The sequence below is a fragment of the Setaria viridis genome, chromosome 1 (assembly GCF_005286985.2).
Source record: "Setaria viridis chromosome 1, Setaria_viridis_v4.0, whole genome shotgun sequence".
NCBI lineage: Eukaryota > Viridiplantae > Streptophyta > Magnoliopsida > Poales > Poaceae > Setaria > Setaria viridis.
Window position 1 is genome coordinate 32,345,337 of NC_048263.2, and position 51,011 is coordinate 32,396,347.

A 51,011-nucleotide genomic window follows, 5' to 3' on the forward strand; every position below is an offset into this window, starting at 1 on the left:
AGACTTTTCATCTTAACCATGATGTTTAGCCTAACTTGTTTTCATGATAAACACTCGAGTAGATCCTGCTTTGTGCTTACTTTGTAAATTTTGACGCATGCTAGGACTCGCGTGACCATAGGATTTTAGTTTGCTTAAACTTGAAAAACTCATCGCACTGAACGAGCATCGAACCAGACGAAGATGAAGGTCAAAGGGCCCAGGAAGGGGCTAGATTTATCGGCCTAGAGGAGCCAAGGTCGATCGGCCTGGCACCCTCTGGCGCCCCCTATAGCCTATCTTTGGCAAGCAATCCTCCGAAGTTACTTAGGGGCTAAGTTTATGAAGAAATGGCAAGGACCAGCTTGAGATCAAAGAGGAATCGGAGAAGATCAAGCGGAGATTTGAAAAGTCATCGAAGATCAATCTCATCCCAAAGCTACCGACGTGCCAGGCCCACATGCAAGTGAAAAGAAGATTCATGAGCACCTGAGAAGACTTGGAGACGAAGCAGGACGCGAGAGGGCAAAAGGAAGGCCTAGGATGATCGGCCTTGGGGTTTCCTTCGCCCCCTCGCCTTCTAATTTTTGCCACACACCCTCTGGACTATAAATACCACCGAAAACCACCAAGCCCACATATTGGAGATGACGTACTTGACATGAAGTAGCAGAGAAGTAGAAGAGCTTGAGGGATACCACTTCGGAGAGCCGAGGGCTGTGCAGTTGTCAGGGGTTAGCGTAGGCGGGCCTTTGCCGGCATGATCTCCCTGCGAGGAAGATCAAATTGGAGTTCTGGAGTTAGGAGTCATCAAGATCAAGGTAGAATCCTGGTGGTGATCATATGATGTATAATCATTCACGGTGAAGTAATAGATGTGTTCATGTTCTTGAGACCGAAATCCATGGACGCGGAAGAAGCAAGACCCAAAACAGGATGCAACACCACCAACCCAATCGGATCTAGTTAGCGATGGCAACGGGCCCCCGATCCCCAATGGGGATTCCATCCATTAGGGGATGCAAATGGGGTGTTTTTAGTCCCCACGGGGAGCTTGATGGGCATATTTCCATCCCCATTGGGGAAAGTGGGGCGCAAAACGTTCTGTATGTCCTCGTCCTCGTTCCTCACCGGGGACCTCGAGTATATGAACAGTTGTATGTATATATACTAATAAAAGGCTAGAACAAGCCCAAAATAGGATATCGGCCAAGCCTAGCAAAGGCATATATATTCAGCCGACTGGTGCCCCCAAACCCTAGCTCCCAGTCTCCCACAGTCCACTCCCCCCGCACGCCCGCCACTCCGCCTCCATCGCCTCCCCTCATCTTCTCCCAGCGCCTAGCGCCCCCACCACCCTATCGTCGCTCGTGTCGTCCATTCATCGATTCTTTGGAGTCTGGAAGATGGATACATGATCCACCATTGATTTTCGGTGAATTCTTCTTCCTTCTTCCCCTTCTCCCATTGTTAACCCTTCCAATTGCAATGTTTCTATTTCTCTACTGACCTAGTTGTCCCACCTTAAGGGACGACGACGTCTCTGACTGGCCGCCGCCAAATCCCACCGAGATAAGCAAGGGGGTGATTGCCTACGCGGGATATGAGGACCCCGTGAAGCTTGCCGCCGCCATATCGAAGGATGCAGTGAAGGCCACCGTCGCGAGATCGAAGGACGGAGTGAACGCCGCCGCTGCCGGAGTGAAGGACGCAATTGCTGCTTGTAACACCAAATGTGTTTAAGACCTAAAGAAGGCCATCATTAGATCAATGATAAAATTTGGCTTAAAAAGAGGTCAAATGATTTGAGTGCAAATTTGGAATCAAGAGTTGAAGGTGTTTAGAATGCAAAGGAATCAAGTTTGAGATCAAATTGAAGTCATAAGCATCTCAAATGCATAGTCAAAGTTCTTGACTTGGGACAACTATTCAAAATCTAAAAATTCCTAAGTCTGAAAACTATGCCAAGTAGTCAACTTTGAGCCTCATTTCTGGGTGCTTTTATATATAAACTTTGGATCTATTTGGATAGCAAATGAACTTGGATATCTAGTGAGCATCTTGGGTCAGTTGTTGATAAAAGGAATCAAGGGATTCATAGTTTAATTGAAGTCCTAAGATTAAAAGTTCTCCCTGTTTTGGTGTAACTGACAAAACTGAATGGCTAATGCCATTGAATTGACACAGTTTAAGTGGCTAACTTTCGCTCAAGGTTTAGAAGATTTTTACAAAAGAATGATGGAAAAGATCATGCAAAATGGAATCTCTAATCTGAGGTTAACAATTTTCAGTAGGACTTGGATAAACAAAACTAAGTTTGGATATTTAATTTGGAGATGAAAAATGCAAGTTTGTACTGTGTCGGCATTGGGTGTTTAACTGATGAAAGAATTAAAAGGGTTTAGAGAGAGAGCTCAAGTTTTGCCAACATTCAGAGATTCATATCTCTCAATCTGTTGCTCTATGGAACAAAAGCTCCATCTATGACTTGTAGTAGATTGAACCACCTTCAATTTTGGTTAAAGGAGATCGCAGAGCTTTGATTGAAAGCTGTTTGTCACCGATAGCCGGAGGTGGTTTCGCCCGTGCCACGTGCCGGCGCTACGTGCGAGCGAAGCAGGCAAGCAGGCGTGAGGTGGCCGACGCGGAGGAGGTAAAAATTTGAATAAATACCGTGCCCGCCGGCCAAGTTCATCCGTTTACCGCCACCGCCCCTTTTTCGCTGCCCCTTGGTCGCCGGCGATGTCGATCCGCTCGATTCCCTCCCCGCTCCACCGCCGGAGGAGGGAATCAATCGGATCGACGATGGAAACGAAGGTCGCTTCGATTCACCTCTCTCGGTTAGTATAGCGAGGGAAAATGAACAGAACGATGCCCATATGAAATTTTTATAGAAAGGAGCAGAATTTGCGGGTCCTCTTCTTTCCTCAATGCAACCACCAAACTCCTTGTTCCATAAATAAAAGGATTTCAGAATGTGTTTTAAGTCAAATCTTGAAGTTTAAACAAAGTTTTCTTCTAGAATTGATGATTTATTTCTTTTGAAATTGCTATAAACTAATATAAAAAGACAATAAACCTTCCTAAAATTTAATTTGAACATCCATTTCTGCAACCATATACTCTTGTGATTTTGGTCCCACTATGCTATAATTTGTGATTTTGATGATCGAGTGATAATAAAGTCTTTGGGACCAAAACACAAACTTTGTAGGTTTTGTAAGTGCTAAGGATGCAATCTACAATCATGGCACGATCCAAACTAACTTAAGCAGTACGATGTGACCAACGTAGTTAGATGTTTGGTTGAAGCCACAATTATGGTAAGATTTTTATAAGCAAAATAGGTCCCACATGTCAATGATTCATAAAATATGCTAAGATTCTACTGAACTTGTCAAATTATGGCAAAGATTTTATAAACACCTAAACTTAGATACTACTTCCTTGATTTTAAATTACAAGTCGTTTCGATATATGATTTTGATATATGATTTTTACTGTACATCTAGATATACAGATACATAATGAAAATTTATATATTAAAAAGATTAAAATAATCTATAATTTAAAAACAGGAAGCAAACATGTGCTAAAAGATGCTGAACTCGACCTTTTCGTATTCGAAGCAAGACCCGGCGCCCGCCAGGGGAAGACCGGAGTCCGGAGGCGCGCCGCGGCACCCGCGCCGTTTCAAATTCGAACGCGTCGGGGACTGGCGGAGACCGAGAGCTGCCACGTCCACGTCGTCGCCTGACCTGCTCGCTGTCGCCGGTGCGCCCGCCACGTCGTCTGTGGACGCGCCGCGCCACTACCCTGTACCCGCCACGCCCTGTGAATCACGGCTCCCATTCTGATTCGAGCTTCCCGCTGGGCTCAGGAGCGAGCAGCATCAGCGAACCCCGCCTATCCTGGCGCGACGCGAAGTGAAGGTCACCTCACCGCGCGTCGGAGCCCGGCCGTGGCCCCGCGACACGTCGCCGTTTACCCGGCGAAGACGACGTCGTCCTCCCGCTCGCGCAGGCGCAGCAACGCACGCACAGGACACAGCCGCCCGAAACTGCCCTCGAGAAGACCGGAGAACCGCGGCCGTGCCCCTGGCCCTCGCCTCGGGGTAAACGGAAAGTGGGGCGGCAGCGCCCGCGGTCCCGCCGTGCCCGGCCGGGCTTTCCTTTCGTCCGCTGGCGTTTTGGTAACTTCGCCCCCGAGGGGCCCGGTCAAAACCGGCGACTCCTTTGCAGTTTTCCACAGCCACCAGGCAGACGCGAGCACCCTGGCCTCTGCAGCAGCGTCAAGGCGTCAACGCGTGCAGAGCAGGCCCGAGCGGCGAGCGGTAACTTCGATCGAGCTCGGCGCTTAAAAAATTCGCGTTTTTGTGGAAAAAGTTTTCTGCTCCATATGTCACTCCCGGGATGGTTGACGGTGCACTGTCTTTGGGTCACGGCAGGCAGCCGTCGAGGGGAAAGGAAAGGGGTCGGAATCGTCTTCGCTGGCGACGTTTAATCTTGTTTTCCGTAACAGTTAATTTAGCTGAGGAAAAACGGCAGCAGTGCGCTGGGTATGCTATCTACGAACTAATCAACTTGTGATGTGACAGGGTAGGCAAGCACACCAACCTTTTGCGTTGGCAACCTGCAACCTTTTTCTACTCGGGAAAAAAAAAGCAGAAGTTGTGTACATAAAATCACTGGCAACCCGCTCCTAGCTACAGTTTTCATTTTGAATTCCGAACATCAACATCCAAAGTAAACCCGTTTCAAATTTATTTTATTTTATCATGCTTGTGCTTCTCTCAAAATGGGCGGTATTCCATGGCTGCAATAACTTTGTCCAACCTGACCGTCAACCCCGTTCCAGGTGACAAAAGATATACACTACTACAAACCTCTTCGATCGAAGGAGGTAGTGTAAACGAAAAAAAGAAGAAAGGTATGATGAAACAAGTAGCCTACCCTTATACTCCGTCCCTTTTAATTATTAAAAAAAAATACTCCGTCCCTTTTACAAGCGGCCAGGCCTCGATTTTTCCTGATCTAGCACAGCAGGTTCTACAAAGCGGATACGGCGCGCCGAGACTTTGGCCAAAACTATCCAGGCACAGGCCAAACCAGCCATGCCTACCTTTGCTCCACACAATGCGCGCTGCTGGCTCCACGGCCGGCAAGCGAATCAACGCCGGCAGCGGGCGCCCTCGCCTGGTAATTAGGCATGATGGCCAATTTGCCCGTCCGGAGCAAGCCCGCGCTCCGACTCTCCGAATCCGGGGATTCCGCGGACGGCGTCTCCTTCCATTCGGACGGAAGGACCGGGCTGGGGCGGTCCACCACGGATGGCCCGAGCGCACGCCACTAATCACTCGGCCACTTTCTCAGTTGTGCGTTGCTTGCCGGCGGAAAGGTCACTGGCAAAATAATCTGAATAATTGCGCGCCGAATATGTTTGTTTTGCCTAATCACAGTGAGGAACCAGTTCCTGATTCCCCAAATCCCAACCGGGCGGCTCAGTTTATTTCTTTTCTTTCTTTCTTTCTTCTTTTTTTTTAAAAAAAGACGCGCATAGCGAGTAGGAGAGCCATACTCGTACTGCTCATTCGTACAGTATACGGAGCATAGTAAAACACTTAAATGCAGTACTAGGAGAACAGATTCATTATTTTGGGAAACTAGACTACTCTAGGAGTTCAAATTAGTGGTAATAAAGAATTACAGAGACTAGAGACGGCTGCTAGGGGCAATCGAAACTGCTACCGGTACAAGCGGGGAAAAGGGTGGGGGGGGGTGGGGGTGGGGGGAGCGGGAGGAGGGAAAACCACAGTGCATTTGTTGCGCGCACGGACTTTTGGCAGCCATTCAATGACCCACCAGACGCTCATCTCTTCCGCCCCTGCCTTTTCCCCTGCTTCCCACTCCCTCCACGCCTCCACGCCTCTCCTTTTCACCCGCTCCTCCCCGTCTTCCTCCTCCTGCTCCCCTCCTGCTGCTGCAGCCGCTCCCGCCATGGCGTCGTTCGTCGCGCACCACCACGGCTCCCTGGTAAGCGCCTCCCTCGCTCGCTCGCGACGGTTGCTGCAAGAAGAAAGTTTGCTTTTTTTATTTTGCGATATGCTCCTGGAAACTGATGAGAGTTTTGGTTTCTGTGTGCGGTTTTTCAGGTGGAGAGGGAGGGGAGGATGGCCGCGCTGAGGAGTAGCCTCAGGCCGTGCGAGGCGGCGGAGGAGGTGGACGTCGCGCCGGCGGCGTGTGGGGCGGCCGACAGGGGCGCGGGCCTTTTTGGGGACGGGTTCTCCGTCGAGGACCTGCTGGACCTCGAGGACCTCTGCGAGGTGGACAAGGACTGCGCCGAGCTGGGCGAGGCGACGCCGGCGCCGGCGGCCGTGGAGGAGGACAAGCTGTCCAGTGACTCGCACGGGTCGTCGGTGGTGTCGTACGAGCTCATGGCGCTGCCGCCGCCAGTGATAGACCTCTCGCTGCCGGTAAGATTCTGAAGGCTTTGACTCCGTCCTTCGCCGGCAAGGCGGCGCCTTTTTTCCTTCTTTTTTTTTTGCACTTGGTTTCGTTCCTGGCTTGGCTGGTTGTTGAGGGTTCTTTTGTGCGTGCCATGTGCAGGCGCATGACGCAGAGGAGCTGGAGTGGGTGTCCCGTATCATGGACGACTCGCTCGCCGAGCTCCCGCCGCCGCCGAAGCTACCTGCGGCGCCCCTAGCAGCAGCAGCGCGCCGGCCGCCGCTGGAACGCGCGGTGCCAGCGCCGGCGGCGCCGGCCCCTATGCGGAGCCCGACGATATGCGCGCTGTCGACGGAGGCGCTGGTGCCCGTGAAGGCGCGGCGCAGCAAGCGCTCCCGCGCCTCCGTGTGGTCGCTGTCCGGCGGCGCGCCCCCCTCGGACTCGACGTCGTCGTCGTCCACGACCACGACGTCGTCCTGCTCCTCGTCCGCGTCGTTCTCGTCGTTCCTCTTCCTGCCGGCGGAGTCGCCGCCCCCGTTCTGGGCCGCGCACCTCCTCGGCGAGGCGCCGCCGCGCGGCTCCAAGAAGTCCAAGCACGGGAAGCACGGCAAGAACAACGGCAAGCCCAAGAAGCGCGGCCGCAAGCCGAAGCACCACCCGGCGGCGTCCCATTTCGCGGGCGGCGCCGCGGCCTCACCGCCGGTCCCCGGCGACCGCCGCTGCAGCCACTGCGGCGTGCAGAAGACGCCACAGTGGCGCGCGGGCCCCGAGGGCGCCAAGACGCTGTGCAACGCGTGCGGGGTCCGCTACAAGTCCGGGCGGCTCCTCCCTGAGTACCGGCCTGCGTGCAGCCCCACGTTCGTGAGCAGCATCCACTCCAACTCCCACCGCAAGGTGCTTGAGATGCGGCGCAAGAAAGAGGGCGTCGTCCTCATCCCCGGCCCGGCCCCGCTCCCGGCCGCCGCGCCGGCCGTCGCGTCGTTCTAAGCCGGCGCTGTACATTTTTCACCCCCTCCCCGGTCGAAGTATTAGCATGTTGTACCGTACCTGGATTTTTTCCTGTTCTTTCGCTTTCCCTATTTAGTTTGGCTGTACTACTAGCTAGAACTCAGAATTGTAGAAGCTTTATTAGGTCGAATTAGGTGTAGGGATTAAGATTTCCATGGTTTTAGTATTAGCTAGGTTTGTTAGGGTATGAATGGCCATAGTACTTGTGCCAGTAGTAGTTGTTGAGAACTCGGTGAGGGTCTTCACAAGAAAAGCTGTGCTTGGCCTGGCCTATGAGGATTGAGGTTTGGGGCGCTGCTGAGTGCTGAGAAAGGGAGGCAGAAGTGACAAGAAAGTTAGGCGTGCCTTGGCGCGGAACAAGGAACTGACTGCCTTGTTGTAATCGAGGGGGGTCAGACGAATACTAGAGTGCTTGGCGTGCCGTGCCACGTCTCGCCTGCATCATCACTTCACGTTGCTGGTGCCATGTCTTTCTGTCGATAGCCCATTCGATGCTTGTATTGCACTGGGAAGCATTGGTACTGACTGAAAGAAAAGCTTACCATACGTTTGCTGATACAGTGCGGAGTAGAGGTGAGAAATCTGTGCTAGATTTGCTGCTCAGTGATGAGAGTGCGATACAATCGGACTGGAAATGAAATCCTCGTAGGGGGCATCTGCGTACGGCTACGTCTGTTGTACGATGGCGCATGGTACCTTGCGTGCATGGGCGGGCGATCACTTCTGAAACCAGACCAGCCTTTTCTTTTCACTGCTCTCGGACCGCCGAGCCTCGCCATTCTGGCCAGGTGCCTCGGTTCTCGTGCACCGCGCAATTTAATACTCGATCCACGCGAATGCTTTGGCAGCAGCAGTTGCAGCAGCGCTGGGACGCTGCCAATGCCGGGCCTCGTGATGTGCCGGCTGCCGGTGGTCCGTGTGTACCTCCACCGCGCGCTTTGAAAATGTTGTTATACGCGCTTTTTTTTTGAAATTAATTGTACGCGTTTTATGTAATAATACCGTAAACCGTAACGTGTATTTATACGTTTGTACTGTATTTGAAAAGAACCCGTAACGTGTATTATTTCTTCGTGGTCAGTAGTAACTTGTTAGACACCTCGCCGACTCGTAACACAACCAGGAATTATATATAATAGGGGGCCTTAGGAAGAACTATCAATATCTCATAATATATACTTCGAAAACATATGTCAGAGATTTGCATATCACCAATTTTTTTGCTCTAAACACTAGCACACGATCTTTTAAATTCTTGTGTTACACAAAATTATACTTGCATTAGAAAGACATGACAAATAGAGAATGGATAAGAAATTGGAATGTCCATTGCCTGCTTAACTGTGCGTAATAATGCATCTGTGCATAAGGCAAGAGCATGGCACAAGCATGATGGGGCTCATTCTATCCGTGCAATCAAAGAAAATGTTAGTTATCTACGTGTACTGGCAACAGTGGTTTGAAAGGAACCAACGAATCTTTTTTTACCCATATGAACGATTACATGGGCATTTTAAAGGCCGTAATTAAGCATGTCCTAATAAGCTGATGATCACACCCTCACGTAAATGAGATTGATCGAGTGTTAACCAAGGGTAAAATCGACCTATACACGACTACAATAGCTTCGTCATATGCAGGTCCTGTGTGTTTCCGCTTATAAGCGGCTTATCGGTGGAAATAAGTGAGAATCCCGCCAAACGCTTTGCTTATTTCTACCGATTCTCGCTTACGTGGTAAGCCGCTTCAGAAATTTGAATTACGAGAAGCGAGAAGCGAAAAGCGAAAAGCGAGAAAATCTTCGTTTAGATTATAATCCAAGCGTGGTTAGGAGAAGCGTATACAAACAGGGCTGTATATTTGGTTTCGATGATAGGTGTTGCAAGTCCAAGATCTTTGGAGAAGCGAGATCTCGGCGGCCATGCAACACCCCTATCCCTAGAGGAAGGTTTGAAAGAAATCACGGCGGTGCTGCAGCTGCGGCAGCCCGCCAGCAGCTATAGTGAATGGAAACGTAAAGATAGTCATTGGTGCTTGCGCCTACAACCAATACAAATCATCATAAGTCTTGCTAATGAAGTTAAAGTCCATGTAACTTGGAGTCACATCTCCAATAGGACTTATAATGACACAAGAGTCGTGAGCCGTTCATGTAATCGGCAAGCCCTCGAGTTTTTGTTAAGGGTGTGTTGTATTTTAAGCCATGGGCTTGGTCTTAGTCAAATTACACTCATGCCCCTTAGGCTGAGTTTAGTGAGGTTAGCCAACGGTCGATCGACGAAATTGTTTTATACAAGAACTGTTGTTGAATGTTCCGTCGAATGTGGACGCCACAAAGCTTACGTTCAACGTTCCTGAACTGGAGGGAGCAAAAGCGTGAGGCCAGGGAGCATTCATGTTCATTGATCACAAGGTGTAAGGAAATTTGCCTCGTTACAAGTATGGTAACTGGTAAGCAACCGAAGGACTCGCTAAAAGGTTTGGCACGAACAAAAGCTTAAAAGGTGGACTTGTTATCATGTTGGCACGGAAATCAAACGCTCCTTGTTATGGCAAGTTGGCAACCAAAATGGCAATGGCGGGGGGTGTATGGATCATGAGTGAGAGGTGGCACTTTTTTTTTCACTGCTTTGGTTTGCTTTGCACAGTTGCATCGCACCTATTGTTCCCGGTGCGGAGATCCTGATCACAGCGCACAATTGGTCCCTCGGCCGAATTACCGAACCCAAAGGACAAGCTGAAAGCCTGAAACTACAGCGCCAAACGAACCGACCTCAGCTTCAGTTACCCGGAATTCGCGTGGCGGAGCATGTGCAACTTGAATTCCTGGAACCGCCGGAATCGGGAGCACGGAGCAGAGTTGCGTATGGGCAACGGGGAGGCCGTTCCGATCTGCCGTCAGATTGGGTGTCCGAGAAGCAATGCGGGGGTGTGGTACGCGGAGGCGGGTGTGTTTGGGCGGCGGAACAAGCGGATCACGCGAACTGGGGTCGCCGTCGCCGTCGCCGTCGCGGGCGGGCCACCGGTCCCGGCGATAAGGCCCGGCCGGGGATCATGAGATGGGACGGGATGATGACACATGCGCGCAGGCGGAGGCAGGAGCGGTGCACCTCGCACCAGTTTCTTCATCATGTGACCCGGCCGGTGGCCCTACCGGCGTCGGCCGGCCGGCCGGCGCGGTGGGCGTTGGCGGATTGAATTATCTGTACGACCGGGTTTGTTAGTGGTTAATTGCTGATGCGCCCGTAGTAATGCAATCCTAGTACAGAGCACGGATGGATCCGAGTACTCACTACCCTTCCTAGTATAAACTTTTTTTTTTTTTACCGTGCTAGGATTGTGGCATCCGATGTTAACTCTGCTTGATTCTCTAGCATGGACATCGCACAGGAGTGAGGAAGCTTTTCTGCGTTTGGGATGCGTTTCTCTTCTTTTTTGTCTATGCTTTGGCCCTCTTTTCTGAAAGTTTCCTGTGCAATAATCGTAGTGGTATAGTAATTCAGATCGCTGGAGCCCTCTGTATCCCCATATCATGTGTCAGCAAAGGGTTACGGAGGCCTCCTACTCGTTCAAATGGCGCACCTGCTGTTGGAACGGCACCTGCCTAAGCTTTTAGCTTTTGATTTGATAACTGAAGCTGTTTCGAGTGAAAACCGATTGATAATGCCCTACTTTTTGACCGGGACGGCATTCCTGCCTAGTAAAAGCGTAGGTTTAACTAGGAACACCAGCGAAGACGTATTCTGCCGTGGAGCCCGATGCGCATGCGCACTGCGGATTAGTTTCCACGGCTAGCGCGTAAGATTCTTGAGACATCGGGCATGCGATAGGGAGCTGTCCCCGTCCGTCTTGGAACTACCGGGTCATGACCCATGAGACCGATCGATCAGGCCGCCGGCGCTCGGTTTCTAGCGTGAGAGCTACTACTGCTTGTTTGAACTGGGCTGGAGTCAGAATACTGCACAGCGTCGTTCTAGAGTCTGACTGGACGGCACGATGGGGTCCCTTTATTCTCCCTGTTCTTCTTGATTAAGATCGGAGGTTCCTTCCTGCTTCACAACCTTGCCATGTACGAGTAGTTAAGAATTCGAACTATATTTTTGCCTTATTCATGTAATTGCAAAAAAAATTCTATTCCTTCATGTTAATTATTATGGGATATAACGAAGAAAGAAAGAAAAGAACAAGTTCCAAAAAGAAAAAAACATGTGACTACTGATTATTTAGGTGCATATTATTGAAATTTCAAAATAACAAATGAATACTGGATATAATTTGCTTCTAAACCATGTCTATTACTGTGAAAATAACCTAAAATAACTCTCTGAATTTGCATCTAAATAATCCATCCCTCCCAAATAATCCACCTCCTCTAGTGCATGAGCAATAATCATGATGATTATAGTGTACTAAATTGATGGTTAGATGTTCTTGATTTTTATAATAATTTTATATTTTATCTTTTTTTCTTACTAAATATCCTATGCAATCTCCGCACTAACGAATAAAGCATACGACCCCCTAGCGAACTATTTTAGGTTCATCATCTTCACCCAACTAATTTCGAGCCACTGCTCCACCGGACTCCAACGATCAATGTCCTCTGAAAGGTTATCTTCTGCCCTGTAACGTTAGGATTAGCAGAGTATCTAAACGCTTTGCTGACACATGATATGGAGATTCATTTCTACGAGCCTTGTTTAGTTGGTTAATTTGGGAGATGCAAAATTACTGTACCAGCACTGTAGCACACTGTAGCGTTTCGTTTGTATTTGTGAATTATTATCCAAATATTGACTAATTAGGCTCAAAAGCTTCGTCTCGCAAAGTACAACAAAACTGTGTAATTAGTTTTTAATTTCATCTATATTTAGTACTCTATGCATGTACCGCAAGTTCGATGTGATGGAGAATCTTCTTTTTGCATAGTGTCAAAGTTGGGAGTTGGGGGTAACTAAACATGGCCCGTGGCATTTTAGAACGCCGTGCTGTTTTCTTCTGTGCCTTCAACTGCGGCCACTAAAAGATGGCGCATCACGGCTGTAAAAGATGGTCTGGGCCACGGATTGGCTCTCTGGGCTCTCGCAGGAGGCTGAGGCTGTCTTTCTTTGTCTCGCGCACACAGAGAATGTGTATGTTGGACCATGTTTGTTTCTGTTCTAGTCTCTCTTCAAGTTCTAATGTGCCTTTGTCTCTCTTCTCAACGAGCACGTCGAGCACATAGGCTACCCATTAGTCCATTTTGTCTGTCTGTGGCTTGATTAACATCCCAATTAAGCTGATGCTTGTTCTAGTTCTTTGGGAGCATTTTCTATCACAAATGTTGGTTCCAGCCTTCTGCTTACAGGGCTTTTATGTTTTTCTTTTGTTTGGAATGGTCGCCGCATTGAAATGCCACAACCGAGCGGCAGTGACACTGAGCTTTCAGGCCAGTATAGAATATCTCTACAGCAGCCATACGTGGCGTCCATCAAGTCGACAGGTTTAAAGGAACCTCACGGTAAGGATCAGCCTGGCATAATCGCGTCCCACCACGCAAAGAAGTGGAGATTTTTGAAACATTTATCGTGTGGTTCTAATTAATCCATTCGTCCTGACGCGGTTCGGCGGTTACGCGGTTATGCCACATGCTGTGGATAGACTCGACTGCACCGGTGGTGTTGGCACAGTCATCAGCGGCTCAGGGCCCGGCCAATCAACTAGGCCCTTGTATTTCTGGATATCTTTAGTGCTTGACAAGTACGAAATGAAGCGTCTAGTTCTTGTTCCTTTGCCAAATGCAGGGGGAAAGCACCCAGGTCCAAATTGCGTGCTTAGTTAATACTGCATGTGTCGATGACATCGAAGAAGTGGATAAGTGCTGGATTTCTGATGGAATTTTTCAAAGACCGATATCCTATGGTGTAAAGTATGTTCACCATCACCAATCTACTGATCAAAGCTTGTTTACCTTTGCATCGATCATCGATCTTGTCTGACAAAGCCAGCAGCATAGCAGAGACAGGTGATGGTAATTACAATCTGGTCAAGATCAACACTTGCATGTTCATGGGCCATTTGGAGACACTAGCTGGAGCAGTACAAACGGTGATACGGCCACTCAGAAAGTTAGTTAGGAATATTGAGGCCTCTTCATGGAAAGTGGATGCTTTGTTACACAGTTCCAGTGTCGAAATAACTCAATAATGCTCCGGGCTTGATTGCGGGGTCGAATCGGATGAGCAGCGAACAGGCACACAACACAGCCACCGGTAACGAAGGCACAAGCAGTGAAACTGAAACATATGGCCTGCAACATCCAACACACAAGCATCGTGTTAACTCCCAGCAAACACTAGATTAGAAGGCACGGGAACGCCAGACCTGTGAGTAATTGGTTGCGCTCACGCCATGCGAAGAGGGTGTTTGGATACTTAGATGCTAAACTTTAGCAGTGTCACATCGGATGTTCGGATGCTAATTAGGAAGACTAAACATGAGTTAATTATAAAACTAATTGCAGAACCCTGTGCTAATTCGCGAGACAATTCTATTAAGCCTTATTAATCCATTATTAGCAAAATGGTTATTGTAGCACCATATTATCAAATCATGGACTAATTAGGCTTAATAGATTCGTGTCGCGAATTATACTTCATCTGTGCAATTAGTTTTTATAATTAGCCTATGTTTAATACTTCTAATTAGCATCCAAACATCCGATGTGACAGGTGCTAAATTTTAGCAGGGTTTATCCAAACACCCCAAAACACATCTCGATCAGTGGTTGGCTGGCCGACGCCGATCCTGATGTCAATGGACAGCAGTTGGCCTCCGACCGATCCTTGACAGCGAGGGAAGGAACCAACGCGAGGGTCAATTCTCTGTTAACTAATCTGAGGCCGACGGGTTCGGGCTACAAAGGTAGCTCACCAGCGCAGTCGCAGTGAGGTCACTCGGTGCCGGAGCAAACAACTTTAGACGTAGGAGTTGCTGGACTCGCTGTGGTCTGTCGCCTGTGGGTGGTGACGCTAGTGCTAGTGAGTGGTTTCCGTTTGCCGAGCTCTCGCGGCTCCCGATCTTTGACTCCTTGTCCTCAGCGTTTCTGGTAGGAATTTACTTGGATCGGACTGTAGATTCGTTGTAATCGATGCAGATTTCAGGCCCAGTTGATCGAGCTCGGTGAAGAGAGAATTTCTCTCTCTCGAATGACATAAGAGAGAACTGAACTCAGTGGGGAATCGAAAGACGTGTGCCTTCGCCGCTGCTTCAGAAAAGCTAGCACGATTGCAAGATATACTTTGGACACCTTGCTGCGGTTTTCTCCCTTCGCCTTTACCTTTCTTCTCCTTTCGGTCGCTCTCTCTTTGTACTTTGGCTAATGGCTGAGCTTGTCCCTCTTTGAGCACTCTGCGTGATCTCGTTTTGCGCTTCTTTGGTTGTCAGGCACCGTGGAGATTCACAAAGATGCAATATATTATTCGCCATGCAAACCTATTTGATGATCACAATTCACAACATCCTGCAGTCTACTTGTCTCCATCTTATTTTTTCTTTGTGATGAAATGAAACCCTGGCTCTGGCTATCCTACATATATTTCGAAGTTAAACAACATCGGGCCGAAGCGGATGTCAGGATGGGATGTCCATGTTTGGGGTGGGCTGAATCCTACCGATTTAGAAGATTGGGCCACTGACTGGCCTGGTTTGGTTTACGCTGCTTATTTTTAAGCACCCATCACATCGATGTTTAGATACTAATTAGAAGTATTAAACGTAGACTATTTACAAAACCCACTACATAAGCGGAGGCTAAACGGCGAGACGAATCTATTAAGCCTAATTAGTCCATAATTTGACAATGTGTTGCTACAGTAAATATTTGCTAATGATGGATTAATTAGGCTTAATAGATTCGTCTCGCCGTTTAGCCTCCACTTATGTAATGGGTTTTGTAAATAGTCTATGTTTAATACTCCTAATTAGTATCTAAACATTCGATGTGACACGTGCTAAAAATAAGCAAACGGAACCAAACAGCTCCTGACTCAGTTCAAAGCAAATTTAGCCCCACCGAAAGAAGACCCATCTTCCCCGTTCTAATCTGGCATGTATTTTAAACAATTTTTAGCCGAGGAATCATTAGGAATTCCGTTGAACATACTCCTCGTGCACGCTTGAGCTTCAGGGGGGATTCCGAAATTGTTGTGTGTCCGTTCTTCTCCAATGCGACTGTAATTCAAAGAAAGTCCAACAAAAAAATTGCTCCAAGTCGATCTGCACAACTCCGCGCGCATGTAACATGCGATGCAAACACTGCACAATGGTTCGTACAAATTAAACGAGCACAGTGCGTGTACGGATTTGACGTGGAACTTACCAAATTTGATATCTTTTTCTAAAAGCGATATGAGCCGTATAATGGTTCAGTATAAGTAGAGGTGGAGTGCGCATTGCATCATTCATCCTGGACACCATGGCGGCGTCGTTCCTGCTAGCTGTGGTGTTATGCCTCACTGCCATCCTCGTGTTCACTCATGCCTTGTGGCTAATAACAGACGGCCGCCGGCGTCGACTCCCTCCTGGACCCTGGCCACTTCCGGTCATCGGCAGCCTCCACGCTGTCACGTGGAGCAGGCCACACCGCTCGCTCGCGCACGTCGCCGAGCGCTACGGCCCGCTCATGTGCATCTGGTTTGGCCGGCACCCCACCGTCGTCGTCTCCACGCCGGACGCCGCGCGCAAGATATTGACCAACTCTGAACTGGCTGGCCGTACCGTCCTAGACACCATGCTCGCCGAGGGACACTCTGCCGATTCCGTCCTCCTCCTACCGCCGGGCAACAAGTGGCGCGCGATGCGGAGGCTCGCCATGGCCGAGCTGTTCACCAAGGGCCAGCTCGACGCGCGGCTGCAGCTGCGGCAGGAGAAGGTGCAAGAGCTGGTGCTCTACGTCTCCGAGCACGCGGCGCGCGGCGAGCCAGTCGACGTCGGGCATGCCGTGTTCATGACGGTCATAAACGTCGTGTCACGCTCCTTGTTCTCCGCCGACATTGGATCCCGGGAGCTGCGGGATAAGGTGAAGGAGGCCGCTCAGCTGCTCTCAACGCCAACATTATCAGACATCTTCCCATCCTTGGCGCCCGCCGACCTCCAAGGTGCGCGGAGTAGGATGGGTGCACTGGTCAGGTACGCCCATCGGATCATTGATGAGCAATATATGCGTAGAAGGCGTGGTCGGGACGCCGGACAACCAAGAAAGGACGACATGATGGACGTGGCGATAGACAAGGAGAAGGAATGGGAAGAGGAGGGCAGTGAGATGAACTATGGTGCCATCAAAGGCTTGATCACGGTATGTGCGTCCACGTTCACCAATATCTAGTGGTTGATCCTTGTCTATAGAAGTTTTTCTAAGAAAAAGGGGGAAAAGTTGAAAAAGAGGAAGCAAGAAGGATATGGGTTTTCTCCGACGAAGGCTCGGTTCGGGGTTGGGGTTGAGGACTACCGGATTAGAGGGATGGCCAAGGGAGGTGGTGGTCTGGTAGTGGTGGCAGGTTGAGGAACCATAGGCTTAAGTGGCGGTGACGCCACCGGCTAGGCGGTGGAGGCTAACCAGCGGATGGGGTCGGTGACAGGGGCAGAAGAGAAGCAATTGTTAGGAAAAGTGGGATGGGAGGGTAGCGGCGGGAGGTGGGGGAAGCAGTGAGACATCTGGCCTTAAGGTTGCATGATATGTTGTCAGTGTTGAACAATAAGGATATAAGGGCGATAATAGTGCCAAGGAGAAAGAGACGAGGAAGAGAATATAACCACGAGGTAAATATGTGATGGTGGACTGGCTCATAGAACCTGCACGGATTCAAACCGTTCTCTAAAATACCATAGCATCTAGCAATGGGGCATTAATGCCTTGTGCACACCAAAATGAACATACTCCATCCGTTCAAAAAATACAAGGATTTAAGAATTGATCTTAACTCAACAACACTACCGTTTGACTAAAATTATAGAAAAGAACAATAATATGTATGATATCAAATGGGCATCACTAGATCTATTATAAGAAAATTTTTATAATTTATTTATTTGGTAAATTTTAAGGCTCTTTTCTATAAATATGATCAAACTTGCAAACTCAAAAGTTCTTATATTTTGCGATGACGAAGGCAATAGATTAATTAACTAGTCCATCAATCAACATGTGCCCTGCATAGATTAATAACTTTGAGAGGCATGAGTATTAGAAATTCATTAAAAAAATAGTAACCATAGTCCATAGCTAATAATCAAAATTGTTTACCCTGCACTCTCTTCATTTGTTAAATATTCTAACACAATACCCATATGAATTCATACTTATCTTTGTCTGATTGTGATAGACTTTAGTTAGTAATTGCTTATACGGTTTCTACCCACCACCATATTTTTTCATTTTGCATCACACATCCATATGTATTATATATATTTAATTGAACTCTTAGTTTGATCTTATGTGTTTACTATGAGACCGGTGTTCTCACTATTGCTTCCACCATAGACGTATGTGTGGGTGTGTCTACACACACACACACACACATGGTTAGTCTACATGATAACACATCATGTATACCTTAAGTTAGTATTTTTTTTATATTAACAATGGCAGAAATAGGTAATTTATAATTTTAGTATTGGTGTACATTATTTTTATATAGTGATATGTGTAAGAAATTCAGATTCAGATTTAGTATTTTTATGTTATTTATAATAATAGTATATATGGGTAATATAGGTCTAAATTAAGGGTTTGCTTAAGTTATCTTGTACCATGGCATAGTTAGATAATTTAGATGAATATTTTGGGGTCAATTTAGGTTATTTTTATAATAAAATAGGTTGTTAATTAGATATATTCAAGGGTTACTTTGAAGTGTTTTTATAGTGATAGAGTTATGTAATTTTTTAGAAAATATAATATATTCAATGGCTATGATCGTTAGAGTATATCAGACAGATGACTCAATGGTTCTAATTTTTGTGAGAATTTCGAAGATTTATCTTTCATTTTTAGCGCGTCTTGTGAGGATTAATGTGGAAATGAACTTCAAATTACGAATAGCAAGATTTTTAAGAGAATAAAGGGTGCAAAATGGGAGAGGATAGAAAAACTAAAAAAACATGTTAACCTAGAAAAAACAATATGTGGCTTTATATTAAGAAAAAAATAGGTGCCCAAGTTCACCTCTAATCCTCAATTAATTTAATTAATCTAAGTAGTCCGGATGTACGTCCATGCTCTCTGCCAATTGTGAGTTAAACTTCATTTCTCAAGGTGGAAATATTCGGAAAAGGAAGGGCCAATGATCATACTGTTGAAATATTTTAAGTTCCATTGCCATGATCGGTTTCACTACCTATAATCAATATATTTCAGGATCTCTTCGTAGGAGGAAGTGAGACAGTTTCAAGTACAGTTGAGTGGGCAATGGCAGAATTATTGCAATGCTCGGAATCAATGAAGATGGTAAGGGAGGAGCTCAAGACGGTTATTGGCACTAAAGGGCAAGTTGTGGAGTCTGACATTAGCCAACTTCCCTATTTGCAAGCCGTGGTAAAAGAAACTTTACGACTTCATCCCGCAATTACACTAGCATTTCAGCGGGCAATGGCTACGGTGCAAATAGAAGGATACAGCATCCCCAAAGGAACCGGCATAGTAATAAACATATGGGCAATTAATCGAAAGTCTAAAATGTGGGTTGAGCCAGAAAAATTTATGCCCGAGAGGTTTATCGGCAAAGACATCAGCTTTTGGGGCAAGGATTTTGAGTTCATTCCATTCAGTGCTGGGCGTCGTCAGTGCCTTGGACTGCCTTTAGCATATAGAATGGTGCATTTGGTTCTTGGGTCACTGTTGTACCACTTTGATTGGAGGCTTCCTAAAGATGTCAAGGACAACGGTATTGACATGAGTGAAAAGTCCGGAGCCATTATGGTTTCGATGGCTACTCCACTCAAAGCCATAGCTAAAGAGTGTGATGAATAAAAGGTCCCCTGTAATAAGTCGACCATATCACGACTATTGTAGACCGAGGAGTCATATTTCACGGTAAGATAGTAATGGCATGAGAATGTGAAACACCATATTGTTGTAATCCATGCCTAATAAAACATCCATATGTAAGAAAGGTTTACTATCAGTATGGTTCACCAAAATTGCAGCCAAATATTACTGTTTGTGTATTAAGGGGGTGTTTGGGAGCACTTCACTTCACCAAAAATCACTCCACTCCACCAACTCAAAAAAATCGCAGCCAAACGCGTTCGACTCCAGCAACTCCGGCTCTAGGAAAAAAGGTGGAGCAGGGGGTAGATCCACGTTTTTGGTGGAGTACCTCAAGAGATGCTCCAAAAACCCCCTTTACAGACCTCCTCGTGGAGTTGGTGGGTATTTACCCACCATTGCCACTCGTTACACATGTACCGGTTCGATTCACGGAAAAGAAAAGACTCCCGTCGCTCCTCCATCCCGTCGCCCCCTTCTTCCTGTCGATCTTGTCCAAGGGGGGCGAACAGGAGCTCCGTCGCCCCATCCCTGGCGCGCGCCGCCCGGCCTCCGCTCCGCCCGCCGCGCCCGCCCACCCCTGCCGCGCCGCCCGCCTGCCGCGCCGCCCCGGCCGCCGCCCGCCTGCCACTCCACCCGCCGCGCCCGCCTGCCCCTGCCGCGCCGCCCCGCCCGCCGCTCCGCCCGTCGTGCCCGCCCGGCCGCCGCTCCACCCCGGCCGCCGCTCCGCCCGGCCGCCACTCCGCCCACGGCGCCCGCCCGGCCGCCGCCCGCCCGTCGCCGGCCGCGCGCCGCCTGCCGCGCCCGCCCCTGCGTTTGGGCAGATCAACTTGTATTGTAAAATATCTCATCTATCCGGTGTTCTTCTTCAGGCACTGTTTCAGGGATTAGCTAGCTGGATAGCTAGAGATGCCGATTTACCAGTACCTAGCAAAGCACCATGCATGAGATTTGATAGATCGATAAGGAAGGAGCAATTTGAAGGGAGCAAACAGGTTTATTGGCATGCGTTAGTTTTTAGAACACTGCTGGCTGCCTTCATGAATGATCAATGTCTTTTAGAAGCTCATACTGATTTCATCTCATCATGATGGACTCACCGTTCAGCAGAGGCCAGAGGGTGCATGGACACATATAACGTGCATGAATATTAGTACATACGGAAGAAGGGCAGTTGAATGCTAGCTCTATTCAGCTTTGCTTCCAACCTCCCATCATTCTTACTTGCATGATCGATCTTATTGTCATAGACATATATATAAATCATGGCGCTCCCCTAGCTAATTAATACTATTACACAGGAAATGGAATTCACCGGATCATCAGCACTAGGGAGCAACTACCCATGTCGCCAGCGATAGAGGAGAGACGTGTACAGGAGGAAAGAAGGGGAGGAGAGAGAGGAGAGACAGACATGTGGGTCCGTTCACAAAGGGTAAAATAGGCTATTCACAAGAAGTGCTCATGTTTTTGGAGCTGGAGCACTGCCTCCAACCAAACACGTGCAACAGCTCCATATTTTTCTGGAGTTGTTGGAGTGGAGCTAGGAAAGTGTGGAGTTGGTGGAGTGGAGTTGGTTTTTCTAAAGTGAAGTGCTCCCAAACAGCCCCTAAATTTAGGTTTGTCGATGTCCCCCAATCAAACCCAAGCCCTATCTACTACATGTATTAATGACCCTGGGATCGGCGCGCTCTCAGGGCATGAGCTACTGTAGCAGAATGGGATGTGGTGAGCTCTGCAAAACTTCTGTTCGATGTGCGATTGAACCAATTTCATCATGCACCGAAGGCTCTAGCAAGCGACAGGGAAGGACACATGCACGCTGTGATATTTTATCTGTATCAGCAAAATAACACCAAAGGATCTGGACGTGCTTTTACTGTTCACAATATGGTTTCCCATATACTGTTCGTGTTATTTTAGGAAAAGGTAGAAGCTAAAGGTGCTCGGTTATCTTTGCTAATGTCCGCCGTAGCACTGTCCATGGAGTGCAGCATTATTCAGATAAAATATGGTCAATGTGCTCGGTTATCTTTTTTACGCTTTGTGACACTGCACTTGCTACTTTCACGAGTGATACTTGCTAATTTCTTTACTTCATTTCTTCGCAAGTTTCTTCAAATTATGATAAGTTCACAAGATCCACCTGAATAATTTATTACTAAATTAGATTGCATTTTTATATGAACCATGCACGTAGCATGTAGTAAACGTCTAAGAATCAAAGAATTCTTAGACAAGGAAGTTATTATATATATGGCGTTCGGAGGACCAGTACAACACAAGTAGTACTTGATTTGGGGTTTATATGTCATCAATTCAATTTTGGGTTCCATTTCAATTTGTTTTCTTATTTGATGTGATACATTGCGATGATGAATTAAACACATACGCTTTTCTATTTTTACTTTGCACTTGATACAAGTGCGCATAGCGCGCTAATCTGGCTAGTTAATTTTGGTCGTCAACGGTTCATCATCCGAATGTGGCTGGTGCTGAATCAACGTCGCCACGCCGTGGGCTTGAGCTGTACATTGGACCCTTAAACGGGCCTAACCGATCAAATAATGCGAACATTGTCATTAAAAGGGCCCTTTTCGTGTGTGTGTGTGTGTGTGTGTGTGTGTGTGTGTGTGTGTGTGTGTGTGTGTGTGTGTGTGTGTGTGAGTAAACCCCTCTCGTTTGGCCGTCAACATTATTCTTAATCCGAGAAGGCAGCAAGCACATGGCACAGAACAAAATCTTCCCCAGTGGACAATGCGATCGCAAAGATATCTTAATAAAATCACGCTAATCAGAGGAACAGGACAAAAGTTAGCTTTTGGCGCCCGGTACCGGGAAATGCAGCACATGCCACGATTGGAATGCAAGATTTTCCCTTTAAAAAATTAGGACGATGCAGGGATATTGCACAAACAACTGTATTAAGCCATGGATGCTATCGGAAATCACTCCGGATAAAATAATAGTGGTCAGCCAGCCCGATTGGGAACTTGGTTTAGCAAAACCTGACGGGACAGCAACAGCAATTGTTGTACATGTGCTAACAGGATACCTAGTAGAGTATTCTAGGCCAGGCTAACATGGATCTTGAGTTTCGAGGGTAACTTTTGGCAAATCCAATGTTTGTAACTTGATCATTTACACCCCCCCTGACAGTGCGCCAGCAAAATGCGGACGTGCTTGAGTTAGCTTCAGGTTCAACAATGATGACTTGGTGCAATCCAAGTTCGTCAGCCATGAGCTTGATCAGGGTAGCCCAGGCCGGAGTCCAGAACTTCAGCTCTGCTAACATCTCACGTCTGAGGAGAGCTTCTAGAGAGCTTATGGAGCCAGCATGGCCGGCTGTGTGTGCCACCTCGCCCTGCTTGGTTGCCTTTGATCCCCAATTAATAATGGTAAAGCGCACTGCGTGCCCATGCCCGGGGCAGAAAAGTGCACAGGAAAGCAACGATATAATGCACTAATTTAAAGCCCAAGTTTTGGCTTTGACTTGATCGATCGGTGCCTTTCGTCTTTCAATGCTGTTCATACCCGACGCGCCGGTGTGTGGCTGGGTTTGTTCCTCCGGTACCTGTCTTCGAAACAATTCCTTGAACAGTTCCGGACAAGCTTGACATCACGTCCAAAAGGCCCGGTACTGTTCATCGTTGCCCGAGCAAGTTGCCCGTGGATAAACGCAAAGCATCCATGATACACTTGTGGGATAATCCTAAACTAAGGCGGTGTTTGGATAGCTCCGCTAAAGTTTAGCACATGTCACATCGGATATTTAGATGCTAATTAGGAGTATTAAATATAGACTAATTACAAAACTAATTGCACAGATGGAGTCTAATTCGCGAGACGAATCTATTAAGTCTAATTAGTTCATGATTTGACAATATGGTGCTAAGTAACCATTTGCTAATGATGGATTAATTAGGCTTAATAGATTTGTCTCGCGAATTCGTGCAGGGGTTCTGCAATTAGTTTTATAATTAGCTCATGTTTAGTCCTCCTAATTAGTATTCGAACATCTAATGTGACACTGCTAAAGTTTAGCATCTAAGTATCTAAATACCCCCTAAGTACCGTGCTATCACGTCAAAATACCTTTTGCCTTAGCATGGTGAATAAATCAAACAACATTCAACATTATGATGCCTGTGCTCATAAATTATTAAAAGGAAGTTGGATGGCAGGTGATCAAATTATTCGGACTTGACCATTTTTGAAAGCAGGATAAAGGTGGGTAAAACACTGTTTATGTGCTAGAACATATAGAATTTTACTTTCCTTTAGCCAGGACAATTAATTGTTGCGTTTTCAGGCAGATAGAGTAGCATTCCCCCAAGTTTCTTGGAATCATTTGCTGTCCTTTTCCTCCCATCCGAAGAAAAAGGAGGCACGCATAAATTCCCAGCTGTACGCTTGAAGAATTGCGAAAGCAGCAGTATGTAAGCCTTGAAAGCTTGTGGATGGCAGCAGTACTGAGTACTGACGCTTAAACCATGGCCACAGGAAAAATAGAAATAATGAAACCAAATTCTTCAAAGAAAATAGAGATGAACTGGGAGTACCGGAGGAATGCCTCACGGGACCAGTACGTGTGTGAGCTTTTCCTCAAGGCGGTGGCCGCGACTTTTCCGACGACGCAGATTGCACACCACCAACGGCATAGTAGTTCCTGTGCTCACTTTGCTTGGCAGGGAACAAGAATGCAGAAAACAGCACGAGAGTCAACCTATGCGCTCCTGTACAAATGTTGAACCTTCTATGGGCTACAGTACAATGTTCAAGGCTCCAACCCCAATACGAGCGTCGGCATCGAGTCCGTCCTCTACTCATGACTTGCAGTGGCAGAACTGAGGGGGGCCGGCGGGGCCATGGCCTCCCCAACAATAGAAAAAAAATTCTACTATCCCTCGTCAACTGCCAGCACACAGACCATATCAGCACTTAGCAGGCCAAAGGCCACAAAGGTCAAGACCAATAGTCATTCGGGCAACTGTTGTCCAGTACCCAACAACACACGTATGCACACAGGTGGTTAGGCACCTGTTCACATACGGACATACCTAATCACGTGACATTTCATTCCAATCTCACGACATGCTAACGTCGCAAAACCTCGCCCAACACCCGATGGTTCGCCGCCTGCGATCTGTGAACTGCCGGAATCTTGCGCTGCCATTACGCCATCGATAGCGGGCAAGTCGGTGTCCGCGGCGGCATGACTGCAATGGAGGACAACATCACGATCGACCTCCTGTTTATGATGTTTCTCCTCCAACTCAAACCAATATAAGTAAGTCCTATTCCTTACGCCATATCGGTATATTCTCTATAGTCATGACTAGCTATTGTATACTTATGTGGATAACAAAAAATTAGAATAAATTGCTAAATTTTTGAACCGGCAAATATTTGTCTGACCCCTTTAATTTTCTCTCCAGATCCGCCCTGACGACTTAACCTTGTTCCTAACGTGGCGCATCGACCCAAATGTAAGCACGAAGTATACTAGTACCACCGCACAAGAGAACTCTCCGACTGCATCCCGTCTGCGGAAACCAGGTGAGGCGCTGGCGGTTGACCTGCTCGAACGGCCTAATCAAGGGCCGGTCGAGTCGTTAGCCAGTGGCTGGCTGCAGCTGCAGCCGAGAGGGGCCGCGGCCGGCGTACCGAGCTGGGCGCACGTCACGCTACACGCGAGCGCCGAGAGCGCCCTGCTGTGCTGTTAGCGCCGTGGTGCGATGCGAGCGGGATGAAGAGAGCGACGTGCCCACGCGCTGCCAGCGCCACCCGAGCACCCCCGCGGGCCGCGGCGGCCGCTCTCGCCCGCTTCCCCGCCCCGCGTCCGCGTGCCGCTGATCCCCAGCGCGCGCAGCCCCCAGCCCCCCACCCCCACGCGGTGCCGAGCCGAGCCAGCTGCGGCCTGCGTGCGTCGCCCATGCCGCCAGGCGGGCAAAAGCGGTGCGCGGATGCGGCCAAAACAGGCCTTTTTGGGTCCACTTTTCGCCTCGATACCGCGGGCACGCAAATCCCCGGCCGCGATTCAATGGATCTCCCCTCCCCCTCCACTGACCCCCTGCTGTTGCCGTCCCGTGCCGTGCCGCATCCCCGACGCATCTTCGCTGCCTTGCGCGATTGGAAAAGCGCACATTGTTTATGCAGGCCAGTGGCCATCTGGGCGAGCGCGGGCGGGGACCGGGCCAACCAAATCAGCGTCCTGATCTGTCAACACCCCCCGACTTGGAAGAAGATTCAACGTTTCCACTCGCTTCGATTGGCTTCTGCACCACGAACTCTTCCGATTCCTGAATGGGATGCGCAGACTTTCCTTCCTTCGATGACAAAAATGAACTTTCCAGAGTCCAGAGTTGCAACCACGTCGCTGTTGCTTCCGACGGCTCAAAACGCACACCACCATGGGTGTCCCTTCTTCCCCTTTTCCCTTTTCACTCCATTGAAAAACCAAAATTCTAGCACGTAGCAACACGCCAAATGCTAGTGCGCAACTAGCTAGGTGCTCGCTGTCAGTGGGTCAACAGACCGGCCGCATAATTGATCCTGTGCTGCGATCCTCCCCTTGCATGGCACATTTCACATGCCACGAGGGCATCCGATCGCTATAGTACCCGCACGTTGGCCAGCGCGTAAGTCCATCTCGTTTAGGGCTGCTTGTCTGCTCTGCTGTACACCTATACGCACGCCCCCTTCTTCAGGATCTCGCTGCTGCTGCTGCTGCTAGCGGATAAAAAAGCGGTCATGTGTCGCCTAGCATTTGGTGCAACCGATAGAATCAAATCCCAAATCCCCCGTCCATTTGCTGCAGAAAAATCATAAATTTCCCTGTCCATACCGCTACCTTTGCGGCAGTAACCAGCTGCACACCGGGTGGGTAGGTCTCTGCCGTTGGCCGCCTGCTCCTGGTCCTGGAGGTCTGAGCTTCCGATGCTCGGGCTGCTCGACGACAGCAGCATTTGCAAAACGGCTTTGCGAGAGCGCAAGTGGGAAGGAGAGGGACAGGATAAGAGGAGGGGGTGGCGCCAAGTTGAAGGCTGCCTTTATGATCCGGGCTCGTAGCGCCCATGCTGCCATGCCCCTTGCCTAGACCCCATGAGGCCATGACCTGCCCATTTCATGCCCATCACGGCCAATCCGGCATGAGTTTCTTCAGAGGAATATGAGAAAAGATAAGCATAAATCTGGAAAGGACCGGTGATTTTGTCCATTGTTGCAACGTTGCGATCCGGTTGGATATAGAGAAATGCGGCGCGGAAATCAAAATTTTAATGCCGCCTTACAAAACTGATGAAGCATTGCAAAAAATCTTGGTTCTCATATCTTCAAAAAGGTGTCCCACCCATGTTAGTAGTTGCGCTTTTCGGGAAAAGAAAATGATTTATCACTAGCACTTTTTCTTGGTGTATGTGGGCGTATCTCCCCACCATCTATACTTGTATGCATGCCATGGATTTAGAATTTCAAATGCATGGGGGCATCCTTTTTTTTTTCCCTTAAAGGCATACATTTTTCGTGTTTCGGTGTCACGCCTTCTTCTCCTTTGAATATGGGTTTTAAATTGGCTGGTTTCTCCATTTTCAGAATTCTCGATTTTTTTTTCTAACCTCACAGCTCGTGCTGCATAGTGTTTGGTTCGTACTAAGATAACATAAATATAAACATAAAAAGAATCAGATTACATTGTATTTGGTGGCGGAATGGATAATTACCCTCTTTATTTGGTTGCACTCTAGTAATGTAATCAGATTACGGTGTGAGTGTTGTATCTGATTACAGTGGGGGAGGAGGGGTAACAAGTTTGTATAGATATTATTTAGGTAAGAGATTCGATTACAGTGTCAATTGATTACAAACCATCGTAATCAAACATATGTAATGGGATTCGTTACCTTTAGTAATCATATTACATTACATTTGAGCTAACCAAACACCATCATTGCAATCTAAGTACGAGGGTGGTAGAATAAGTCATGTGTAAAAAATGAGTAATATCACAGGGTTTATAGTTTGTTAGAAAGGCGATAGCGACAATATAGACGTGAGCTGCGACATTATACCTGATTTAGAGAAATCAGTGCAATGGCAGTGTGGTGACGGTGGCGTGGTGGTGGTAGGAGGCAACGCGTAGGAACACGTTGCAGTGACGAATGCTGAATGCAACACGACGTGTGGATTTAGGCTGTTTCCTAGTGGTGGTACAACGAATGAAGAATGATACAGCAGTGAGTTCTTCATCGGAATGCTCTAAAAGAAGTGGCTTCAAAATAGCGAAATAAAATGTTACTGACCCAATAAGCAGACAATCACATCAACCGATTTACTGTTAATCTGAAAAATCAATACGCAGTGCTAGCTACTTCCATTGACCAGCCATAATGCCATAACCCTGTTCCGGAATGTCAGAATCTCACTTTCATGATCTGATACTCTATCCTCTATGAGAACACTAGCTAGTAGCTACTACCTTACTAGCAGTATTTGGCACCCGTACACATGAGCACATCACAGTGATACAGCCACATTAACCACCTTAATTCCGGTGGTCAACAGCAGAACCATCGCAGAAACAGGCGTGGCGCTACCGCTCAGAGACGATGATGTTCCTTTCGTTTGTAGCTAACGCGGCGCTTTTACAAAAAGTCCGTGTCCGTACCGCCAAAACCGTCGCGAAAGCCACAAGCCCGGGCACACGCAAAGACGACACAGAGAAGACATGGACAAGGAGGCCTGGGACGAGAGCCCCGGCCCGGACGTAACGTAACACCACATGAATCGCCTCGCCGTCGCCGCGCTGTGAAGGGGACGCAGCGCCTAACACGTCCGGTCGGCACGGTCGCCGACGGCTGGAACCCCCCATGCCGTAGTAGGCCGCGCGCGGCCGCCTCTCTCTCCTCTGATCTCCTCCTCTCCCGGCCTTTGACCTCGCGATCCTTCAATGCGGCCGGATCCTCCCCCGACCCACCTCGCTTAACAAGCAAAGCAACAACTAATCGCTCGTGGTTAGCGCGCAAATCGCCTCGTGCGATCTCATCGCAGGTGTATAAAAAGTGCATAGCCCCCACATATCTTCCCACGCTAAGCCGGCCGGCCTAGGAGTAGTAAGGATTAACACACTTTCCTCCGCGCGGCTGCTACAGTTAGCTAGTTTCCTCTCCACCCGATCCGCACACACCATTGACCTCAGCTCCGAGCTGACCCGACTCCCGCCGGGAGAGCGATCAAGCGAAGCGAAGGAAACAGGGGAGGACGAGGATGAAGGTGCAGTGCGACGTGTGCGCGGCCGAGGCGGCGTCGGTCTTCTGCTGCGCCGACGAGGCCGCGCTGTGCGACGCGTGCGACCGCCGCGTGCACCGCGCCAACAAGCTCGCCGGCAAGCACCGCCGGTTCTCGCTGCTCAACCCGGCGCCGCCGTCCTCGTCCGGGTCGTCGGCGGCGCAGCAGCAGCAGCCGCCTCCGCTCTGCGACATCTGCCAGGTTCGGCGACACGACACGACACCCATGCGCGCATAACCTTTCCGATCGGTTATGTTCGAGTACTTGCTACTCTAACAATCGCGGCTGCCGAAGCTCGATGCTCGTGTTCTCATCGGTTTGCGCTCTCTGTATGTGACGTCGTGCAGGAGAAGAGGGGGCTCCTGTTCTGCAAGGAGGACCGGGCGATCCTGTGCCGGGACTGCGACGTGTCGGTGCACACGGCAAGCGAGCTGACCATGCGCCACACACGGTTCCTGCTCACCGGCGTGCGGCTCTCCGCCGAGCCGGCCGCGTGCCCGGCGCCGCCGTCGGAGGACGAGAACAGCAGCGGCAGCTTCTGCTGCGGCAGCGCCGGCGACGCGGCCCCTCCCTCGTCGGCGCCCGCTACCAGCCACGGCAGCGACAGCAGCAGCATCTCCGAGTACCTCACCAAGACGCTGCCCGGCTGGCACGTCGAGGACTTCCTGGTCGACGAGGCCGCCGCCGCCGCCAACAACGGCGTCTCTGCAGACGCGTCCTATCAGGTTGGTGTTGGTGTCTTGGTCCCCGTCCGTTGCTCCCATTGCAATGACGAACCAGTAAACGTGCTTAGCGATCCACGAAGTAAAGTAACCTAGCTAGCAGCCAGTCGTACTCGTACTACCATAATTCTGCTTGAGCGACCTTTGACACGCTCCCGAGCTAGCGGCGAGCACACTGAAAGCAAGCACGGCAATATCCCGATCACGTCCGCATCGGCATTAGTGCCATTGCTTCCAATCCAACCAGTAACCCCATCCATTATGGGCGCGGCTGTACGGTCTGTAGTTATGCTCGCAAACCCTCGCTGGTCCAGGGTGTGGCCATAAATATCTCCAGGAGCAAAATCTATTTTATCTCGCGGGGCCAGTTTAGCCACGGCGCCCTGATGCTACAATACAATATAGTAGCATATCCAGCATACAGTAGATTGACGACAGGAGCATACAGTATAGAGAAGAGAAGTTAAAAACCGGACTGCAGTGACCTCTGATTTTAACCGGGTCTTATTTTGATCGTGCAGGGAGGACTAGCTCGGATCGGCATCATGCCGGACGGCTACTCGGCCTGGATGGCGCAGGACCAGCTGTTCGGCGACAGCGCGGCCGCCGCCGGCGTCGGGCGGGCAAGCCGGGAGCGGTGGGTGCCGCAGATGATGTACGGCGGCGCGGAGCTGGCCGTGGCCGGCAGCAAGAGACCCAGAACCTCGTCCACGGCGTATTCTTACTGGTGAACTCGTGAACGGAAGACGACCGACTCGCCGTGCCGTCTGTATTATGCATCGGCTGGTGTTCTAGTTTTATTTCCAGTTAACTGTAACAGAAGTTGTTTCCGGGCTCATTTACCACCGCAACTGTTTTTTGCTCTTCCGGGCGTCCTCCGATCGGATGCCTGGGAGCGTTCGTGCTTTTTTGAGGGGTGCAAGAGGGAAGAAGCTTCAGCACCTTTGTATCTCCCTTTTTTGCTCGATGCAACTTCAAAGCCTTTCTATCACTGTCATCCTGGAACAGTGTTCGTTTTCTCCCTTTGCACGAGATTTGAATGAGCACGTGTAGAAGCCGCAATTCCTGGAATTCTTCAACGTGCCGTGGAATTCGGGTGGGTCGGATTGATGGGGGGTGTTCGGTGCCGCGAGCTAGTCAAAACCCGAGTTGAGGAACGCAGCGCACAATTAAAAGTGTTGGGAAACAGAATACGGTCGCAGCCAGATAGCACGTCCTGGAAATTAGCGGCGATATGTTCACACTACACTCATCATGCTCGTATGCACGCTGTACAACGTCTAAAATTGACAGTTTTTCCGGTATTTCACAGATAAAAATAAATCAGGTTCACTAAAAGCGAACGAGCCTCTACCTGAGTGCTCTAATTCTACCCCTCAGGTCTTGAGTTTGATTCCTTGTGAGAGTGAAATTTCAACTTGAGGGTAAAAATATATGTATGGGTGGGTAGGGATTCGTCGAGGATTTTCTCGATCTGCGTGTGAAGACCTTCTTAATATAATACTCGGGGGCGGCTTGCTTCTCGCAGATCGAGTTTTTTTAGTTCAATAAAATAATAAATCTATAGATAAAGGGGAATAACATGGGCGCATATTCAGGTTTTCCATGACTTTAAAAGATGAAACCGTCAAGTAAATTAAGTCTTAATGAACATTTCGTCCAAGAAGAGCATTCGGTTTCTTCACAACACTGATAAAGCAGTACCCCTATACATACTTAGACTATTTGTCCTCCTTTGGAAACTGCAGAGTTGATTTCATTCTCAAATCGAACTATTTTTTTAGAGGATTCTCAAATCAAACTAAACAAGGAAGCTGCGAGTTATTACACATCCCATGGGCCGAAAGCTAATTTACGCGAAACGCAACATCCCAATGGGCTAAAACTGGATTTCGGTTAGGAAACGAAACATTTTCCACGAAAAAAATAGAAAAAGAAAAGCGGCGTGGCCTCTTCCCTGCAGAAAGATCAGAGGGGGAAGACCGACCGGAGCCGCGCGCGGTCGACCGATCCATCCGAGTCGAAGTGGGGATGGCTCTGGCCAGATTGGCGTTTCCCCTCTTCCTCCTCCTCGCCGCGGCGGAGTTCGCAGCGGCGACGCGGTCGCCGTCGGCCTTCGTGCAGAACGCCATCTACTCCAACCGCATCACCATATTCTCGAAAACCTACTGCCCGTAAGTCCTCCCCTCCCAGACACCAACAACTTCATACCGCTCTCTTTGCTTGCTTGCTCTTGGTCTGGAAATCTGGGGCGGAGGGATTTGGGATAGGGTCTGGTGCGCGCGGGCGGCCGAACGTCACCATGCGAGTAGTTCAGATCCCAGGAAGTTTCGCGTCTAACCGCTGTTGCTGTTTTGCTTGGCGAAGGCTTTGGTGTATAGTGAATCGGGTGGATTTAGCCGATGATGGTGGTGGGAATTAGGATATTCACCCTTGCAATTGAGCCGCAGGAAGTCGATACTGGTTAGGTTTTGTTCGTTGGCAGTGCCCCTATTGCGTATTTGGCTCCCGTTGCATCATGTGGCACAAATCCTGCAGTTAAGCTCCTACAACTGAAAAATGGAAGCCGCAAACTGTTACATGTTTGGTGGAACTTGGGTTAGGTTCGGTGAATCTGTACTGTCACCACGGGGCTTGCTTCATCCTGCGGATTATGCAGCTCTAGTTTATGGCCTAACCGCCTAAGATGCTGGTCTATACGCTATTACAAGTAAAATAGCTATAGCCTATAGGTTCAGATCATACATACTGTTTATGAATCGGCTACTCATGTGAATTATACAGTGTACTATTGTACCATGTGGGTGAACTGTTGTGTTCACAGACTCTACAAGCTCAACTGTCTTTAGCTGACCAGCAGCCAATTGGCCTGTTACTTGCAGAGTGGTGATTTATATTTGAACTGACTTCTTGTTGTATAATTGTGCCCGGACATGCATGATGTCGTAATGTGGTGAATCGATTTCAGCATCGGTTGTTTCTATCTTAGTTTTCACAACAAAGAATATAGAATTATAGATGAGTTTGAATTTTTCAGCCTGAGCCCTGGTTTCTTCTGATTTTGTAATCATAATATGTGCCATACACCATAATCATAATCTGTTGATTCTGTAATTATAATTTCTGTAGTATATGCACATACACCATATTCTACACGATAATATGCATATGTTGTTTTCATGTTTTCTAGCAGTATATGAACCTAGGTGTTCAGTATTTTGCTCTGTAATTTACTTGTCAGAACACACAAGTTAAATACAGAGAGCGCAACTTTTGTTTTAGGTAAACATGCTTTGCTACAAGGATTGCGTATTCTGAGCTAGGGTATCTTGTAGTCTCCTTGTAGTTAGAACTCTGACATTTAATTTTTGTGGAAATCCTAATCCAACTGAAGTACCTCTCAAAACTAACTCTTGCCCCTGTTGAATCAGATAACAATCAGAATCCCCACTTACCCTACCCTTACCTTCCCTCCCTACTGTGTTCTCACCAGCCATCCATGACGAAGGGGATTGTTCATTTTTGTACCTTTATGGTCTTTATTTGTTTAATTATCTCTAGCTTGTCCTGCCCTTCTCTTCAATGTTGGCATGATGTCTACTGTGCCCTTTTTGTTAATGGGCAAGATGCTGGCTGTTCTTTCATCCCTCTCCTTCAAATATAATGTGCCAGCATGAAAAACATCCATGGCTGCTGTTGCTTTATTTGAGAAGCACTGTACTTACATCACATGTTGTCTTTTTGTGTTCCCCTTTCTTGGTCTTGGCTGGGTGTGGATCTTTGTTTTTTCACTTGGATTATGGCTCTAGAAACATAGACTGGACTGTTGTTCCAGTGCTTTAAGCTCAAGTAAGGTTATTGGATGACATGATGGTATTGCTGCTGGGTGAAGTCCTGTTCTTTTACATAAATAAAATGTTCCAAAAAAACATCACACTTCTTTTCATGGTCTGACTACTTTTGCATTCTTAAATACTAGTGCTTACTTCTGTTACTAAATATTTCTGTACTTTCTTTCTCATAGGTACTCCATGCGTGCTAAGCGCATATTTCGAGATCTCAAGGAAGATCCATTTGTTGTTGAACTTGACCTCCGAGGTAATCATCCTTGATCCATATGGAACTTCAATCCAGTCACATATTTTCAGGCATTTGTCTACAAGAATTACAAACCTAATATACACATGCCATTCAGAGGATGGACGTGACATTCAAAGTGTTCTCCTAGACCTAGTTGGGCGCCATACTGTGCCACAGGTATTTGTGAATGGCCAGCATGTTGGTGGCTCAGATGGTTAGTGTTTAAACCTTGAGTGCCCTTAAACCTTCTTTCTTGTATGCAGTGTTGTTTACATGCGCATCTACCTTTGCCAATATCAACGGTTAACATTTTGCATATACAATTGCAGATACGGTAAATGCTCTTTCAAATGGACAGCTTGAGAAACTCCTTGGGAAGAGTCAGTCACAGTGATGGATCTCTGGACAAGTTTGCACTGTCGAGAACACTGTAAGTGACTTCATACATATGTACGGGAGGGTGTTCATCTCTGTTTAGCACCGCACAGAATGTTGTAGCTCATATGCCTGATGTTTTTTGTTTTCATGGTAGTGTCGTGACAACAATCTGTATGTACTGGGTATGTGCGATCTGCTCAATTACATGTACAATCTTTTCTACTTCCATGTCTCTTTTCTATGAATGGAATATCGTTGGTTTACCTTGATCAATATGGAAATTTTAAGTAGCATTGGTAGGTCAATAAACAAGCCGCGTACATTCTGAACTAGGGTAGACTCGCAACATTCCTGACCTTCCGGTAACTATGGCTGTCTGTTTTTAGCTTGTTTGTAACATCATGAGTTAGTTCGTTTTTTAAAAAAGATAAAAAAGGGTAAAAGTGGAAAAACGTGGTGTGTGTCAATGAGAAAAGCACAAGCTGAAATTATATTACATTATGAAATCTGTTGGTGCAATAAATGACGGGCACATATAAGCTGACAATATAGAGGCTTTGGTGTACACAGGGTAGCAGGGGCAAATTCTTTACGCAATATAATTAAATAAACCAGTATAAAGTTATAAACGGATCCATAACCGTTGCTCGCACTTGACCATCAGCAATGGTAGGAGCAAATTGTGTTTGCTCGGTTATTGACTCACTGCCGGCCTCTTCTTCCTCAGGCTGGCTGGCTGGCGAGCGCCGGCTGCCTCACCTCCTCAGGCCGATCAGTGCGAAGAAGAGCGAGATGTAGTCGAAACGGTAGACGCGCCTGAGGAAGCCGATCTTGCTCTCGTCCCAGGGTGGGTATCGGAACATGAACTCAATGAGGAAGCTCCTCTTGAGCACCGCCTTCTTGTGGCTGAACATCTCGAACGAGTACTTGCCGTGGTACTGCCCGAACCCGCTGTGCCCGACGCCGCCGAACGGGATGCTGTCCAGGCCATACTGCAAATAGATGGATGTTTGCAGAAGAAAGTTCAGAAATGGCGTGCATTTATTTCAGTGGAGAAAAGGAAAGTGAAGCTCAGACACTGCAGGAGTGACGCGTACCTGCACGATGGCGTCGTTGAATGTGACGCTCCCGGAAGACGTCTCGTCGATGATCCGGCGCTTCAGCTCCTCGTTCCTGGTGAAGGCATAGATCGCCAGCGGCTTCGGCTTCGATTTCAGGAACGTGATGCTGTCTTCGATCTTCTTGACCGTGATGATGGGGAGCAGCGGGCCGAATATCTCCTCCGTCATGATGTCAGAGTCGAGCGGAGGGTTCAGCAGCAGCGTGGGTTCGATGCTCCTTCACAATTGGGAAAACGGCGTCAAGCAGGGGCACCGGTTTTGTGTGGTAACACTGCATGGCCATGGCGATGCTGATCTGAGTTGCTTACAGCGTCTTGGGGTTGAAGTGCCCGCCGTGCACGACGGAGGCTGCCACCCTGCGATCCGCCAGGAGGCCGCTCAGCCTCTTGAAGTGCTTCTCGTTCAGGATGCGCGCCATGTACTCTGTCTTGGTGAAGAACCTCTTCAGTGTGGACTTGAGCATTTCGATCTTCAGGGGGAACAGGCGTCACAAGTCAGAAACAACGTAATGCGCCAGCAGGCGTCATATTTTACAAGACTGCATATCGGAGAAAACACTGAAGCAGACCAGAATCGGCGCGAATTCCTCCTCGACCAGCACGTAGTCGATGGCGATGCAAGCTTGGCCGGAGCAGGTGGACCATTTGGCCCCAATTATGCGGTTCACAGCTACCTGCTTGTAGTCAGTACAGTATCATACATGTGTTAAGGTCAGTTAGCTGCTGTCCTGCCGCAAAACTGAAGGTCCTGAAGAACACAGTTGTTTGTACCTGGCTGTCCCTGTTGCTATCGAGCCAGTCGATGATGCACGGGCACTTGGAGCCGAGCTCCAGCGCCACCGGTGTCAGGTGCTTGGCGGCCTTCGTCATGATAAGGCGCCCAACGCGGCTGCTGCCTGAGAGATGCACCAGGAGAAAAACAGCCGTCAGACGTCTGTTCATGCAACGAATGCAATGCAGGGACTGCCAGTAGTTCATGTTTGTTCAGACTTCAGACTTCAGAGAGCCTACCGGTGAAGAGGACCTTGTCCCATCTGTGCTCCATGAGCTTCTCTCCGACATCCGCCCCGCCCTCAACCACCTTCACGGCCTTGGCGTCCAGGTACTTTGGTATGTTGGCCGCCAGGAACGCCGAGGTGGACGGCGCGAGCTCGGACGGCTTCACCACCACGGCGTTGCCAGCCGCCAGGGCTCCGGAGAGCGGCTCCAGGGCCAGGCCTGCGCGAGTGCAGTGAATCGAGACACCGTGAGCTTTGATCGCAGGATTGTGACAGTAACATAAGAGTTGATCTGGAATTCTGATCTCCTAATGCCGTTGAGCGATCGTTCACTGAGGCACAGAGCACAGTCCCCGGCCGGCCGTGACAGGAAACAGTTGGTTCCAGGAGGTTAGTTTCTTTCCACTCAACCGCGAACCGTGCGTTCACCCATCCGCGCAAGGACAAGGAGAACACATACGAGATCGACCTGTCACGGAGGTGACCCTTAACCGACCACAGAGGAGACCTCAAACACTGTCGCCGTCAGACAGGTTGGTTCAGTCACGAGCCACAACCATTACGCTAGCTTTTCGCCAACCATAACACTAGCTTGTGTAATAGCGAGCCTCTCGGACCTTTTGCAACAGTACGAGTGCAGTACCACTGCGCTGTTGGTGAGGCTAGAGAGTAGAGACAACAGGCCCTACGCAGCTTTGTTGCGAGCCGCAAGGAGAACCGGGTAGCAATGGCCTGGCCTATGAAGGAGACGTCGTCTACACTACACCATTAATGAAGGTCTAAGGGGATCGTAACCACTCGTACAACATACTAGTCTATGGCTAACTATGGCCTATGAACGTGCCTCCAGTTCGTCATCTCTCAGTTTTGTTGAGCAAAAAAATCCACGAGAATAATGGTCCACGAGTTTTTTAACATACTAGTATTTTTCTGACTTTTACATGCTTAAGGTAACTAGACAGAATTTGAAAACTGTGCTACCTGCTATCAGGATCCAACTGATCTATTAACCAGGGATCTTGTGCAAAGATAATGAAGATGCACTTGTCAAATTTGCCACCACACACTGACACACACCTCCTGTCTGCTTCTTAAGTGTCTTGATACGTTTCGTGCAGGTCACCGATTGACCTCAGGATCCAATAGACAGTTCTAGCGAATTATGCAATTGATGCCACGATTTGATGTCTGACCAACATGCAATTACTTTCAAATTCTGTTTTTGGCGAATTTTTTTAGGTGGCGTTTTAATGATCTCAGAGTACCCGCTTTTATTTTCAAGAAAGAGAACAGCGTTCAGTCCTATGCTCAACGCAAATACACGCCTGCCTAAGAGAGTGGAGCAAAGAGGTGATCATCGGTCTCGTTCTCACCTATTGGGAGATTCCAGCAGGAGAAGATGAGCACAACCCCGAGCGGCTCCGGCACCACCATCGCGGTCGCCGGGAAGGCAACCAGCGGCGTGTGAGCCTGTTCTCCCGAAACCACAAGCAGGTGTTAAAAGCCATGACAAGAAAAGCATCATCCTAAGCTCATCATGCAGAAAGCCGTAATAAACTGAGCGAATGCCTTCATGCTGGTACTACAAGACACTGGAGTGAGTATCAGGCAGAGCTTGCCTTCTCGGGTGCCGCCCAGTTCTTGAGGTTTTGCAGCTTGTCGACGACGGACTTCTTCAGAACCCCAACCTGAGCACGAGCGAGCATAATCAATCAGCAGAGGGCTTCGTGAACCTAGATGAACAGAACGCGGAGCATATCGATACAGCGAAGGAATCAAACCAAACCAACCTCGTCTCTGAAGGCCTCGCCGCGGTGCTTGCCGAGGTCCTCGCGGAGCACGTCGAAGATGGCCTCCTCCTCTTCCTCCAGGAGCCTGACGAGACCCCTGAGCTGCGACTCTCGCCATTCCAGGTCCCGGGTCCTGTCGCTCTCGTACACCTCCCTCAGGTCGCCTACCAGGCCGCCGAAGTCCACGGCCATCTCCTCCGCCGGCACGCTCCCCATAGCTCTCTCTCGCTCTCGCTCTCGCTCTCGCTAGCTTGCTGGCAGTGTGGCAACTTCGTACGTGCGGCTGGAGAAGAAGAGAGGCCGAGGTGGGCTCGTCGTTTGTGTTTGCTGCCGGTGCACGCAAGCACGTGTTAAATAGTGCTGGCCGTGGCAGTGTGGTTGGACTCTCGATTACTGGACTGTTGCAACCGTGGTCATCAATGGAGCCAGTTCGTCATGGCCCCAGGGCCGAGTGGTTCGACGTCATCGGGGGCGACACGGAGGCGGTTGGGACTGTTGGGCCTGTAGAGACCGGGTGACAAGACGTGGGAGATGCGCTGCTGATTGCCCCCCAAGGCCCCAAAAGGAGAAAAGAAATCCTGATTCCACTTGAGCACGGCTGCCGCGTGCAGTATACTAACCATGCATTGACTTTATCTGTTCCTGAGAGACTTGAGAATAATCGCGCACGGATGCAAACCTGCGGTGGATTTGACCTGCTTGCTTACCCTAATCGAGTGTATACATAACAAACGAGTCTAATCCAAATTCAGAAAGCATCAAATAGAAATGGTTGGACGGATGCCTCAGAAATTAGTGTCATGCATGCGCCAAAGAAGTTAACATTACATTTATGCGAGATACCAAAAATATGGGCATGACTCGAACCCCTACGTGCACCAACGGCGGGTACATGTTGATCTCATCATCATCAAAGCCGATCACAACCACGGAACAGCAGCCACCCGTAAGTTTCACGCCTCACGAATCATAGTCTTAGTGACTTACGCATGTTTCGCGATTCTCACAACTCACAGGATGCCCTCTGCTGCCTACTACTGCGCTAAGTTACATGGCACAACAAAAATCACAGTAGTCGGACAAACAGAGGAGAGAGCCCGTCCCCTCTCCCCCCCCTCGCCGGCCACCTCCCGTTGCCGCCGCCACCGCCGCACCAGCCACCCTACTCGAGGATTCTCCGGCACCCCAAGCTGTTGTGGACCGCATCAGGTTGTGGTTCGCCCTCCGCCTTATCAACATTGCCCGCCTCTGCGCAAGTTGCTGTAGATCTGAGGTACCCCTTCCTCGCCACCCCACCGCCCCCTCCTAGATCCGGTCGACCCCTGGCCCGGGATGAGTCCGTCGTGCCTGCCACGTCGGAATCCGTGCTGCGCCACTCCTTCGTGGAGGTTGTCTGCGAACCTCGCCCCGTGGCTGTAGCCGCATTCAACCGCATTCAACGCAAGCACCAACTCCCCCCAACAACCGCCTAAAGCTCAACTCCACCTTAACTGTACCTGCACGAAGCAATTACTTCGCCGGACGCGGCGCGTCACCTCAACATCGGGCCTTCCACCACCCATCCCTAGTGAGGAGGTCACCGCACCACGAGCTGCCGTGACGTGATGCTGGAACACATCCAACCCCAATCTCAGCTAAGCTTCGTGCCTTTCGCTCCAGAACTGCTGGCAAGTGCTTCATCTGCCTCGCAACCGACTACCGCGCCGCCTTCTACCGTGATCCAGTGCGCTGCTTCAACTGCCACCGCTTCGGCCACCGTCAACACCACTACCGTCTGTCGGGGACAGGGCATCGCGTCCATATCTGCGCAAGGAGCCCCCCAAAGTGATGACTCCACTTCCGCCACTGCCACCGCGTAAGGCGGGCACGGTGATGTCGCAGCTCGGTGACCCAACGCTGCAGTCGGAGGAGGACCACTGCATCATCCCTACGTCATATGCAATCGACACCAGCCTCCACGACTAGGAGAGCACAGCTGCCATTTCCTAGGCTCTAACGGCTCCGGTGTCCACTGGCCCCAGGGAGATCAAGGCAGCCATCCGTGATGAGTTCCAGCTGCGTTAGGGTGATGTGACCATCACCACGCACCATCCCGAGTCACCGCCGGGCGAAGCAAGGTACTAGCACAAAACCTTCCTCATCAAGTTCCTGCATCAGTGTGATTGCGAGCGGGCGGTCAACCAAGGCTACGCCAAGTGCCACAACATTGACATCCGCTTTGTCAAGTGGTGGAGCTTGCGAGTGGGCGGTCAACCAAGGCTATGCCAAGTGCCACGGCATTGACATCCGCTTCATCAAGTGGCGGAGCTTGCGCACGGCGAAAGGCATACTTGGGATGCGGATGTTGTTGAGCGCGTCATTAGTGGCCGTTGTGCTGTGGAATCCATCGACACCGACCTTCTCTACCCGGCGGAGACAAAGACCATCGATGTTTGGGCTTGGACGGTGAACCCGTGCCTAATCCCTAAGCGGATCTGGCTGATCTTCACAAGTAGGGCGAAGGATGCGAAGCTGTCCTCTGTGTTGGTGAGGGAAACCCCTCCACAACACTGGCAGTAAGGGTGCAAGTATGTGGTGCTCCTCCACATGGAGGAGATCCATGACTACACTGTCACCATGGTTGATTGTCGTGGCACCTTCTCCCCATCCAAGAGGCATCTCCCTTAGTGGAACCTGGGGGTCATCGACGGCGCCCCTGATCCCGCTTGTGAGGTCGTGGTGTTCCCGGACTCACATTGGGAACGTGATGACAGGAGCAACGATGAACGGCGCGTCGACGATAGGAACGCTCGTGGCGGTCGCGGACGGTACAACAACGACCACCCCGACTTCAAGCGCGGTTGTGAACGACGCCACCACGACAACGACAACGAGGACCGCAACACACATGGCCGCGGTCGGAGTGCACACGGGCGACGGGGGTACAACCTACCCACATGCGGAGGCATGCATCGCGAGCGAGAACGCTCCCCGCGTCACCGGGATTGGGAGCGCAGCCCATGACGTGACGGCAGGCAGCACGTCCCAGCCACTCACACTTCCCTAGGGGTAGAGCAGGACCCTATCCCGCCGTTGCCCACCGCTTAGCAACTCCAAGAGATTACGGCAAGGGCCATGCTCCAGAACATCTTCACCAAGAAAGTCGCGACGCTCAAGGAGACAGCGGCGCGTATGCTCGACGCGGTGCTGACCGACTACATCAACATGGCATGCGCCCTAGCCACACGGCTGGGCATCCTGGATGCTCCACCGACCTGGAGGAATGAAGCCTCATCCGACCCAACGAAGATGGTGGCTGCTCACACTATTCCAGTAAGGACAGCTTTCAACCACATCACTAGGCCCTGCCTCAGGTTGGGGTACATGAGGTGGCCATGATGATCGAGGAGGTAGAAGAAGCGCTGCAGCGGTGGAATCCTTCGCAACAGGGGACACCACAAACTATGGGCTGCGGCCCGCCTCACCCTTCTCCTTGCCTCAGGCTATGCCCCATCTAGAGAACCAGCAGGTCCATGGCGAATTGGGGGTCATGGAAGACGTGGTGATGAAGGACATGATCCACGAAATGGTGGCTACTTCTCTATGCCATGTCGCATGCTTGCAGGAAACCAAGCTGAGTACCGTTGATTTTGTCACTGCTTCCTATCTAGGAGGCACCAGGCTCAACAAATTCGAGTTCAAGCCCGCTGAAGGCCCTAGTGGAACCAGAGGAGGGATCCTACTCCTATGGAATGACAATTTCATCACCCTTAGTGATGTCACAATTGGTGAATTAACCACCATAGCAACCCTCCAGGAAAGAAACAACTCCTTCCTTCTCACCACCGTCTATGGCCCATCTAGGCAATCTATAATACCAGCTTTTCTTCAAGAGCTTCAGACCATAACACCACCAGCTGGGGTTCAATGGCTAATTCTTGGCGATTTCAACATGATTTACAAGACGGCAAACAAAAATAACAGAAAACTCAACCGATGGCTGGTGAGTCAATTCCGCACGCTCTTGACAGTTGCGACCTCGGAGAAATTAAATTACAAAACAGGGAGTTCATATGGTCCAATGAAAGGCACACACCTACACTGGAGAAGCTCGATCGGGTGTTCTGTAATGCGGAATGGTAAACGATTTTCTGCAACCATGGGTTGTTTGCCCTCTCCACCTCGCTATCCGATCACTGCTCCCTCCTCCTGTCCAACCAGCTTCGGCCGCGCTAACCAAGGTCCTTCAAGTTTGAAAACTTCTGGATCAAACTACCAAGCTTCTAGCAAACGGTGACAAGCGCTTGGAACAAGCAATCAGATTACATTGAACCTTTCCATAGGCTATATCACAAACTGGGGGAAACAACAAAAGCATTGATAAAATGGAACACCTACCTCATCTCTGATGCGAACATGCAGTTTCATATGGCTTTGGAGGTGATCATGCGCTTCGATGTAGCCTAGGAGCACCAATCCCTTACTGATGCAGAGATGTAGTTGCGGAGGAAACTTAAGAGTAGAATCCTTGGATTGGCTGCAATTGAAAGAAAGCGCAAAAGGCAAGCTTCACGAATTATTAACCTTAGGCTAGGGGATGCGAACACATGATATTTTCACCGAAGAATCATTGCAGGAGAAGAAAGAATCATATCAGGCAACTGAAAATTCCAACTGGTTGGGCCGTAACCCATGAGCAGAAAGAGAGGGTCATTCAGGAGCACTTCAAGGAAATGATGAAACGACCACCTCCTAGAACAACCGACCTGAACTGGGATGCTCTAGGTGTTACCCGCCATCACCTCAATGACTTGGATGCCCTGTTCCTTGAGGATGACTAAAAAATGTGATCAACCAAATGCCAACTGGTGCTTTCTTCAGATCCTACTGGACGACGGTTAAAGCTGACATTACGGCAGCTATAAATTCCTTCCATTCCCTAGGTGCTCCAACTTGCAACTCATCAATCCGGCTAACATCGTGCTGCTGCCGAAAAAAGAAGGGACCACTAAAATCAGCGATTTTAGACCTATCAGCTTGATCCACTCATTCATAAAGATAATTGCCAAAGCTCTTGCTCTACACCTCGCCCCGCACATGAACAACATCATCTCAGTCAACCAAACAACTTTCATCAAAACCCGTAGCATACATAACAATTTCATAGCAGTCCGCAACACGACTCGAAGATTACATAGAAACAAGACCCCTCCCTTTTCTTCAAGCTTGACATCACCAAAGCTTTCAACTCCATTAGTCTAATGTAGCAGCTTGGCTTCCCAGCCCGTTGGCGGGAAATGGTCGCCTACATTCTCTCCACCTCCTACTCGTGAGTTCTTCTCAATGGAGTTCCTACCAGGACGATCTGCCACAGTCGTGGGCTGCGATAAGGCGACCCATTGTCACCACTCCTCTTCATTATTGCTATTGACCCGCTGCAACAACTCATCAACCAGGCAACAAAGCAAGGGATTCTCAGCAAATGGAGAGGTTGAACACCCACGGTCAGGATCTCGATGAATGCAGATGATGCTGCCATATTCCTCAAGCCGGACAAGAATGAAGCGAACGCCATGGCTGACCTTCTCACTCTGTTCGGCCAGGCCTCAGGGCTGGTGACAAATTTCTTGAAATCCACCATGGTGCCAATTAAGTGCTCCAACTTAAACATCACCAATATTCTCCAAGGCCTACCAGCAGCACAAACACACTTCCCAATCAAATACCTCGGGCTACCACTCACCACCATCCGATTACGGTGAGTTGATTTCCAACCACTGGTTGATAAGGTCTGTGCTAAGTTCAATGGGTGGAATGGCCACCACATGAATCACACTGGTCACCTTGCTCTAGTCCAATTGGTGCTCATCTCCCAAGTCGTGTATCATCTAACAACGCTCAAAGCCCCAAAGGCAACCATAAAAGAGATAGACGACAAACGCAACCACTTCTTATGGGCTGGCACAGATAGGATCACCGGTGCGAAGTTTAAGGTTAATTGGACAAGGGCTGTGAGAGTAAAGAAGAATGGAGGCCTAGGAATTCTTCACCTGGATAAATTTTCAAGGGCCCTATGTCTCCGCTGGTTGTGGCGGGAGTGGAACGGTGACGGGAAGCCATAGGTTGGCTGTGAGATAGGATGCAATAGCACGGATTGTCTGCTGTTGCGGCCACGACCACAATTTCAATAGGCAATGGAGAAGCGATCTCCTTCTGGAACAGCGCTTGGGTGGAGGGTCAACGGCCTAGAGACTTGGTCCCAGCAATGTACAAAATCTCCAAATGGAAGAATAGATCACTACAAGATGCACTATCTGGCAACAACTGGATAAATGATCTGGACCTACAGCACCCATCTTTCACAGCCAGAGTCTTTACTAAATATATTCAACTATGGACAACCACACAACACACCAACTTGTCCCCATAGGTGCCTGATGAAATCACTTGGAAACTAAACGCATCAAAGCAATATTCTGCAAGATCGGCTTACCATGCACAATTCCTAGGCGCCATGGCTACTGATCTCAACGAGCTAGTTTGGCAAAATCGGGCACCGCCTAAATGCAAATTTTTTTGGGTGGCTGGCCATTTAGGATAGGATTTTGACAGCAAATCGCCTCAGTGCGGTGGGTGGCAGCACAATCCGGTTTGTGTTCTTTGCTGCTCGACACCGGAGTCGGGGAATCACCACTTTTTTTAGTGCAGCACAAGACGCATCTGGGGGCTCATCTCCTGCTGGCTCAAAGCGCCACTGATCCACCACGATGGTTGGGCACCTGCGATATCGATTCATGATTGGTGGCTGGCCAGAGCCACGACGGTCCTAATACCACGAAAGGGCTGAAGTCCCTCGTCATTCTGATTTGCTGGGAGATTTGGAAAGAGCGGAACTCTCGTGTTTTCAACCAGGTCAAGGCCCCTTCCTTGGTGGTATGCTCCAGAATCAAAGAAGAGGCAGGAAACTGGAGCATGACTAGTGCAAAGCACTTAGTAGTCTAGTTTTCAGCTTATGATCTCATTTTTATCTATGAGTGTATATAACCTTTTGGACCATCTGGTCCTTTCCTTATTTTTAATATAACAGGCAGCCTCTCCTATCGGTTCAAAAACCATAGTAGTCAGTAGGCAACACAAGAGTGCTGATGATGAGAAGTTGACAATAGACGAGGCCAGGGGTGGATCTAGCGGTGGGGCGGGCGGGGCTCAAGCCCCCCTATCACCACTCGGACAATGGAGCCCCCTTAAGCCCCTCCATAATTTTTAGGAAGGAGGAAGAAGAAGAGAAGGGAGGGAATAAGGAGGAAGAAGAGGGAGCTCCTCCTAAGTTCCGGGGTCGCATCTGCCACTGGACGAGGCTGAAGAAAGAATGGCTAGCAAAAAGAGAGAGATGCCAAGATATAATGAGGAGACCATGGTTTGAAGCCCGCCTAGCCCACTCAAAGCGAGAACGCAACGACCTCGGTGGCATCCGGCTGATTCCTTATGGTCATGGTCAGCGGCTCACAGCCGCATTGGCATTGCTCGACACGACCTTGCCACATCCACTCGTTGACCGTGAACGCTCGATGAGTCAATGTCACACGGGCTCGACGAGCCGATGGCCGAAGCGCCCCCTCCTACCTCCCGTGGGACGGTAGGAACCCTCGACGCAACCTCTTTTCCGCCGTGAGCGCACTCACATGTACGGCATCTGTGTTGCTCCGGCGGTCAGCCCGCTCAGCGTCAGCGCCATGCTCACGAGTCCTTACGTTGCCGCGGACTGCGCGGTACGGTGGCTTATTACTATGTGGCCATGCTCACAAGTTATTGGGAGCAGTGGGAGCTAAACTGACGTGCTCGCACATGACACGTGCACTTGAGGTCAAGAGCATTCGGGTTCCAGAAGTGAGGCTGAAGGCTATGCTTTGTACTCCGTCCATTAGTCGCTGCTGGTATTTCACAGAAGGGAAGGTATTTACCTAGCTGATGAGTGATGGGTATGTATGTGTCCACGTCCATCTAGCGCTGGCTCCGAACGAGCGCCGCCGTCTCGTTGCCGACTTGCCCGGTGAACATGAACAAACCCCATCGAACCACTAGCCCCGGCAAGCACGCTGGTATTTCCAGTTAGGACATCAATCAGGTCCTTCACCGGCGAATGGAAGCGACCTGGGCATCGCATCGAGCCATCAACCATCCCAATAACTTCTTTGGCTAGGTGGTAGTGGGGGGTTATCACTCATTTGTCTCTGTCTACGTCAATGGATAGATGTGGCATGCCATTGTGCTTCGCCTTCCACATGATTCGTCTTCCTTCCATTGAGCTTCCATGTGTGATGTGTTTCTCGCCGAGTCGCCTGTCCTTCCCACTTGTTTTTGAAGCTTCGCTAGGATGGATGGGCCGAGTGAATCTTTGTTAGGAGGATGCAAGAACATCATGCATGCCTTTTCTCTTCTCAAACTGGGAGTTTGGGATGATCGAACAGAGCTACTACGATGTCCTTTGTTCTAAAATCCTTACTTTGGTCGCTTGATACATGATAATTTTAGGGCAGTCCAACTATCAGCAAAGCTTCTACATAGAAAAAAAATCCCTGACTGCACTACTCAAATTGGACATTTCAAAAGCTTTTGATTCTGTTGACTGGACTTTCTTATTAGCTCTATTGCAGCACATGGGCTTCACAAGAAGATGGATCAATTGGATTAGCGTGCTTTTATCCACGGCAAGTACTAAAATAATCCTCAACGGGTGCCCTGGTAGAAGAATCTGTCATGCTAGGGTTCTTAGGCAAGGTGACCCCTTATCGCCAATGCTTTTTGTCAAACTCCATGATCAGGCTGGCCGACAGGGAGGGTCTCCTCATGCCACTAGGGGATAATCTTATGCAAAACCGTGCATATTTATATGCAGACGTTGTTGTGTTATTTCTGGCACCAAGGCAACAAGACCTTGTTGTCACAGGGGTTATTTTGGACATATTTGGAGTAGCTTCTGGTCTAAAAAAACTCTGGACAAATGCCTTGTCCCTCCTATTCAGTGTGACCTGGAGTATACAATCAGGATGCTCAACTTCTTTCCAGGTTGCCTAGAACCCCTACCATGCAGGTATTTGGGGATTCCTCTGTCAGTTATAAAGTTGCGAAGGAATGACTTGATGCATCTGGTGGATAAGATCAGTGATGGTTTACCCACATGTAAGGCAAAGTTAATGAGTAGAGCAGGCCGGGCAGTCTTAGTTAAGGTGAAGATGTCAGCCATCCCAATTCACACGGCTATAGCGGTCGCCATGTCCTCATGGGCAATCAGGAAGATTGACAGATGCAGGAAAGCTTTTCTATGGAAAGGAACAAAAATGATTTCTGGCGGCCATTGTCTCCTAGCTTGGATGAAATGTTGTCGACCATCTGTATTGGGAGGTTTTGGAGTTACAGACCTACGCCTCATGGGATATGCTTTAAGGATGCGATGGTTGTGACTCAAGAAAACTAACACTTCATGCTCATGCCATAATTTGCTTGATTCAGTGGAATCTAAGATCGCCCAATTGTTTTTCTACTCTACTTCAACCCAGGTCGGTGATGGCAAAAATACTCTTTTCTGGGAAGATAGATGGATCGATGGTCGTTCCATCGCGGAGATTGATCCATATCTCCTTTAGGTGGTTGGTCCTAGAATTCGCAAAAAAAGAACAGTACACGAAGGATTGCAAGACAGGAAATAGGTCAAGGACATGACAGGAGCATTGATAGTTCAGATTCTCCTTGAATACCTATGCATTTGGAACAAACTACAGCCGTTCACGTTGAGTGAGGATACCCTGACAAGGTGTTGCGGAAATGGACTCAAGACAATAACTTCTCAACGACGTCAGCTTACAGTGCTTTCTTCATTGGACAGTATGAGATACCCGGGGCAAAGGCTCTGTGCAAGACTCGAGCTCCGCCTAAATGCAAATTCTTTATATGGCTTGCTATTCATGGACGCTGCTGGACAGCCTCTAGACGCAAGAAGCATAACCTTCAAAATGATGATACTTGCATTCTCTGTGCCTAGGAGTCTGAAACCATAAATCATCTGTGGGTTTAGTGTGTGTATGCCAGGGAAGTGTGGCATCTCATTTTGTCTAAACTGAGTTGGCAGGACCTTGCACCATCTGTTTTTGAAACTTTCTTTCCTGATTGGTGGCTGACAGTGAGGAAACGGATAGACAAAATGGCCAGGAAAACTTTAGACTCTCTGATCATCTTGGTGGCCTGGTTCATCTGGCTAGAAAGAAATGCAAGAACTTTCAATCACGTTTAGAGGAAGAAGCGTCTACCTGGGTAGCTGCATGATTTCATTGCCTGGCGCCATTTACGGCAGCCATTCATTCCAATATATTGTCTCATAACCTGGTAGTAGGGTCGCAACTGGGTGAATGTACAGGCCGTTCGGCAGCGCTAGTTCTGGCTGCCGCTGCTGGCTTCTGCTGCCAGCGGCTGCAGCGCAGCTGCTAGTAGGATTTTTCAGCCTGTTTTCCCTACGGATGCGCTGCTACGTTTCAAATTTAAATTTGTAATGGTAAAAGGATGTACAACATTCAAATTTTGTCGCGCAAACTTAACCAACACAATAGAGGGTACGAACGTACACAACAACTACTACAATTGCTTACATACAAATTACAACATTAACATACACAGTATACACCCATCATTTACATCAAAGAGATTCCCGCCGCAATCCAATCTTGTACACTGGCCATATCAGGAGTAGCATTTGCTGCCACCCATTCGGACACCCCATAGTCCGGAGTTCGTGCCATGTTCGAACCTGCAGTACTTGCATCGGCAAGGTCCAGCAAATAATTATGGAGTGCGAAGCAAGCAATAATGAGCTTCATTTGCCGCTCTCGAGAATATAGTGGAACTTCCCGCAGAATGTGCCACCTGGATTTGACCACGCCAAATGCGCGTTCGACCACATTGCGAAGACTGGAATGGTGGAAGTTGAATTTCTCCTCCAAAGTGTCCGCCGATCTTCTGCTAAACTCCTCCAAATGGTACCTGATATTTCGATATGACCCCAGATAGCCTTCTCGAACTGCGTAGCCCGAGTCGACCAAATAATATCGTCCTACAGATAATAAAAAATATTCAACATTAGTGCACCACATTTTGCAGTTGTAGCGTCATGTGCGTAATTAGTCAAGTACCATACCTGCAGGTGGATGAGGGTAGTTCGGTGCCGCCATACAGTCCCTCAACACCGCCATGTCATGACAGGATCCTGCCCTCCCCGCTCCTACATACGTGAATCGCATGTCCATATCGACTATAACTAGTACATTGAAGCTAGTCCACCCTTTTCTATTAGTAAAATTCAAATGGGACTCACGCCCGACCAGTACGGGAACGTGTGTACCGTCTAGAGCACCTATGCACCCATCAAAGAACGGTGCATATTGGTTTAGCTTATGATTCATCTTAGAGTAAGTAGGATCCTTTGGACCGATTACTGTATGGGCAAATGAAAACATTACATTTGCCACATGCGCTATCTTCCTACTAACTATGTCCAAACTCCGGTCAAATCTTTTTCTAATTTGACGACAAGCCTGTTGTGTCGCACACGCCCACACGAACATACCTAAAGCCTCAACAGATTCTCCCCTTGCGACGTTTTCAATCCATGATTGGTAACCAACATGTCATGCAACTGAAGGAACGCATCGGGATACATACGAAAATTATCGAAGCACCGCCGCTTGTCCCGTAGATTGAGCTCAACCCATTGCCGTCCCGTCATGCGTGGCAGGTCAACTGGCGAGTTCCGCACAGGGCGCTGCCTCCTGTTCACCTCCGCATATGCGGCTGCAGCTCCTACTAAACACTTTAGATCGAACACGGAGCTGCTGTCGCTGCCGGTGTCACTGTTTTGCTCCTCTGCACTACTCATACTTGATTGAACCTGTGCATGCACAATCGGAGGGGCATCAGCAAACACACCTTACACATTTGTAGTTGCACCATATTATACAGATGCATTTGTTTCGAACCTGTCAAGTGCCAGTGAAGTTGCCTCTCCACCTTACTCCAGTTGCCGCAGAATTAAACCAATCCTCCTCCTACTGATGAGCTGAGGGCCTCCAATGACCTAATGAACTACCTGTCCAAAAGGTTAAGACAAGAGACATCAAAATTCCAAACAACTTCAAAGCAATCTGTTCTGACACAAGATAAAAAAAGTACTGATCGTAGACGACATTAAACTAGAAAGAAACGACATTAAACTAGAAAGAAAGTACTGATCCAAATGCAACATTTCACTTCACAAAAATCACTAATCACGACATTTAACTTGAAAGAAATTGCTGAGCATGGACGACATTAAACTTGAAAGGAATTTAACTAGCACTAAATCGAAATGTTCAACGAACAGGACATGTTACATAAGCTAACATTACTGTTCCGACACAAGTGCAAACATTATTTTTGAAACCCATCAGTACACATCACTAGAATAAAACTCTGCCATGCCACAATCACTACTTGTTCAACATGTCCCAGTTGAATTGTATCCAGTTCAGTCGGCCCTCTTTCGTTTTCATCTGCGTGAACGTCGTCCGATACTCCGGGTTCTTAGTACATAAATAAAGAGCCTGGCAGTAAAGCGGAGACCCCTCCTGTAGACCATCTTCTTCTATAAGCTGCATTGCACAGACCATTTCCCCCAGGGCACGGTCAGCACGTTGCAGGCTCCTTTTTGCCACACTGTCAGAAAGCTCCCTGATGTACTGCTCCAAGCTGCCACTTCTCTTTTTCCTAGGACTGTCCACAGAGAATTCCCGAGCCGGCCGTTTGGACAAGTCACGAGCACTACTAGCAGGCAGGGGGTCCTGGTCCAAGTCCGCTGCATTGCCCTCAGTCCCCACGCTAGGTGTCGCCTCACGAATACCTCCTGCCGTCAGCAAGGTGCCCCTGTCTTGGGGTTCATGGCCAAACAACTCAAACAATTCTTCGAGGAAAGGTGGAGGCTTAACAGAACTCGGCTGGGAACTCGGTTGGGACCTCGATGGGGGAGCACCACCACTGGTGTCCTGCAATGTTCAAGGAACAGTACATGTTCAAGGCCAAAAACAGAAATGTACAAATAAGATGACGAGTAACTTATGGGCCTGTCATAGGACGTACCTCTTCGTCCTCCTCCCAATAGGTGGGATCAGCAGCAACACCACCA

General features: G+C 49.0%; 5 protein-coding genes across 5 annotated transcripts; 4 read left to right on the forward strand and 1 right to left on the reverse strand.

Annotated features, from left to right (window-relative positions):
- Positions 1-5,762: 5,762 nt before the first annotated feature.
- LOC117865370 (GATA transcription factor 5) lies at positions 5,763-7,882 on the forward strand. The gene is made up of 3 exons (XM_034749560.2): positions 5,763-6,011; positions 6,131-6,451; positions 6,585-7,882. Exons 1-3 carry the CDS (start codon positions 5,832-5,834, stop codon positions 7,407-7,409), a joined length of 1,326 nt encoding a protein of 441 aa, XP_034605451.1. The 5' UTR covers positions 5,763-5,831; the 3' UTR covers positions 7,410-7,882.
- A 7,988-nt stretch (positions 7,883-15,870) lies between these two features.
- Positions 15,871-19,618, forward strand: LOC117842769 (cytochrome P450 76C2). Its single transcript, XM_034723282.2, has 2 exons — positions 15,871-16,764; positions 18,826-19,618. Exons 1-2 carry the CDS (start codon positions 15,886-15,888, stop codon positions 19,435-19,437), a joined length of 1,491 nt encoding a protein of 496 aa, XP_034579173.1. The 5' UTR covers positions 15,871-15,885; the 3' UTR covers positions 19,438-19,618.
- An 8,613-nt stretch (positions 19,619-28,231) lies between these two features.
- LOC117843757 (B-box zinc finger protein 20) lies at positions 28,232-30,459 on the forward strand. The gene is made up of 3 exons (XM_034724456.2): positions 28,232-28,941; positions 29,088-29,465; positions 29,984-30,459. The coding sequence occupies exons 1-3, from the start codon at positions 28,720-28,722 to the stop codon at positions 30,191-30,193; spliced, it is 810 nt and encodes a 269-aa protein (XP_034580347.1). The 5' UTR covers positions 28,232-28,719; the 3' UTR covers positions 30,194-30,459.
- A 935-nt stretch (positions 30,460-31,394) lies between these two features.
- On the forward strand, positions 31,395-34,193 carry LOC117864416 (monothiol glutaredoxin-S6). The gene is made up of 4 exons (XM_034748524.2): positions 31,395-31,636; positions 33,487-33,560; positions 33,658-33,756; positions 33,872-34,193. The coding sequence occupies exons 1-4, from the start codon at positions 31,494-31,496 to the stop codon at positions 33,934-33,936; spliced, it is 381 nt and encodes a 126-aa protein (XP_034604415.1). The 5' UTR covers positions 31,395-31,493; the 3' UTR covers positions 33,937-34,193.
- A 194-nt stretch (positions 34,194-34,387) lies between these two features.
- LOC117864406 (aldehyde dehydrogenase family 3 member F1) lies at positions 34,388-38,163 on the reverse strand. The gene is made up of 9 exons (XM_034748512.2): positions 37,829-38,163; positions 37,658-37,726; positions 37,412-37,508; positions 36,052-36,258; positions 35,812-35,936; positions 35,610-35,714; positions 35,350-35,510; positions 35,018-35,258; positions 34,388-34,912 (listed from the first exon to the last, which is right to left on the reverse strand). Exons 1-9 carry the CDS (start codon positions 38,042-38,044, stop codon positions 34,676-34,678), a joined length of 1,458 nt encoding a protein of 485 aa, XP_034604403.1. The 5' UTR covers positions 38,045-38,163; the 3' UTR covers positions 34,388-34,675.
- Positions 38,164-51,011: the final 12,848 nt, after the last annotated feature.

Coding starts and splice junctions, on each gene's coding strand:
- LOC117842769 (XM_034723282.2), top strand. CDS start 15,886: ATGGCGGCGTCGTTCCTGCTAGCTGTGGTGTTATGCCTCACTGCCATC. Junction 16,765..18,825: donor CCATCAAAGGCTTGATCACG/GTATGTGCGTCC, acceptor AATATATTTCAG/GATCTCTTCGTAGGAGGAAG.
- LOC117865370 (XM_034749560.2), top strand. CDS start 5,832: ATGACCCACCAGACGCTCATCTCTTCCGCCCCTGCCTTTTCCCCTGCT. Junction 6,012..6,130: donor CGCACCACCACGGCTCCCTG/GTAAGCGCCTCC, acceptor GCGGTTTTTCAG/GTGGAGAGGGAGGGGAGGAT. Junction 6,452..6,584: donor TGATAGACCTCTCGCTGCCG/GTAAGATTCTGA, acceptor TGCCATGTGCAG/GCGCATGACGCAGAGGAGCT.
- LOC117843757 (XM_034724456.2), top strand. CDS start 28,720: ATGAAGGTGCAGTGCGACGTGTGCGCGGCCGAGGCGGCGTCGGTCTTC. Junction 28,942..29,087: donor CGCTCTGCGACATCTGCCAG/GTTCGGCGACAC, acceptor GACGTCGTGCAG/GAGAAGAGGGGGCTCCTGTT. Junction 29,466..29,983: donor CTGCAGACGCGTCCTATCAG/GTTGGTGTTGGT, acceptor TTGATCGTGCAG/GGAGGACTAGCTCGGATCGG.
- LOC117864406 (XM_034748512.2), bottom strand. CDS start 38,044: ATGGGGAGCGTGCCGGCGGAGGAGATGGCCGTGGACTTCGGCGGCCTG. Junction 37,509..37,657: donor ACTGGGCGGCACCCGAGAAG/GCAAGCTCTGCC, acceptor TCGGGAGAACAG/GCTCACACGCCGCTGGTTGC. Junction 34,913..35,017: donor TCAACGACGCCATCGTGCAG/GTACGCGTCACT, acceptor ATCTATTTGCAG/TATGGCCTGGACAGCATCCC.
- LOC117864416 (XM_034748524.2), top strand. CDS start 31,494: ATGGCTCTGGCCAGATTGGCGTTTCCCCTCTTCCTCCTCCTCGCCGCG. Junction 33,561..33,657: donor TGTTGAACTTGACCTCCGAG/GTAATCATCCTT, acceptor CATGCCATTCAG/AGGATGGACGTGACATTCAA. Junction 33,757..33,871: donor GCATGTTGGTGGCTCAGATG/GTTAGTGTTTAA, acceptor ATACAATTGCAG/ATACGGTAAATGCTCTTTCA.